Here is a 57,818-nt window from a genome sequence, read left to right as displayed (position 1 = left end):
CTCGGGGGACCATATGGGATGCCGGGAGGCAAATGTCTTGGCTACGTGCTATCTGGCCCCAAGGAAAACATTTTAACATGAAAATAGCCTGATTTCCCCCAAGTTTTAATGATGAAAAGCATTGTTCTGTGATTGGAGGCTTTGGCCCACACATGGTATTCAAGGGCTACATGCTTCTGTGCTTGGGGACCATAATTGCCACGAAGAAGTTATTCAACTTTTATAGGTCCTTTCTCTGCTAAGTTTAATGGTTAAGTAAATTTGTTGTCTTGCAACGTATACCTGGTTTGTGGCCCCTACCCTGAATAATTTTTGGTGGTAATAGTACTGCTGAGAAAACAGTGGTCTGTATATCTTTCAATGATGGTATTGAAAACCAGTCCTAAAAACGGTGGGGAGGAAGGAGACTGGTGTTAGGAAATGTTCTTGGGTATTCACCCAAGATGGGTGTTGGAACGTTGGCTGAAGACTGTAAGTCGGGGTTTTTCTTTTTCGGGGCCACACCTACCTGTGGTGTTCGGGTCACTCCTGGCTTGGCTGTGGGAGACTATATATATGGGATTCCGGGAATAGAACCAGGGTCCCTTATGGGTTGGGCGCATGCAAGACAAATGGCCTATCCACTACTGTCGCTCTGGCCCCTAAGGTTATTGGTTTCGTTTGGTTTGGGGTCCCTACCCGGTGACACTTGGGTTACACCTGGCTATGTGCTCAGAAATAGCTCCTGGCGTGGGGGACCATATGGGACGCCGAGGAATTGAACCGTGGTCCGTCCTAGGTTAGCGTGGGCAAGGCAGATGCCTTACCCCTTTCGCCACCGCTCCAGCCCCATAAGTTTTTAAGTGCTCAAATATGCTTAAAAATTAACGGTTGAGGGCCAGAGATAATACAGTGGGTTCAGTCCCTAGCACACCATATAGTTCCCTGAGCCCTGGGCAATACAAGCAGTGGCACTTTCAACAAGTTTGGTGGACCACAGCACAAATTACAGCCATGTCCATTGGGCTCAGGACTTCTGATGCTAAGGCAGACAAGGGGAATCGAACCTGGGTTGGCTGCATGTAAGACAATTGTTACTTTATGGTCCTGGGCCCCAAAGCACTGGAAAAATTTTAAGTCGTGAATAGTTTAGGATTACACGTTTTTTAATTCTATATTTACCATGTTTGGTGCCTCAAAGTGTTATTGCTGGAAAATGCTGTTAACTATATTAAATGACCTTAGCAAAATATTTTGAAATTTGATCACAAGCTTGTGAGAGTAGGCTGCCAGGCTAGTAGAAGTGTGTGCTGGTCTGGCCAGCAGGGTTTTTCCTACTTTTCCCATTCCAATTCTAGGTGTTTTCTGGGAAGGAGGCTGCTTGGAACAGGTCCTTGCTGCATCTAGCCATTAACCCACATTGTTGTCGAAGGAGGACAGACACATAGTTAAGTGAGATATTTTGAGTCTAGTAGAAAAGTCCAGACATCATGCTCCTACTGTAGGAAGTTCCTGACCTTGTGCTATCTCTCTGCCCTAACCATTTTTCAAGTTGATCTCATTTTTTTTTTTTGTTTTTGGGCCACACCCATTGGCTCTCAGGGGTTACTCCTGGTTCTGCACTCAGAAATCGCTCCTGGCAGTATTGAGGGGTCATATGGAATACCGGGGATTGAACCTGGGTCCATCCCAGGTCGGCAGTGTGCAAGGAAAATGCTCTACTGCTGTGCTATCACTCCAGCACCTAGTTGATCTCATTTCTTTTTTTATTTTTATTTATTTATTTATTTGGTTTTTGGGTCACACCCAGCAGTGCTCAGGGGTTACTCCTGGCTGTCTGCTTAGAAATAGCTCCTGGCAGGCACGGGGGACCATATGGGACACCGGGATTCGAACCAACCACCTTTGGTCCTGGATCGGCTGCTTGCAAGGCAAACACCGCTGTGCTATCTCTCCGGGCCCTGATCTCATTTCTAAAAGTGAATTGACATGGTTTGACTTTGGCACTGCATGATTCCCTGAGCACTGCTGGGAGATTCTGAACATAGCCCATTAAATCCTCCTCTCCTTCCCTGCCAAAGCTAAAAGTGAACTGGGAAGCTTGAGAGACAAAAGCTGGAGTGCATCCTGGCTTGTGTGAGGCCTGGCAGTCAATCCCTCGCATGCACATACCCCCAGTATCCTTTGGGGCCCTGGGTAGTCTCCATCCAGTTCCACTGGCCCAAGCATCGCTGATTCATCAGGCCCACACACCTAGTGAGGATTGCAGGGACTGGCCTGCACAACACTGCTTGAGAGATGCTATCTGTACTCGGACCTCCTTGCTTCCATCTCTGCACAACTGATTTCTTTTGAGGTGCAGGGAGTAGAACCTACAGCTTCACATGTAAAAGGCAAGTGTCCCACCACTAATCTGCACTGTACCTTGCCTGGGCTCGGTGACTAGTTCTTTTTCTTTTTTTCCTTTCACATTTTTGGCGGGTGGAGGGGAGGTTGGGTATACCTGGCAGTGTTCAGATCATGTGGTGCCAAGAATCAAACCAGAACTAACTTCATGCAAGACAAGCATACATGGCCAGCTTGTTCTTTGTTTTTGTTTTGAGGCCACCCTTAGCAATGCTAGGGCTAACTTCTGGCTCTGCAGATCACTCCTGGCAGGCTTAGGGGACCATATGGGATGCAAAGGATTCAACCCAGGTTCGTTGCGCACAAGGTAAGCACCCAACCCTCTGCACTATCACTATCAGTGGCCCCAGCATGGCCAGTAAAAAATTGTTTAAATTTTTTCTATACACAACAGTGCTCAGGTCAGGGCTTTCACCTGACTTTGCTCTCAGGAATCACTCCTGGCAGAGTTTGGGGGACCATATTGGGTGCTGGGGACTGAATCCAGTTCAGCTGCTTACCCTGCTCCATTCTCTCTCCAGCCCCACAAGTCTCATTCTTTGATGCCACTTTTGCTTTATAACCATTCTGAGAAAATCCTCCCTTCTACTTCTTGCATCCTGTACCACACTACATCAGAGCTCTGCCAACACTTACACTACTATCTCCTCACTAGTGGGCTTGCCTTTTCCCACTTTTACCTATAGGCTTTCCTCAACACATACTCAGGGAGGGAGAGACACTTTTATAAATCAGTCAGTTCTTTATATCCTGCTTAACTAATACCTCCAATAGCTCCCCATCCCCCCAGGTGAAACCAGAAATGCTTCTGAATGCTTAAGAATAGACCTTAAAGGTCTGCATGTTCATTCTCTACCTGCTGTTCCATTTTATTCCCATTTTCAGCTATATTGCCCTTATTTTTTCTGACACAGGACTTTGGGTTTCCTGTGTTCCATTTCTAATTCCTGTATCTGCACTCTTTATTGCTAACAGAAAAGGCCTCCCACACTCTCAAAGCCTCAACTATTTCTTTTATGGGCCACACCAGATGATGCTCAGGAGTCACTCTTGGCTCTGCGCTCAGAAATTGCTATCGCTGCACCACCGTTCCGGGCCCATCAAATATTTCTAAGATAGTTAATTGATTTTTCATAGTTATGGCACTAGAGATGGAACCCAGATCCTTGTACTCTGCCACTGCCCCAACTATCCTATCTTAAGCAGCAATGCTTCCTCCTTATTGTCTTCCTAGACACTGCCCTTTCCGGCCTACACAGTAGGGTAGGATGTTTGCTAACTTCCTCCAAGTTTCTAGGTGTACAGGGATTTCCCTTTTGTCCTTTGCCTTATACAATGCCTAGCACATATTGGGCATACAGCAACAGAGGTGGTCAATGGATCAAGTATTTTCTTGGTTGAGATGTGCTTGCTGTGGTATTAAAGATATTAAGTATCTTTTTGATCTATTTCTATTTCTGTCACCAAAAGTTTAGTCAAAATTGCTTTTCATATTTGAAATGAAAGCATTCTAAAAGTGCAAAACATCTAAAAGTATCCAAAAATTGTGAAATAAAATTAAATTCCAAAGATATAAGTCATAATATTTCTTTATTAGTACCAGCTTTTCAACTAAATTTTCTTTGACAGAAATAAAGAATTTAATATAAAAAATGCCTTCTTTTTTACAGACAGTATTTATAAAAAAGTACATAGTGGTTAGGTTTACAATTTGCTTTTAGCCAGATGTCATATCATAAAAATCTATGAATGTAACAAAAGAGATAAGAACAGTATAAATAAGTTCTTGTTGTATTTACACTTATACAGAAACTAGACCAAATGGTGTCCTAAGAAAGTAAGTTTGCAGTTAAAATGAAACTACTGATTCCGTCTATCGATAACTTCTTTTAATGCTTTTTATTAAAGTTTTATATACTAGTTTTGACTATATTTTGCATAGAATTACTTATAAAGTATATTTCTGCATTTCACATCACAGTAGGAGCTTTTAGTATAACAGTACAAAAAAAAAACCCACCCAAAAAACAAAACTAGCTTAGAAAAGGTGAGCTTTTCCCAAATCTAGTTTTTCTTAACATCTGGCTTTTTACTTTTGGGAACAAGGAACACATTTCCATCTCTTGTCTGCTGCAAGGAGTACTCACTAGGGGAGTAAGGCTTTCCATCTTCATCACGTAGCATGCTGAAGACTTCGAGATATAATGTGCTGAGTTGTTTTTTTAATAGGTGAAGGCTCTTGTCATTTTCTCCTTTTTCTTTGAGCAGCTTTTCTTTCTCATCTTTTAAATGATCCAGATCTTGCTCTAGTTCTACTATGTTTTCCAGTTTTCTTTTTCTGCAATTCTGAGCAGCCACTTTATTCTTACCCCTCCTCCGTATGTCTCTAATCAATGCAAGCTGAGCCTCATTGAACTGCTCCTTGGACATCATTTCATTGAAGTCGTCCACAGGGAGGTTAATGATTTTTTCTACAGGAAATGGGATCTGGAGAGCTTTTGCCCTTAGCTCATCTCGTGTGAGATGAGCCTCCAGACGGCTTGAATGTTTGTCCTTGGTGAAGGGGACTTTTCGGTGCCCCGGACCTATTGGCAGGTCTCTCTTTGGGAGACTTTCACACTGAGCATCATGCATAGGGGCACTGTTCCCCAGGGATGGTGACTGGGGTGGGGCTGGATCCCCAGAAGACGGCACTGGTTGTGTTTTAGGACCTTTCTGCTGGATGCTTCCAGGCGCACTGTCTGGCTCTTCCATTTCTGAATCACTGAAGGCAAGAGAAGTATCTCCATAGATGGAAGAACCCACCGAGTGTTCTGGAGAGGCCAGGCTTGGACTTGTGTTTAGCGAAATGCCAGAGTCAGAGTCATTGAATTCTGCTGTGCTTTCAGGGGGGTTCTGGTTAAAAGCCTTACAGAGTGACAGATCAGACACATCAATGGGCTCATTCAGAAGTTCGGAGAGGGACTGGCTGAGTGTGGCAGAGAATGGCACACTGTTGCTGGCGCTGGGCTCTGCTATAAAGGCAGAATAAAATTCATCACCGAAATCTGTGCTTCCAGAGGCCTCGGAATCGAGTGAGTTCACAGTCAGTTGACTGGTCTCCTCTGTGGAGAGGATGCCACTAAAGGAATCCTCAAAAGCACCAAGGAAATGTGGACTACAGTTATCTGCTGTCTTTTCCAGTGAGGAGACTGGAGAGTAGAAGGGATAATTGTTCATTTCTGTCAATTTGGTTTCTGGACTTGGAACCGTGTCGGTCTTGGCCAGCTTGTCATTTTGAATATTAAGACACTGTAGGAAAAAAGTAGATATGACATGAATTTAAGGTTCAGTGTTTTTTTATAGCACTAATTCCCTGTAGCTCCTGATACAAACTATCCTTACCCCATTCTCTTCTATTTCTGTTCTGCAATTCAGAGCTAATTCTCATTTCCAACAGGCTAAGCTTCTGTATTATTTTCAGAGTTCCTAGATCAGACTTCAGGTTAAGAATTTGATCTAACCTCAGGACATCAAGCCCATTTAACTAACAAAAGTACACTTAGGTGAATATGGGTCGCTCTCATGATTAATTTAAAAGCATCCTCCAATCCATCCCATAAGTAGGTGGCTTATACATTATAAATAACTGGGATGACTAATTTAAAGACCTGAATATGAAATAGCATCTCTGGTATTATATTAACTCTGAGTTACCTGTAATTCTGGAATGGATAACAGCTCCTCCCAGACTTGTTCAATGTCCTGCTCCATGATATTTAAATCAGAAATGTTGAGCGGGAGGACACCAGTTTCAGGTGCTGAAGCTGAGTTAGGTGGGATGAAGACCGGGCTTTCTATATGGCTGGGAATATCAGGAACAAGTGACTGAAATGTCGTCGAAGAAACCTAAAATTGACAATGTGAGTTATTATCCAATGTGAGTTGACAGCAGAAGAGTGTGATAAGGAAGTACCCCAAACCTAAAATGGGAATTGGCTGAGGTTCTGTATTTTTCTACTTAGAACTACTCACAAGTGGCAGGAACAATTGTACAGTAAGTAGGTAGGGAGTTTGCCTTGCTCACAGGTGACCCGAATTTGATCCCCAGTACCTCATATGGTCCCCTAAGCCCACCAGATCCCTAAGAACTGCTGGATATGGTCCCAAATAAACAAAACCACTCATAATCCTTATTTCTACATACCTATATTCTCGAGTATAAGCCAAGTTTTTCAGCACAAAACTCTGCATATACTCGGTTCATATACATTACTTGATTTGGTGCGTGTGCTCCAAATCAAATGCACATAGTCTTTAGTAGTCTTCTGCCATCTGCTGGAGGGGGCGGTGCTTCAGCTCAGTCCACAAGTCTCGGTTGAGCTGAAGAGGTAGGCGGCTGAACTGAACTGTATGACACTGAACTACTGAACCCACAATACTTAATGGCGCATTTAATTAAGTGAAAAACCCATTTAAGGCAGTAAAGTCATGTAAAATGTTTATAAATTCTGAATTCTTATAATCAGGGGTTTTGGAGTATAAGGATTCAGGATTTTTAACCATTTATTTACAATGCTTTACTGTCTGAAATAGTTTATTCACTTTATTAAAGTTGCCATTGAATACTATGGGTTAATGTGGTATGTTAATGGTATACAGTATATTGAACAATCTTGTACCTGTAATCATGTACTTACTTATTTATTTACTGATTCCTCAATTATTGTAATTGTTTTGGGTATATATTTTTATTTTTGAAATTTACCAGTGGCTGCTGCATTTTCCACCTCAGCTTATACTCAAGTCACTAAGTTTTCCTAGTTTTTTAGGGTAAAATTAGGGGGTAGTTGGCTTATACTCAAGTATATGCGGTAATTAACTAATTTGGTTTCCTACCCAGTTGACTAGATTTATTCACTAACTGGTTTATTTTATTCTGTGCATTTAAAAATAAACTTCAAAATGAGTAAGTAAAAAATTACAATCTTTATGATATAATTTGCATATTTCTCTATAATACCTAGTTACTATAAGTCTTGGTAGTTTTGTTTTGGGGTCACACCAGGAGGTGCTTAGGGCTTACTTCTGGTTCTGTGCACAAGGAGTTTTGGGGGGTGCTTGGAGAACCATACGAAATGGCAATATGAAAGGTATACACTTTAACCTCTGTGCTATCTATGAACACTTGCAATTTTTTTTGGTTTGGTTTTGGTTTTATTTTGGCCACACTCAATAGTGCTCAGGGCTTACTACTGGCTCTGTACTTCTGATTGATTTAGGGAACCACATGAGATACCAGGGATCAAACCATGCAAGGCAAGGCAAGGCAATCATCTTACTTGCCGTACTATTGCTCTGGCCTGTTTATTAAATTATCTAGAGTTGGGAAGATAGTTCTAAGGGCTGAGTACATGCTTTGTAAGTAGAATCTCTGGATTTCATCTTTAGCTTGGCATGGTCATGAGCACCACTTGAGCAACCCCAAAATACTGAGTTGGGAGCAGCCCCTGAACTCTGCTCGTACCAAAAGCCCAAAATAAATAAATACATAATGCTGTATTTTGCCTTTTGTTTATATGTTTTGTTTCAGGGCTATACTCAGTAATTCTCAGGAGTTATTCCTGGCTCTAACTTCAGGAATCACTCCTAGAAGTTTTCAGAGGACCACATGGGATGCCAGGGATTGAACCTGGATTGGCCACATGCAAGATGGTGTCTTACCCACTGTAATATCTCTTTAGCCCCTATAAGTTATTTATAAAGCTAAGATTTCCTTGACAAAAATATCCCAAGTATTTTCCTTTCATTTTTTTAAATATGGATCCACACTGCCTTCTATATGGTAGACATGGTCTCTGATATTAACTAAATGTTATATATACCTCATTGTCATCTACAAACGGGAATGTCTCTGCCAAAAGCTGCATGCAGTCATCGAAACACAGCTCATCTGGTTTGGGAACATGGGCAGCCTGGATGAAAGAAAAGAGGTAAAGGAAAGAAAAATTATTCAGTGGCTCTAAACGTTTCATGCATATATTTCATGCCTATCAGACATCAACTTAGTACAGTAGTTAAGAGCATAACAGAACCAGATTCCCTGGGTTCTTGTCCTGATTCCATGAATGACTGTGCAAATTAAATAACCCCCCTCCCTTTTTTGTTTTGTTGTTGTTGTTGTTGTTTTGGGGGGTCACACCCGGCAGCACTCAGGGGTTACTCCTGGCTCTATGCTCAGAAATCGCTCCTGGCAGGCTCGGGGGACCATATGGGATGCTGGGATTCGAACCACCATCCTTTTGTGTCTAAGGCAAACACCTTACCTCTGTGCTATCTCTCTGGCCCCTAGCCCCCTTTATTGAGAGACTATACCAGGCCATGCTCAAGAGCTGTTCCTTTGAGGAAATGAGTGATCCAGTCATATGTGGTGCTAGGATTTGAACCAGGGACAGCCACATGCAAAACCTCTTTGGTCCCTATTTAACTTCTTTGATTCCTTTTCTTTGGGGGAGGCAGAGCCATAGTACAGTGTGCAGTGCATTTGCCTTCCTCATGGCTCACCCAGGTTTGATCCCTGGTACCACATATGGTCCACTGAGCCTGCCACAAGTAAAACCTGAGTGCAGAGCCAAGAAGTAAGCCCTGAGCACTACTGCATGTGGCCCCCAAACCAAAAATCCACCAAATTAACAAGCCCTTCCAAACCCAATTATTTTTCTTTGGGTAAACATGGGGAGAGTGCTACCTAATTCATATTGTTGATTAAACTAGTTCATACGTAGGTAGTTCTCTTAGAACAGTGCCTGCCACAGGAACTCTCACCTGTTGTCCTGCCTCTGTTATTGCTACAGCTGGATTTTTCTACAGCCTACTTTGGTGTAGTCCTGTCTTGCTCCTCCTCCCCCCCTTCCTCCTCCTCCTTCTAACAGTGCTTCATGGTATGCCAGGCATTAAATTTATCAGGAGGGTGAGGCTGGAGGGTTGACTGGATAAGGTCATAAAGACATAGTGAAAGGCAAAACATAGGACCCCTGAACACAGGTATTTTGACTCCTTACACCTTTACCACTTTCCTTCCCCGAGGTGCATAAACTGTACCTGGGAGTAGTTGGTAGACCCACTGGTTTCTGATGAGATGTGCTGGGCTGGCTCAATTGGGAGGAATTCCCCAGTCTCCTCATCTAACTGCAACTGGGAAAAAAAGGCTTTCTCTTGCTCCTTTTGCAGTTGTTCTTGTCTTTCCTTTTCAAGCTTTTTCTGTTTTTCCAGCTCATGCTCCTTCCGTCGAAGACTGAAGTCAAATACTTCTCGACTTACTCCAAGATCTATATCTTGTCTCCAAAGTATGTCAATCAAATCCATGTCCTATTAAAACCAGGAGCAGACCATGATTAGGGTGGTTTTAAACATAGCAGATACCATATAATTTATATCATGTCAATGTGGGGGTGGACGTTGGGCAGATTACAAACAAAACATGGATGAGAACACAGCTCCAATGTTCTGCAAAGGCATAATCTCATTAAATGAGTCTATTCATTAAAACAGCAGACCTATTAATGCAGCCATCTATTCTTTTTTTTTAATTATCTTTATTTAACACCGTGATTACAAATATGATTGTAGTTGTATGATTACAGTCATGTAAAGAACACCCCCCCTTCACCAGTGCAAGAGTCCCACCACCAATTTCCCAGATCTCCCTCCTCCTCACCCCACCCACACCTGTACTCAAGACAGGCTTTCTATTTCCCTCATTCATTCACATTGTTATGATAGTTTTCAGTGTAGTTATTTCTCTAACTGCACTTATCACTCTATGTGGTGAGCTTCATGTCATGAGCTGCACCTATATGGAAAGATGGGGGAAAATAAGGGGACTGAGGCAGTAAAAGATTAGAAATGAGCTTTGGAGGGCAGTATCAAGGTCACAATACAAGATGGATATTATGCATATATAAACTATATGCATACAATACTATCAATAGGAGACCAAGGAGAAAAAATTTCCAGTGACTGTCCCAATATAAACCAGTGCTAGAACAGCCCGCCCTCCCCCCAAAGCACATTCCTTTAGTGTAGGGAGAGGTAGGGGAAAGCCTGATGACCCTTATAGAGTCTACCTGGACCAGCGCCCAGGGAAGGCCTGAAGTCCAGGGGAGAAATAGGGGGACGGCTGGGGGCCTGCCAAGCCTCCCAACACTCCCCAGACTAGGGAGAAGGCCTCCAGCATGGGGATTCCCCAAACCCAAACCCCATACCTGGCAAGAGCTGGCCTCCAGAATCAAAGGGGAAACCAGAAGCCAGATATCTGCCCACCCTCCTCCCCATGCACCTCCCCCCTGGAGTATGAAGGGAGGGGGGAAGCCTGAGGACCCCTAAGAGTCCACTGAACCCACTTCTGGTCATCTGAGCCGGCACCCAGGGAAGGCCTGGAGTCGGGAGAAAGAGGGGGATGGCTAGGGGCCTGCCAAGCCTCCCAGCACTCCCCAGGCTAGGAAGAAGGCCTCCGGCATGGGGCCTCCCCAAACCCCATACCTGGCAAGAGCTGGTCTCCAGAATCAAAGAGAAAACCGGAAGCCAGATAACTGCCCACCCTCCTCCCCATGCACCTCCCCCCTGGAGTATGGAAGGCAGTCATCTATTCTAATCACTTATTAATTGGATTAAAGAAAGTAATGGTAGAGTTCACTAAAGATCAAAATAAATACTGCTTCTTGAATGAAAAGAAATCCTATACTTGTTAATGAAATACAGAAATCAGGGTCAGAGAGAGAGTACAGCAGGTAAGGTGCTAGCCTTCCTGACTTAGGTTCAACCCCTAGAATCACCAGGAGTGATCCCTGAACAATAACAGAAATAAGCCCAGAGCACTGCCAGGTGTGACTCTAAAACCAGAAAAAGAAATAACCATTACACCCCCATCCAAGAAAGCACGTCAAGACATTTTATTATGAGAAATGGAATTAGGAAGTATAATTTGGATTTTTTCCTAAACTCAGGGAGTATCAGGTTTTTATATATAGGGCGCTGGGATTGGGATTGAGTGAGGGGAGTTAAATGGCCAATCTGTCCATTGTAAAATAGCACTACTGTTTGTTTTGGCCACATCTGGCATGCTCAGGGGCCATTCCTGGCTCTCTCCTACCTCAATGGTCAGGAACCTCACAGCTGGCTATGATCCGGAACTATAATTATGCAGTGCTGGGATTCGAACATGCAAGGCAAGTGACTTAGCCTTTCTTCTGTCTCTCCAGCTCTATTTTAGAGAGAGAGAGAGAGAGAGAGAGAGAGAGAGAGAGAGAGAGAGAGAGAGAGAGAGAGAGAGAGAGAGAGAGAGAAAGGAGAGAGGAGAGAGAGAGAGAGAGAGAAAGGAGAGAGGAGAGAGAGAGAGAGAGAGAGAGAGAGAGAATGGTTTGCACCCCTGGTGTACTTGGGGGACCATGCAGTACATGGGATAGAACTTGGGACTTCTGCATGCAAAGTATGTGCTCTGGCCCTATTTTTTATTTTATTTCAGGTTGGCCTTTTTCTCCTTCCTCTCCACTATCTCTCCTCCCCCCCTTTATTTTTCCATCCCCACACCTAGTAATGCCCAGGGGCATTACTCCTACTCCTGGCTATGTGTTCTAGAATTAGTTTGGCAGTGCTTGGGGGACCACATGGGATGCCGAGGATTGAACCCAGTTGGCCACATTCAAGGCAAGCACTCTACGCACTATACTAGCTTAGCTCTCCTGCCTCCTCCTGACTGTCTTTTACCTCAGAGGCAGCACAGCTCACCAGATACCAGAGGCCACCTCTAGCCTTGATTGCAAACCCTGTTATACCCTTAAATGCTCTGAAATCCTACTTGGAGCCATCATAATTATTGCCTTAGTCTGTTCGAAGAATTTGTAAATTTGAGTAGTTAAAAAAGCACCTGTGGATCTTTAGAACTGGCTGTTCTAAACTTTAATTCATAAATGAATACTGAACATACACATGCACTATTTGATCTCTGCTACTATGAAGGGAACCTGGAACAAGACAAGTGCTCTGCCCCAGGGAAACCATCTCCCTATAGAATCAAAGAATCACAGTGGGGAAGGACAAGAGCCAACATTCCATATATATATATATATATATTTTTTTTTTTTTTTTGAGGGAGACAGGAGCAAGAACTGGTGTGTACTCTGTTCCACAGTGTCTAATGAAGCTTCATGGAGAGATTTCTGAGGGCCCTATAGGATCCATCAAGAACCTTCCCGGCCTACATGCAGATAATGCCTCTGCACCCAGCATCTAGGATTTTTGGATTGTCCTTTGGTGATTCCTTGAGTGTGTTTCAAATTATGTCACAAGCATGACTTTGGCAAAAGAAAACAATTTAATAAGAAGCAGAAATACTCAGCAATTCACACTAAAGCCATCTGGCTGAAAAGAAATGTTAATATTTAAAATGTGAATATATTATCATTTGCCATCTGGGCAATGTTACAGGCTTTATGGGAAATCTGAAGTTTGGCTATTAATTCATACCCCTTCAAAACAAACATCATACCTAGATAAACAAAGAAGGCCTTAAACACAGAATCCAGATTCAATATGTCTTTTTATTTGTTTGGAGGCAACATCCAGAAATATTCAGGGATTACTTCTGGCTTTGTACTCAGAAATCACTCCTGGTGGTCTCAGGAAACCATATGGGAATGCTGGGATTTAACCTGGGTCTACTGCACTGCAAGGCACAAGCCCTACCTTTTAAAAGCCCATGTCAGGGCATCAAATAAATCATTATTTAGCATGTTCAAATGATCAAAAAAAACCCAGAAAATGTAAAAATTATCACAATCTTGGTCTCAATAAACGGTCCTAATTGGTAAACTGATGCTTTGGGAAAGTATTTGAAACAAAAAATAAAAATGTTTTTTTCAATGTATATTTAAAAATTGCATATCCCCTCCTCCCCTTTTCTTCCTTTCCTCCTCCATCCTGTTCTGAGAATGACAGGAAGGTGGTAGGAGGTTTTCTTCTAAAAATAAATTTCACTAATTGTTAAGAAAGTAAACAAACAACAAAACTGCACAGATCACTAACTTTGTTAAAATAAAGGGGGGGCAGAGAGATAGCATGGAGGTAAGGCATTTGTCTTGCATGCAGAAGGCCAGTGATTCGAATCCTGGCATCCCATATGGTCTCCCAAGCCTGCCAGGAGCAATTTCTGATCACAGAGCCAGGAGTAACCCCTGAGCACTGCTGGGTGTGACCCAAACAACAACAACAACAACAACAAACTGGGGTTAAGTTGCTTGCCTCCTATGCAGCTGACCTGATTTCACCTTAGCATCCTCCTGGTTCCCCAAGCCTGTCAAAATTATACCTGAGTACAGAGCCAGAAGTAAAGGCCGAACACTACTGGGTGTGGTCCCAAACCAAAACAACCAAACAAAAAAAATATCTGCACTTTTCAATTTTGAACTTTACAGATAAGACAATATCAAGAATTTGAAATACTATGCATTTCTATGAATAAAATAATAAAGTGGGAGTCACAGAGACAGTAGAGGGGCTAAGACTTTCCTTCTCCTTTCCACTGACCCAGATGTTATCCTGGATACCAAATATGTTCCTCTGAAAACCACCAAGAATAGCTGCTGAGAAATGTCAGGTATGGCCCAAACCCCCCTTCTTCTCACCCAACATAAAATAAAAGTGTAGTTTTTATTCTAAAGTTTATTTATCTAATACCTCCCCACTAGCATTATATTCAAAGGTTAAGTTACACCTGTACTGTTTTTCCTTCATATATTGAATTCTGTTCTTCATTAAAATCTGAAATCGATTTACCCACCTCCTCCCAAACCAGAAGCCGCTCAAATATTTCTGAGCAAAATAAGATGATGGAACATATCCTACTGTTGGCCAGAACTACAGGAGGCTACAAAAGCAACTGAGGGCATACTTGAGTTCTGCAGAATTTAAAAAAACAACAAAAAAGTTCTCCTTGATACCTGGGGCTTTACTTTGCTATCACAATCCTTGCTAAATAAAGTAAAAAAGGCACCAAGTAGGTGTACTGTGTAACTACACTGGGTTATAGTTAAGAAATATTTATCTAGAAGCAGAGAAAGAGCTCAGTAGGCTGAGTGTATGCTTGCTTTCCCAGGATTCAAACCCTGACATTGCATGGTCACCAGAGCACAGCTAAGAGTAACTTTGAACCATGGAGAAACCTCCAAGCATCTATCTCACCTCCTCAAACCAAAGCAAACCCAAAACTCCAGAAACATCAATCTACTTATTGATTGATCAGTCTACTTACTGATTTACTTATCTGTGCCTTCACCACCACTACCTTATTACAGTAGTACCAATGCAATGCCAGTGGTTTCTAGGGCCTGGTGACAGATTAGTCTTTATAGTGGGCAGCATTCTAATACCTTGGGTTCTAATGGGCTGATTTGCTAACTCCTGAACATACAGAAGTAATAATTGTGAAACAGGTGATCAAACAAACAAAACCAGAATCTGGGGCCCAAGAGATGGTAAGCACACTGGGCTGGAATGTTGCTGTTTTGTATGCAGCTAACTCACGTTCAATGCCTGGTATCCCTTTTGCTCATCCCTGGGCCTACCAGGAGTGATCCCTGAGTGCTGTCAGGAGCGTAGTTAGGAGTAAGCCTTGAGCAAAGGCAGGTGTGCCACCACCAAAAAGTAACTGACCAAGTGATCAGTTACATATGCCAAACAGAAACGTTTAGAAATAGTAACATTTAACACAAATCCATTTCCTTCTAGAAAAATAATACTAATTATTTTCCCAATCTACCATAACTAGCGACTAATAATAGCATGAACAAATATTCTCAGGGCCGAGTGATAGCGCATTGGTAGGGTGTTTGCCTTGCATGCAGCAGACCCAGGATGGACCTCCGTTCAATCCCCCAGCATCCCATATGGTCCCCAAGTCAGGAGCGATTTCTGAGCCCAAAGCCAAGAGTAACTCCTGTGTGCCACCAGGTGTGGCCCAAAAAACAAACAAATTTTCAAACACACATAAAAAGATAAATTGACAATTTAACCCAGATTAAAAACCGGTTATACTTGTGGGCTGCAGAACTACCTTTCTGTTCTTTAGCCCCCTACCAAGTGGTGCTGGAGCTGGAACAAGGGGCCTCACATATCCAAGGCAAATATTCCTCTGCTTCAACCCAAACCTCTATCACCTAGAAATTAGCCATTTTCTCACAGTCTGGCATGTTATGTACAGACATTTCCCTGTGCTGCTTTCTGTTCACAAACAAGATTTTCAGCAATGACTCAATCTAAGAAATAGGATCCAGCTGGTTTACTGGAACCCTCACCCAATATGCCTGTCTGTAAATTGAAAAGCATTAGGCAAAACTAGCATAAAACTGGAAAGTGACTAGAACAGGAACTTGGGACTATTTCTTTTCTCAAGAGGCACACATGGATCTGGCCACAAAGACATCAGGAAGGACAGCCAATTTCCAAAAGAGTAAGTGACCCCACCTGCCTCAGATAGCATACCAGAACTGTCTCTCTCCCACCCCCAAATGTTACTTACTGTCTCAGTAGGATGTGGCTGGTAGAATTTAAAAGAGCCAGGCCAGAATCATCTGAGACAGAATGAATTCATTGGACAAGCTTCTATACTTTTCTTCATTTTCTCTGATCTCTCTCTCCCCCCCCCCCAACTCTTCTTCCCCCTCCCTTCATCCTACACACCCTCTCCCATTAGGAACAATGGAGACCCAACAGACCTGCCCTGGACTGAGTGGCAGTGGCTCTAACGGCCACCTGCCTGCTTGCCCACCTTGCCCTCCTCACTCTCATCCTCTGAGGTCTTTACAGTTACTTCTCAACACCTCATGAGGTCACTTGCTCTGTCTGGGACCTCCTGGATCCACCAAAATACTATTTTGGTGGGGGGCAAGGGTGTTGGCCACACCAGGTGGTGCTCAGGGTTTACTCCTAGTTCTGTACTCAGGGATCACTTCTGTCAAGATCAGGAGACCATATGGGGGGTACCATATGAAAGTCAGAGACTGAACCCAGGTTGGCCAAATACAAGGCAAGCACCCTACCTGCTGTACTATATGCTCTGACCCTATTTACTGACGTCTTAAAGCTTATTTCCAGATGCAACTGTCATCAACTAACTTGAAAAAGAAAAAAAATAGAGCAATAGTTCAGTGGGTTTTGCATATTTAGCATGTGAGGACCCCGAGCACCATAATCCCTGAGCACAGTGTTTGAAATAGGACCCCCTACCCAAAACTGCTGGGTGTGGCCCTCAACAGCAAAATAAATGGGGGAGAAATCACCTGGGTTTGCTCTATATACTGCTGTTGCTAGCCAAAGACCACACATGAGGTGGGGATGACTTTCAGAAACATGTGATCACACACTGTAATACAGAGGCCGGAAATACTCAGCAGAAGGCCATCACAGCACTCAGCTTGTCCCCTCTGTTGCTTTTGCCAAGATGAGGAGCACAGGCACAGAGGACTGTGAGGACACACATTTAACTACACAATAGTCCTTCGGTTGAGTACACAAGAGTCCTTCGGTTGAGAAGCTCATGCAATTCGGTGTGATGCCTGCCAGGGAATTCTGGGCTGAGGGCCTTGGTAGAGTAAGGCATGGTGGGAACAACACAGATGTCAGAGCAGTCAATAACTCATTCACAATCTCACATTTGCACTCACTAGCCACTGAGCCTCCCCCAACCTTACCTTATCCTGCCCCTCCAACTGTAGGTTCTAGGGGTCACAGCAATTTGGTTCTTGCCTTGCACATGGCCGACCTGGGTACAATCTCCAGCACCCTATTAGGTCGGTTCCCTGAGCACTCCAGGAATAATTCCCGAGTGCAGGAGTAACCCCTGAGCATTACCAGATATGGCCCCCCAAACAAAAATAAAGTACTATTCTGAGTAGCCATCTTAGTGGTATCAGGGTCATCATACTAAAAGCAGTAGTCAAGATCAACAAATCATCTGCCACAAAAGGTGGTTCATAAACCTCCTGAATACAAATGCAGGAGTCAGATACTGACAGTGTGCAGGGGCCAGGCAGAGTGACAAGTGGTGGCAGCTGCACTGAGATAAAGAAATCCACACACACCACCTTGACTGTGGACACATCAGACCCACTAATAGGTACGCCTGTGTTCCTAAGGCAGAGAGCCCAAAGTACATGTCCACCCCCAAGGCAATAGAGGAGGAGAGGTCAGACTGAGGAATGAACACCCACAAGGTTTCTTCTGAGCTCAATCTCCATGTAGATTTTCTTCCTCCCAGGCAGATTTTTTGCTCATGCCATTCTTCTGTCAGCAATGCTATGACCGAGCCACAGGCCTCCCTGACCCCTTACACTGCTCAGAGATGGAACTGGGTCTGTGGGTTAGAATGGCTTGTCCTAAGATTCAAGGCCAACAAGTTCAATGTTCTATTTCTTTCTTGTCAAATAATTTAACGAAGGGAAACAGATATATTCTTACTTTCCTTTTACTTTTTTGTTCTCTTTCTCTCACTCTCACTTGCTCTCTTACTCAGTTTGGAACCCAGAACCCCACATCAGACAAGCTCCTGACACATCTCTGGCTGGCTCTTCACTCAGATTTTTTCACTCCTGCTTTTGCTCGCTAGCTTGCCTACTGCTTCTATGGCAGCAGCTGGTTGCCAGGCAGGGATGGTGACAGACTGGATCGCCGTAGGCAGTAGTTTCTCCTGCTTTAGGGAGGAGCACATGTAGGTTTTGGGGACTGAGAACCCTGCCCCAACCTCAGGGGCCTACAAGCAGCAGGTAGGACTCCAGCTAGGCATGGGCCTGAGTCTGGCAGGCCTGTGTCACACTGTGGTGGCCCTCCCTGGCATCCACCTCACACAGGCTGGAGAGTGGGAGTTTATCCCAGGGAGGCCTTAAACTTTGAACTTGTCTTTTTGACACCCAAGCTTGCCTGCGGCTTTCCCTGGACAAATCAGTTAGACATAAACAGAGCATCTCAATTAGCCCTCCCTCAAGGTCAGTTTCCACCCATACTTTGTACGATTTATATGGTCTGCTTGGAAAATATTTATGTTATGTCACAAGTTCCAGGTAGGCATCATGAGAAATCAATGGCTACTAAATGCAGACCATATCAGGTATACCACTAAGTTATGCTGTGGTCTGACTTACCCATAAACTTCCTTAGTGGTTATTTTTAATAATTTTAAATAGATAAGACACATGCATTTCACAAAACATGAAAGCTTTAAGACTAATTTCTCAGTTACCTTCCCCCTGACAACCACTAGAATCAAACCCAGTGTTTTTTTGGAAGATAATTAGACTAACTAGGCTTATGGATATACACACAGTAGCATATAATCATGGTGTTCCACTACTTCTTCCTCACTAATATATTTTACAGATGGCCCTACCTCTGGGAATAGAAACATCCCATTATTTTTAATGGGTCAGCAGTATTTCATTGTAAACATGTAATCTATTATTTATTAATAGTTATTTAATTCCTATGGGGACTGATACTACTATGTTAACAGGTGAAGGATTGCCACTCCTGGATTGTATTTCTTGATTTCCCCTTCCCTTTGCTGCTGTCGCAATAAGCCTCCAGAGACAATGACCCATGTAAGTGGCTGACACCAGGGATTGGACACATGGCTACAATGCTTGCAAAGTTCCTTTGTCACTGAGCAATTCCTTGGCCCCAGTTCTGGGTATTAATCCAGAACAGGAAAATCTCTCCCCTTTTATTTTCGATTTTAGACCTCACCTGGCAGTCCTTAGGATTTACTCCTGGCTCTTCTCTCAGGGATCATTCCTAGTGGGCTTGGAGGACCATATAGGGTGCTGGGGATTGGTCCCAGGTCAGCTTTGTGACTGGCAAATGCCATATTCACTCTACTACTGCTCTGGCCTTTGTAAATGTAAAGAGGTTTGTTTGTTTGTTTGTTTTGTTTTGTTTTTGTCATTTGTTTTCTCCCAATCATGGCTCTAACCGATCCAGTCAAATTAATCTGATTTGGCACTTCTGGAAGGGTCAGAACACTTGCTGAAGCAAGGGAATGGGCCACACAAACTCTCAATAGGTGAAACCATAAGCATGGCAGGTGAGACTAGCAACCTCAGAACATCTAACCGACAAGATCCTTCCAAAAGAAGAGACCTCTTTCTAGGGATGCATCTGCCAAAAATAATTTTTGACCACTAAACTACATTTAGACATATACAATGACACAGAAATAACTAAGAGCTGACTGATACAGGAGTCCACCATCTAAACCCCAGGTTTGAAAATGAGATGCTGGGGTCGAGAGATGTTACATGGTAAATGGACCAAGATCTTACCTGACTGAGCCCAGAAGGGGTGATCAACCTAATTTCAAACCAGCTTTGCTACTGCAGGTTTTGTTTGTTTTGTCTTTTTTTTTCCATGTAAAAGCTCATGGAATATTAGGCATTAATCTGAAAATAGAATCTGACAAAACTATAGTGAAGTATCTAATCCTGCAGCCAAATGAAATTTTGTTATTATTAGGAGGAATCCACTCATGTCCCATCTTTCCTTACTCTCCCCCCAAGTTCTGTTGTATAAGTTTTTTTTTTTGTTTTTTTTTTTTAAAGATTGCCCATGAGCAATTCATAAGACTGAAGCCAGGGGAATAGCTCAGTGAGCTGGAGTGTGCCTGGGCATGAAGAAGTTGCAGGGTGAGGATGATCCTGGCACTCCATGAACCCCCAGTACCACCAGGCCTAAGCAGCAAGTCAAGTGGCGTGTCCAGAGGGCTCTGTGCACTGTCTCCAAATACACCAGCACCTAAGTAAATACTGTGTGGCTGGTCCTCTCCACTAAGAGCCAAAGAGGGCTCAAAATAAATGCATACACTTGAGAAGCCCAAATTACAGGATCATGATAGCAAGTGCACATCCAAGTATATACACAGAGATAAATGAGTACCTATACCCAATGGTGCCATTTGCAGGCTTGCTAAGTCCAATGGTGGTCTAGAAAGTATCCCTCTTGACCCTTGCTCAGGGAATGCAAGACCTTGGCAGCAGCCTTTGGGGTACTGCAGACAGCTGGGGTTATACCTAGCAACAGGCTGCTCCAAAGAGACCAGTGAGACCCAAGAATTGGTTCAGAAAGGCTGAAGTGTCAACGTCACTACTGTGCATCTTCAACACAGCTGATGTGACCTAGCGGGTATCTTGATCCAGAGGCAAGGCCATGTGATGCAGGCAAGGTCATCTGAAGAATTGGAAAAAGAAGATGCCTCTCAAGCAAAAGAATTCACCCCAAATTTGAAATCATGTTTCAACTTCTTTCAGATGTAGCCATCTGAAATAATATAATGTTGCCAGGCAGGAATTCAGGCATCTTAGACAAGAAATAAGAGGGTATCGAAGTGTTCCATTTCATTCTCTTAAAATCAGTTTGAGAATCTTTTCCTTAATGTAAACCTTTTCAAGGATTCCACTAACTATGTAAGGTCAGGGGTTAGCCAGTCAGCTTTCCTATTAAGATTTGAGAATCCGGAGAGATAGCACAGCGGCGTTTGCCTTGCAAGCAGCCGATCCAGGACCTAAGGTGGTTGGTTCGAATCCCGGTGTCCCATATGGTCCCCTATGCCTGCCAGGAGCTATTTCTGAGCAGACAGCCAGGAGTAACCCCTGAGCACTCAGCCAGGAGTAACCCCTGAGCACCACCGGGTGTGGCCCAAAAACCAAAAAAAAAAAAAAAAAAAAAAAGATTTGAGAATCAAAGTACTTGGTATCAATATCCAAATAGAGAAGGTATTGTTCTCTCATGCTCAGATTGCTGTACCAATCTCTCAACTTTGGGACAAAGATGCATGGAAAGAAATATTCTAGTCCCTGAAGGTTAAGCACTTTAGCCTAAAGATCCCATCTAATAAATAGTGACAATGAAACCCAGCCAAAACAGCAAGTATTAGACTCTGACTTTAGAAAGCATTTTTAGGAAGGCCACACAATATGGATGATCCAATGTGCTGCTTAGGTCTCTGTGTGCCAGTCCTCTGCAGTTCTAGGAGCCCAGAAGCCCTATGGTGAACTATTTGCTGCCTCCACACATCTAAGCCCACTAAGGCTGGTGCCATGCGCAGAACCTACAGCAGGACAGGTTCATGACAAGAGGCACCAAAGGGTACAGTCCAGTTTGGTCCTGTTTTCCAAAAGTTTCACAGCGCTGAAGGTTCCTTTCCTTTTCCCTTACTATGTGTGTGTGGGGAGTGGGGGTTGGGAAGTGGGGGGCATAGTAAGATAAACAGAATGAGTAAATGCGTTATTTCAAGCCAGAACAAGTTAACTCAGACCCACACATTCAAACAGTTCTGAAAAAGAATACATAACAACTACAAATCCCAGCCATCAGAGGTGAAATACAGAGCATCATTTATATCTTCCCTGACTTGGTTCTTAGAGCACCGTAATAATGACACTATCCACATTTTAAATACTGAAACAGAGGTGCTGCATGTTATGAAACCTACTGGTCACTCCCCTTCCCTCCTAAACTAGGCAAACCATTGTGGGGGACCCATCAGTCTGCCCCGCACTGGGCAGGGTTGCAGAGAAGTCTGTGGTGTGAGATGCCCATTCCTGCTATGGCATGGGTCAGTAGGCCTGGCCTGTGTCTCCTGTGGGTGAACACTGCTAATAGCTAGCACTGGAAGGCAGGGAAGGGGGACAGTAGTCAGAGAGCAATGAAGGAAACTTAGAGCATGGACAAAAGGGAAAAACTTGTGATTCTGGCAAGCTCTGCTTAGAACACAATGTGCCAGGATGCCAAACAGCCCTATAGCTGGGAGTTTCCCTCCCCCTTCCCCAAGGAATGAGCATACTGGTCAGGGAATTTCTGCTGGGCACAACAGCTGGGCAGAAACTTCTGCGCCCATATGGCTTTGTGATGGGGCTAAAAGAAGGGAAAAGTCCAATTTTCTTTAACAAAGTCAGTTTTATGGACTTGGCAAAAACAGAGGCACCACAGAGAAAGGAATTGGCTAAAGGAGTAGAGTGGTCTTTTTGGCGATGAGTGCATGAGCCATCTATCAGGTTGGCTATGTTAAAAGTTAGACTTCCTGAAAATTTTAAATTAGGGCGAACTGGAAAATAATAGATCAATAAAAAGTAAAAGTACAATTTAAATTATTCATAATATAAAAGCTTTACAAGTTTCTTTTGTGGCTTGTAAAGGTCCAGTTGAGCGTGACAGAGCCTCAAGGGCTGGTCCTCCCTTAGCAAGCTTGGTTCCTCCCTCAGCAACTCTCTGCCTCCAACCTGCCCATCGTTCTTCTCACTAGGCTTATAATAACTTCCTGTCCACACCCAGCTCACCTGTCTGGTCCTTTACAAAATCTTCCGTGATTTCCAGATGCCACCAGGGAGGTGTACTGACAGCCTTCGGTAGGCAGTCCCTCTCCAACTTCAGCCTCCACCGCCCCAACTGAAGCTCAAGTCAAATGTAGTCTTGCCAGTATCAAAGGGTCTCTTTAAGGTGCAGTTTCCACAGAAAGTTCTTTTTGAGGCCACCAGCTACAAGTGACCTCTTCCCCTCTGCACTGTCAAGGATGACTGGGTGGGCTGGTAGCTAAATGCCAAGGGTTGGGTGTGGACTACCACACTCACTCTTCCATGTATTGAGCACATGCTACTAAATAAGCCCCGGACACCAGCGTTTTGAAATGAACAAAACACAGTTCTTGCCCTAGAAGTCATTCCTTAAGCCGGAGATAGATAGAAGGCATATCAGTTTCATACTAATCATGATATGAAATTTGTAATCCTGCAATCCTGGTGTACAAAGAACAGATTAATTGGGAGGGGCAATTTGCAAGGCAAATGTCTTTCTTATTTGCTACATTATCTTAAATGATAATAGTAAATCTATGCCCTAAAAATTCTTTAAATATAAAAATCCCTAATAAATATTTGTGGAATGAATAACTATGCAACTAGGCTCAGAATTTGGTATTTTCATTGTATACCTAAGGTATCTGGGGTTAAAGAGTTCTAATTACTCAAGGAACAAAGGTATTGTTTTATATCATTTATGACCTAAGCACTAGTCATAAGATTTTCAACTCTAAAATCTTTTCATTTCACTTTATTCACAGTAACAATATTTCAAATTAGTCTGTGAGGTGTTATATTAAAATAAATAGTTAAGAATAACAGGTGGGCTGGACAGTACAGGGGCTAAGGCATTTGCCTTACATGCAGCTGACCTGGATTCAATCCATAACACTAACGTGATTCCTAGAAGTGGCCTCTCAGTACAGAGGCCCCAGTAAGCAGACCTGGAACATACCTCCCCCCAAAATGACAAATTCATACTCCTAACATATAATAAAATATAAAATTTTCAGGGGAGAGTGAACTTTTCTCTAATTGAGGTTCCATGATTTAGAATAGTATTAATATGTTACTGGCATTCAATACTATTACTTCACACCCCTATGAATGTCCATATCCTTCCATTACTGTCCCTACGTCTCTTCCCAAGTCTCTTCTTCCCTCCCTCACCCCAGCAGACTCGGTACCATAGGAAGAATTTCAAGGTACACTTTCATTGGCCATTTGAATTTTAAAAATGTATTTCTTTGAAGGAACATCATAGTGTTTTAAAATATACATTAACTTTGCAAACAATGTACTCTACAACTAATCAAAATAAATAATATATACACACTGGAGGTCATTCCTGGTGATGCTTAAGAAATTGTGGTGCTAGAAATCAAATCCAGAGTCCTCACACAGAAAGCATATATTCCAGCCCTAAAACCATCTTCCTAGTTCCTAAATATTAATTTTCTTAGAGGATACTACTTATTTCTCTTAGGCTGATTGATAGTCAGAAAAGAGATAAGGAAGTGACAAACCCACTTTGCCCTTTATTTCTGCACATTTTCTGAAAGCATCTATTTTACTACCCTACTATGTCAACTTCTTCAGCCATTGCCATCTCTTCCTACTCTTTTATGTTAATTTTTTGAGGGGGTCACCCCTGGTGGCACTCAGGGGTTACTTCTGGCTCTGAGCACGGAAATCACTCCTGGCAGGCTCAGGGGACTATATGGGGATGGAATCCACATGGAATCCACATGCAAGGCAAATGCCTTACCCGCTGTGCTATCATTCTGGCCCCTCCTCTAACTCTTCTGACGTATTTATCTGGGAGATAAAGGAATATGTCTTACTCTCATGTCAGCACCCAGTCTTAAAATATGTCTTGTGAAGACACAGGGCAGTAAAGACCTAGAGAAACATAGCCTGAAACTTTAAAATTCACCTTGAAAATAATAATAATAAAATAAAATTCATCTTGAATATTTTTTAAAATGTTCATCTTTTTAGCCCCTAGATTCTTTTTTGTTTTGTTTTGTTGGAGGGGAGGCACAACCAGCAGTGCTCAGGAATTACTCCTAGCAGTGCTCATCTGACCATATGTTATACCAAAGATTGAACACAAGTTGACTGCATGCAAGGCAAGTGCCCTATCTGCTTTCTCTATCTAGCTGCAGTCCTAGACCCAGATCCTTGTAGTAATGGGTCAGAGACATAGCAGCAGCTACAATCCTCCACTCTTATAGCACTACTGTTCACATTAGGAGAACATTCATTCTCACAAAGTAAAGAAGAGAGACCTGGTCCCTTGGGTTTCTAGAGCTTTCATCAAGTTCTCAAATTGCTCTCTCATAAGCCTCTTTCAGTTTAGAACAGATGTGAGGAGACTGCCATTTGGAGAGACTGTCGTCCTCCCCACAAAGAACAAGTAAGCAATATCCTGGGATTGCCCAAGATTGAGTAATATCCTGGCTTCCAATCGTCTGTAGAAGTGAAAACAGCACAGTGGTTGACCCTGTCATGGGCACCACGACCCAGGAGTGTTTGGAACTGGACGGCCCTTGTACAGGCAGGGAAGGCTGTTTTCTGGCCACCACAGTAAGGTTCAACACCAATTACCTCCTCTCCAGAGAGAAGCCCTGCCCCACCCCACCTTGAAAACACCCTGAGGTGGAAACTCTGAAGGGTTCTTTGTAAAGAGAAACCCCCATCTTTACACTGGAACAAAACACCCAGGGGCATCAGACAAGGAAAAGAAGAAAGAGGGAAGTGGAAGAGAGGGGAGGGAGGGCAAGAATTACTTGACACTCAAAATCCCTGTCCTGCCATCCTTAGTGACATGTTCCAGAAATATTCCTTTATCTCCCAGGATATATTTCATCTGTAAAAATGAACAGGGTGGGGGGCTGGTGAGATAGTACAGTGGTAGGGCACTGGCCTTACGTGCAGCAACTCAGGTTCAATCCCCAGTGTCCCATATGGTTTACCCGAGACCTACCACGAGTGATTCCTGAATGCAGAGCCAAAAGTAACCAAACCCTGAGCCCCACTGAGTGTGGCCCAAAAAATAAACCAAAAGAATGGAGATGAGGGCTGCAGTCACCACTGATTCAAGTAACAAGTCTAGAAGACAACATGTACAGGACCAACTGCGGTCCTAGCAAGTAAATGTTCAGGAAACATTAGTGCTTTCCCCCCTTTTCTTCCCCACAAAAATCAGATGTCTGTATTTGGGACCTGAAGTACCGAAAGGCTGTTTCTCTTTTCATCCCTGGAGCTGATTAAGTGAGCACAAATAAAGGACAAATTGTTCACCCAGCCTCCGAACACAGTTACTGAAGCTTAAGGGTACAACTGGCCAGCTCTCAATGAACTCTGGAAACCTAGCATCGAGGACAAAAGCAGTTTTCTTCAGAGCCCCAGACCTCTAAGAGTCAAGCAGACATAAAAGGAAGGAAAATGAGTTTCTACCTAGAAATGAGTTGTTTTCTACCTATATCAATCTGGGTAGAGTTTACCTTTTTTGTTGAGAAAAGATGATTCCCCCAACTTCTCTAAAGATGCTTTTTCTCCTCTGCCCCTTCAGTCCTAAGGGAGAAAGAGCTTCTCCATTACACAAAGGATGATTGTAAACCTCTCCCAGGTTCAGAGCCCAGAGGTCCTAATCTCTTCAGCAATGCAGAACATCCAAATGCAATCAATTCTGTGTTGGCATCCTAAGGGTACCTAAAAGGATAAGGGGTAACAAAACGACCAACCATGGGAATACTAAGGAAACAAGGAACATCTCCATCTACAGCCTAGGTTCCATTATTCTTAAGACTGCATGAATATCCAGTTCCCCAAAGATCACATATGTGCACTTGGATAACTAGTGGGGATAATAGTCAAATGTTCCTGGAAGCCAGAGCAGCCACCGAGCGTTTCTCACTCCACCATAAACAGGGACGTGGTTCCCATGGGATAGTGGAGGATGTAGAACTGGCCTGGGGCTCACCCTTCAGATATGAATGTCAACAATTCTGATGGCACTGTGCTGAGAGTTCCTGAAAATGATGTGCTTCAGAGACAAGAGCAAGGGCTTTGATGGCAAAGAAGATCCCAGTCCCAATAATGATGATGGAAGGTCTCAGAGCCTCTGGTGGCAGTGAAGTTGTAGTAACATGTCTATCAAAATGATAAATGTTAACATTATTGTAGCCATGTGACCTTAACTACAGTAATCAAATTTTAAAAGGCAGCAGTTTCCGGTCCTGGCACTAGTGAGGGGATTGCATTAGTCATCTACCCATGACTTCCAAATCCCTGCCCATCCTGCTCCTGCTCTGGCCAACCGGCTTACAACTACGTTAGGGATTTGGGGAGGGGGCATTGCCTCTAGCCCTTCAGCACCACGATGGAAGGAACTTCCCTAGGCAGCTAATCTCTGGGTTCCCCAGCTGACTTCTTAGCAGTTCCATTATCAATGGAATTAATTTCCTTTATAGATTCCTTCTGCTTGAAATCTCTAAGTGTAGTTTCTAGTTTCTTAAAATGATCTCTGGGCTCTTTCTTCAGAGAGTTCTTAAGAATGAGGATACTATGGGCCCGGAGAGATAGCACAGTGGCGTTTGCCTTGCAAGCAGCCTATCCAGGACCAAAGGTGGTTGGTTGGAATCCCGATGTCCCATATGGTCCCCCGTGCCTGCCAGGAGCTATTTCTGAGCAGACAGCCAGGAGTAACCCCTGAGCACTGCCGGGTGTGGCCCAAAAACCAAAAAAAAAAAAAAAGAATGAGGATACCTACATTAAAGGGGCAAAGAACTAAAGATAGTATGTGGAAACAAGAAACAGGAAACAGCACTAGCAAATGCTTCTCTTTACTCACACTGAGAACTCAAGAGCACATCTAAATGTGGACAGATCTAGGAAATGCCCAATAAGAAATCTGGGTCAATCTGAGACTCCCCTCAATAAACTGTCCCAAAAGGCAGGTGGCAAACCTCCAGAGATCATTAGAAGGAAAAGATGAATCTTCTCTTTTTCCTCCCTTTATGAAGTGGGGATTGAGGCCACATCCAGCAATGCTCAGGGGTTACTCCTGGTTCTGCACTCAGGGACCAAACTCAGGTCGGCCATGAGAAAGGCAAATGGTGTAGCCCCAGTCCCCAAATTATCACTTTGGTCCCTCTTTTCCCTTTTGTTCTAGAACCTTCCCCAAAGTGAAATATAACCTAGGATTACGCTCAGTTGTGAAATGTAATTTCCCCTCTTAGTGTCTACTCTTTACTTTCAAGTCACAGCCCTAAGGATTCCCCCAAACATGTAGCCTGGTAAGGAAGTTTTTAGAAGGGGTGAACTTATCTCTGGCGAACAAATTTGAAGTCACAAGCTGGTTCCTGTTTTCAATCCTGGTTTCAAGTGTGCAGATTGAGAAAAGCAGGAGCAGGTAGGAGCACAGTTCGGTACTGCTCCTGACTGACAGGATGGTCTCCGGCAAGTAATAATGTTTCAATGAGAATGATCAAAAACAAGCCACTTTAAAATTTGGCACGTTTTCTAAGTAAAAATAATACTTTTAACTTCAGTACTAGTGGCAGGGTGCGGACTAAACTAACTTCATGGTTCTTCATTCCTCTCTAGAAACAGCAGCTCTGGCACTGCAAACCACACCATGGAAAAGTGTAGATTCTTTCCACAGTCCTACCACATGAATTGGTGAAAGAGAACAAAACACCACCACCACTACCTTTTCTGTCCTTAAGGCACAGGTGCATACCAGAGTGACACTGGAATGTGGTGCTGAAGCAGAGCACCTAAGGATGGGCAAGTCGGGGTTGATGCAAAATTCCACACCCTTTATCAGCAGCCTCCCTGGTATCCTCAGTAAATTCTGCCCCTCCCTCTCACACAGACACTGGGAGTGGGGTGGGGGACTTGAGGGGGGAATGGATGCCATCCCACACAGGCCACATTCCTCAAAGGGGAAGGGAAGGGCGGTCAATGGAAAAAAAGTTGCATTTAAACATCATTTAAACATCCAGAGAGCCTGGATGTGAACACATAACCTTCTGTTCTGTATGTTAATATATACATCATTTAAGTCAAATGTCTAAAGAATTAGTGAAAGAACAGCACACCATCTCCTAAGTCTTAAAGTCATAGGAGGAAAGGTTTAAAAGCATTTCAAATTATTGAAGATTGCATAAGAGCATGCAGCTTCCTCAGCCCCGCCCTGCCCAGTCTCTCTCTCTCTCTCTCTCTCTCTCTCTCTCTCTCTCTCTCTCTCTCTCTCTCTCTCTCTCCCCTCTCTCTCTCTTCTCTCCTCTCCTCTCTCTCCTCTCTTTCTTCTCTCTCCTCTCCTCTCTCCTCTCTTCTCTCCTCTCTCTCTCCCCTCCTTCTTTCCCTCCCTCTCCTTCTCTCCCATTCTCTCTCTCTCTTTCCATCTTCTCTCCTTCTCCCCTCTCTGCCCAAACTCCACTCAGCATTTAGCCTCAGTTTCTACATAGGTCAACCAGAACGCCATTAAGGATATCAGGCATATGTAGAGGACTTTGACTTTATTGGACAGAACTTTTACAATTTGAGTTGCTAAAAATTGCCTTAGATATTACAGTTGTTTTGGTTTAACTTTTAGTGCCCCCCCCTTTCTTTGGCTTGTAAATGAGGATGTGGTTGAAGAATGCCAAGCACAAAATTCCCAGAGTAGCAGGCGTGACCTAAAGGGCAGGTATCCTTACTTCCTCGTTTCTGTGTCCCCAATTATGACCCACTGCAGGCATCCCAGACTCCATTTCTGATGAAACAATAATAGACTACAGACCCATTGATGCAGGGAAAGGGTGGGGGTGGGGAATCTTTCCAACAAAATGCTCACTCCCCAAGCTCTCCTTGAAGAGTTACCACTAATAAAATTTCTAATATTTACCAGGCACCTTAAAAGACAGTTCTCAGATTTTATGGCTGTGAAGGTCACTGATCAGATATAAAAATACTTCTGTATCTTGCTTCATGAAGTAAAATACCCAGCCAAATTTTTGTAATGACTTTGCACTGGCACCAAGTTCCAAACTAGGCTCTTTAGGGCATTGGCTCTCAGACTCAAACACCAGTGCACATGGAACCCCTCCCTCAGAAGTGTGAAAGACTGAGAAGTGCTGGGATCCAATCCAAGACTTTGATCCAGTACACAACTAAGCACACTATAAGTGTACTGATATGGGGTATACACATAAAAATATGAGAAGTGGAAACAAGCCAAAATTTATCAAGTTGATAAATAAAATGTATTTCTACCACAGAGATAAAACTTGTTAATAAAATGCCATGAATTTGGATACATACTACAATGTGGTCAAACCTCATGAATAATCTATCAAGTGAAACAAACCAGTCACACAAAACCACAGATCATTCAGTTTAAATCAAATATCCAGAGTAGACAACTTCATAGAAATAGAAGTTAAGGAGAGGTTACCTAGAATAAAATTAGCTAAGGAGACAGAGTGAGCGAGAAAGAGAGAGAAAGCTACGGGTACGGGGTATCTTTTGAGGGCAATACAAATGTCTAAAACTGTTTTCTGGTGATGGTATAAAACCCGGACTATCATAGAGCTGCCATTGAACAATTTACTCAAAAAGAGGAGATTGTGGGTCAGAGCAATAGTACAGTGGGCAGGGTATTGGCCTTGACTCAACAGACCCAGGTTCAATCCCCACCATCCCATATGGGCCCCAAACCCAACAGAACTCCTGTAGCACAGTGCTAGGAGCAATCCCTGGACATGGCTGAGTGTGGCCCAAAAACAAACAAACATACCAAAAAAAAAAAGAGAGAGATTATATGAATTATATTTATGTGAAAATGTTCTCACAAAGCTTTTTTTTTTTTTTTTTTTTTGGTTTTTGGGCCACACCTGGGGGTGCTCAAGGGTTACTCCTGGCTGTCTGCTCAGAAATAGGTCCTGGCAGGCACGGGGGACCATATGGGACACCAGGATTCAAACCAACCACCTTTGGTCCTGGATCAGCTGCTTGCAAGGCAAACACCGCTGTGCTATCTCTCCGGGCCCACAAAGCTATTTTAAAAGAAAGAAATAGAAATTCTTTGTCTACCTCTTGAGAATTTACAATTAATTTGGGTGGGGGTGATATGTAGATATCAGATGAAGTGGTTTCCAAAGCCAAATTTTCTTTCCTTACTTTATTTTTTTTCTCCAATTTGAAAAAGCAATGGAATTCAGATCTGCCACGTTTCCTCTACCATAGGTCCTAAAGTCTTGAGTTGCAGACTTACAAAGAATGACTGCATAGCACTGCGCCAAAAATCTTTTCTAAATAATCTTTCAGAATATATTCTGCCTTGAATCTGGTTTAACCCAGTCTCACTTTCTCCACATCATATGTATATATCTCCACCACAGATAAGTTTATTTTTAACCACTCCTTCAAAAATAAGTCAATAGAACATGAGAATGTACTCACAAGGCAAACAAAGGCGAACAAATACTCTAGCAGCTACAAGATTTAATTAAGAAAAAGAAAAAAAAACAATCCATGAAAAAAGAAAAAAAATCTGTGAGGTAATATCTTTGGGCTCTGAACCCTGGGAACTTTTAAAACTATAATCACATTAGAAACAGCCCCACCTCTCCAAGTTACAATCCCCACCCCACCCCGGCCACTATATTTTCTTTAAAGAGATAGTCCTACCCCTTAAATAATTACACTGAAACATGAGGTTTACTCTATTTAAGAAGCATATTCCTGTTGGAAACAGAAAGGTGCTGTGGTTTAATCTTTCTCATTACTGCCTATCCTCCCAGCTTTTCTCACTTTTTGAAGTGTAAAATTTCCCATCTGCTCAAAGCTGAAGGAGTCCTGGTCCAGCCTGGAAGTGGCGAATGAGAGCCTGAGATTACTTGCCTATACACACCCTCTTGTCCCTCTCAAAAGCTGGGTCACGTTTGGTTCTTTTCTCTCACCTGGAAACTAGAGGGAACAGTATTTCCCACAGGGCTACTGTGAAAGTATGCATGTGAAGCAATTATTGCACTGCTTGGCACATAGGGAAGAGCTCTATAAACTGATGTTATCACAGGTACCACCAGATCAAGAGAAAAAAAAAATGAAAAGGATGTTGGGGCTAGAGAGATAGCACGGAGCACAGAGTTAAGCCACTTGTCTTGCACGTGGCCCACCCTGGATCAATTCCCAGCATTGCATGAAGTCCCCCAAGTACTGCCAGCAGTAATTCCTGAGCACAGAACCAGAAGTGATCCCTGAGCAGAGAGCAAGAAATCAGCCCTGAGGATCACTGGGTCTGACCCCAAAACAAAAGTGAAGAGGAAGCATTATTGATACAAACCCCCCTTTACATGTGTTCAGCCAGTGCAGGGGAACTCAGGGATAGGGGGTTGCGGGGAGATTCTTCTAGACCTCAATGAAGTACTTCATCTATTCTATAAGTATGAGTCACCTTAGAAAAAAATCCCAAATAAAAATAATCTGCTTTTCAACTCTTTCCAGTAATCCCAAAGAAAGACAGGAATTCTTTTTCCCAGCATTGTTTACAAAAACCAAAATTAAGAAAGAAATCCCCCAAATGGTCCAAGTTATTTTTAATGCAGGAAGACTAGTATCCTAGTCTTCCTATTTGTTCTTCCACATGCTACTTTCCACAATCTCAACTTTTCTACATATCTAAAAAGCCATACCCTTCTTTGCTTAACATCCATCCAAAAGATAGATTTTTCGTTTAAAAACCATTTTATGAGTCTAAACCAAGATCAACTTCATCACTGAGATGCAGAGGTCCTTTATCTTTCCAGAACACCTTTGCAAAGGGCAGATAGTTCCAGCCACCTAATAGTCAGATTCTGCGTCTCTTCTCCCTGCGTGGCCCAGTTCATCAGCAATCCTCTGCAGACAATGTGGAAAACTGGAACCCAGTACCTACCACCTCACACCCAGAATTTCTGTCATGCAAGACCAGATTTCACCTTTGCCTGTCAGTTCAAATCTTTCTAAACTATAATAATTTCCTATGAACCATAGCTGTAGACATGAAATCAAGTCAACATTTTAGTTCATTTCTTTGTTCATAATTTTCAAATGGATATCTGATTATAAAAAGCAAGCAATTAAGTCCTATCAAACATAACTGAAAATTAACAGAGAATGCAATAAGCACCTAAGCCGTATATTCATGTATGTATGTATGTATGTATGTATGTATGTATGTATATATATATATATATATATATATATATATTTACGAGCTTTACCGGTGAAATGTTAAATAAGGAAAGAAAAACATTTAAATACTAGAGGGCTCTAGGAAACAACTCCTGAATTCAGGAAAACTAAAATCTGTTATTCACATGTCACACGCTTTGGTCATAGAGATCACTACACAGATTATTGAGCAACAGTTAAATTAAAAAGTACAATTTACTTCTTCATCCTAGTGAGAAAGAATGGGGAAGACACACCCTAATTATCACGGGGTCAAGTTCACATGAAACGCTTTAAAAGGGCAGGAAACATAATAAATATATTGTCAATAATTAAAAAGAAACTTCATTCGGGCTTTCCAGGTTATGATCATCTAAAACTTGATGTTAGAGAGCATGTCCATATTTACTATTCCTATTATACAATTCCAAAAAAAACACCTTAATTACTCTACCTATAAACATAGATGTGTATATATATATGTATATATATATATATATATATATATGCTTCTTTAAAAGAGCCTACAAAGTAGGCGCAGAAACTTTTCACTTTCTAACCATTTACAGAACTCGTTCACAATGTCCTTGCAACACAAGTAAGGATCCCACCTCCTGCCCTGGCAAAAGCAGCAAAAACACTAAAAATATATAATAATAATAATAATAATAAAAAATAAAATTGGAGCAGATTCCCAGAGAAAAATAAGAAATAAAGGGAAGCCCAAAAAATAAAGAAAAGGAAAAAAAGGAACAGTTTAAAGGAGAAATGCTTATCTACACTCGCAACTCTTACCCCGCACCGCACTGAACAGAATATCCTGCCTTAGACATTTTGGAAGTGCCACCTTCTGAAACCCTGAATCCCAAAGACAAAAGCCGCCTTGGGGGGAAAAAAATAACAATTGCGCAACCGCTCCGCAGCTCCAACTTGTCCCTTGGCCCCGGCGCGGCCGCAGCTTTGCACGCTACGGAGCAGGAAAGGGCCCAGCCGAGGGCCGCGCGACGGCCAACCGGCCCGGGGCCCTCGCCCGACCCGGCCACGGCCACGGCCACGGCCGCCACCACGCACGCGACGCGCGACCGTCCGCCCGGGCGGGGTGGGGCCTGCAAGGGGGCGTGCGGTGGGCGCCAAGAGGATTCGGTCTCTGCCTGGTAAGCACAAGCACTAAGCAAGGGTCGGCCTGGGCTGTCGCGGCTCAACTCGAGCCACGGCCAGCCGCGCGTCCAGGGCCTCGGCGGCGCTTCCTCCCCTCCCCAGCACATCCGCGCCCCGACTGAGGGGAGGGGCGGCCGGTGCTTCCTCGCCCCGAGGCCAGAGAGCTGAGGACCCGGCGTGCCCGGGCGCCACAGGCGCAGAGGGGCTTAAAGAAGCGGCCAGGGAGGTCAAACGGCTAGTGAGGCTCCCTCGGGCCGCGCGCGAGGTGGGTGGACAGGGGGGCGGCACCGGATCTCCCCGTCCTGAGGAGACCTCAGCTTCCCCCGAGAACGGCCCCGTGACTAGGCACATTTTTTGGCCCGCTGAGGCGAGGGAGCCTCGCGCGCAACCCCGGAAGGGCCCGGCCCGCGCCGGCTCAGACCGCCGGTGGCCGCCCCGAGCCTGCCCAGTCCGCCTCAGCTCGCGAGGCCGGTCACGGGCTCTCGCCCGCAGCTCGCCTCCGAGCCAGTCAGGCCCGGGACTCTAAGAGTCCCGGATGCTGCCCTGAGAGGGGCGGGGGCGCGGCCTCACGAGGTCGCGGGACCACCGCGGCGCATCAGCGTGTCCCCTCGCGGCCCTTAAGTCGCCGCTCCCACTCCCCTCCCTGCCCCTCCCCGCCGCGCATGCGCAGACGCCGCCGCCGCTCCGTGCGAGGTGGTCCCGGCGACCCCTCAGCTGCTGTTGGGGGCGGGACGCGGCGCGGCGCGACGCGCGGCTGGCGAAGCGGGAACCGCACCTGCTGGGACGGCAGCCCGGGCGGCGGCAGCTCCAGGTCCATCATGCCGACTAGGGGTGCGGGGGCCCGAGCGCTCGATCTCCCCGACGACGGCGACCCCAGGCCCGGCTGCTGACTGCAAGCGGCGGCGCTCTCCTCCGAGTCTCCCCGGACACTGGGCAGCGTCTGTGTGTCTCAGCGCCCGGGCCCGAGTCGCCGGCCCCGCTCCGCCTCCCGCCCCCGAAGGCGGGGCGACCGACCGACCGACCGAGCGTGCGGGCCCGACCTGCCTGCCCCCCGCAGGACGTCCTGCGGCCGGCTCCCGAAAATCCCCCACCCACCGGGGAGCTCGCGGAGGCGCGGGGTGGGCCAGGCCAGGTCGGGGTGCCCCGGCTGGGGGTGCAACTGGGAGGCCTGATCCCGGGGTGCCCCCTGGAGCTCGCCTAGAAGAGCGTCGCCCCCTTTCTCTCGCCCTCTCGCAGGACTGAAGGGCTGTTTGCCGAAGGCCCCTCCGGTGCGGATGGCACCGTTTCGGGGTGAAACACCCCAGCACGCCTTGGCCGCCGGCCGGCCGGTATCGGAGCCGCGCCTCCCCGATCCCGAGCCTTAGGAACCTTGCCCCGTTTTTCTTTTATCTCGCCCCGACGTCGCTGGCGCCAAGTCCCGTGGGTGGGGGCTCGCGGCTTGGCCCCGGGCCGCGCGGTGGCACCGCCAGGTACCTGCCCTCCAGCCCTGCCTGGGTCTTTTCCGGCTCCCGAAGGGTGGAAGCCGGAGAGGCCGGTTGCCAGGGCCTTGGGGGACCGCGCCCCTCCTTCCCCCGGGAGCTCGTGCTCGCAAGTCACCCTGAACGACCTCGCGCGCGCCCTGCCCACCCCGCTGCTGTGGCCCTTCAGGCAGAGTCCGCTGGGTCACAGAGGGGTCTCGGTGGCCCCTGGCCGAGCCGCTCTCCTTTGGCGGTGGGATGCTGCTACAACTAGCCGTCGTCTGCATAATCGTTTTACAAGTTTCTTTCCCCTGGCGCTGCCAATTTACACAATTAAAAAAACAAAGGACCAAAAAAAAAAAACAAAACAAAGGACCGCGTCATAAAATGGTTTGTACAGTATGTGAAAATATATTGGGGGGGGGGAGGCATTTAAGGGTTGCTCAGCTCAGAAGCTGCTCCTGGCAGGCTAGGGGGACCCTATATGGGATGCTGGGGATTAAACCCAGGTCTGCCTCTTGCAAGGCAAGTGTCCTACCCTCTGCGATATATCACTCTGGCCCCTGTATGTATGTGTGTGTGTGTGTGTGTATATATATATATTGGTGGGGGAGGGCACACCGGCGACGCTCAGGCTATCTGCTCAGAAATAGCTCCTGGCAGGCCGGGATTCGAATCAACCACCTTAGGTCCTGGATCGGCTGCTTGCAAGGCAAACACCGCTGTGCTATCTCTCCGGCCCCAGTAAATATTTTTAACCATAAAATTTAGTTTAAAAAATCATTTTTCCTGAAAAAAAAATGGAATTCAGGAGTACGGAGTTGTAGGCTCTTTCCTGAGTTTTGTTTTCATTTCGGTACTTGATGTTTTTAAATCTATAAGGAACACGCAAAGCACGTTAAATCATTGCCACATGATTCTTTCAAGAACTAGCAAAAAGGAATATTTTGAAATTTTAAAAGATTTAAGAGATGAGTACAGACCCAGGTAGTAAGGTTTGGCCCCAAAACATATATAAATATCTATGTAAATAAGAATAGGTAATGTCCCCCCTTTTCTTATGTATTGGCAATCTTTCTAAAGCTTTAAGGAGGCCTGGATTTTAGTTCTAACCCCCCACTCCTCCCCACCCCCAAACCACCCAGCAATGCTCACGGCTTATTCCTGCCTCTCAGGGATCACTCCTGGCAGACTTGAGGGAGCATATCAGGTGTTGGTGCTAAGGATCTAGCCCGAGTCATTGGTGTGAAAGGCAAGTGCCCTGTCCACTGTACTATTGCTCTGGCCCCATTTTCACACTTCTTGGAACTAAGCAAAACAGGTGAAGTACATATAACTTGCAGTGAATTTACAGTTTTATTAAAAAAAAAAAAAACACCTTGATGTCCGCACCCCAAATCAAACAAAATCTTAACTATAGCAGATCCACACCCAAAAACTTGCAAAGAACTTACTTTCTCTTGATTATATAAATTGGCACTCCCAGGATTTATCTGTAAATGTATATGTCCAAATATTCGTTGAGGTTAGTGAAGCCTAAATTAATTGCTTATAATTTAAGCAAGACTGAATTAAGCCTTTCCACTGTTATGTGAAAAGCCTGCAAAATGATCTGTACACTGAAAACAAGCTTAGGAGAAATCATTTACAATGGCCCTGACACAAGACATGTAGAGACATAATGAAATGCATTTCTGTATTTAAAAAAAAGAACACAGGATCCGGAATGGTGGCACAGCGGTAGGGTGCTTGCCTTGCACACGGCTGATCTAGGACAGATAGCCATTCAATTCCCCGGCATCCTATATGCCCCCCCCCCCCAAGCCAGGAGCATTTTTTGAGCACATAGCCAGGAGTTTCCCTGAGTGTCACCGGGTATGCCCCACCCCCCCAAAAAAAAGGACACAGCAATCATTTTTTCATTAAGTTACATAGTAAAACTACTAGTTCTGAGGACTCCAAGGTAGCTCCAAGTGTTGGGACTCATACTTTGCATAGGTGAGACCCAGGATCTGTCAGGGTGTAGGGTCACCCAGTTCCAAGAGAAGTAGCCTCCAAAACAGTAGGGGTTGGCCCCCAAAACAAAAATAAATAAAACGGCTAATTCTGAGAAGGTGGCCAGTAGGCAGGAAATGCCAAAGTCATATTTGATTGGTTGCTTCCCTAAAACACTTAATATGTCCTGTGTTTTTCTTTCATCCTTTTAATTTTTGTTTTGGGGTCACACAGGCTGTGCTCAGGACTTACTCCTGGCTATGTGCTCAGGGGTCAATCCTGGAAGGCTTACCATATGTAATATAGAGAATGGGGTCAGTTGCATGCAAGTTAAGTGCTCTACTCGCTCTTTCTGGCCTAGTACTTCCTTGTTAAGCAACAAATTTCCCCAGAGTTTGGATGGAATAAAATAACCTTTGACAAAATTGCAATTGCTGAAGTATATTTCAGGCACTTTTATAGAACATATTTTCTCTGTAACTAGAACAATGTAAGAACCTGAACAAGTTTAAGACACACTAGAGGGGCAGGAGCGGTGGTGCAGCAGTAGGGTGTTTGCCTTGCACATAGCCAACCCAGGATGGACCTGGGTTTGATCCCTGGCATTCCATATGCTCCTCCAAGCCAAGAGTGATTTCTGAGCGCATAGCCAGAAGTAATCCCTTTGCATCACTGGGTGAGGCCCAAAAAACAAAAACAAACAATAAAAGAAACATATTAGAAAACCACCATCTGTCCTGGGTCAGCTGCATGCAAGGCAAATGCCCAACCGCTATGCTGTCTCTCCGGCCCCAATTCTTTGCTGTCTTGAATATTAATAGTCCGGGCCTGGAGAGATAGCACAGCGGCGTTTGCCTTGCAAGCAGCCGATCCAGGACCAAAGGTGGTTGGTTCGAATCACGGTGTCCCATATGGTCCCCCGTGCCTGCCAGGAGCTATTTCTGAGCAGACAGCCAGGAGTATCCCCTGAGCACCGCCGGGTGTGGCCCAAAAACCAAAAAAAAAAAAAAAGAAAATTAATAGTCCATATGTGGCTGGACTATGTGATTAATATCAAACAAGGATGGAGAACCTTGTTTCTGCCAAAGACCATTTGGAATAACATAAATCCCAGGCCACCTAATACAGGCCACTTAAACCTTAAAGGCAGACAGCTTCAGGCAGCTGAGGAGAAGCATCTGTGTCTATCAGGGCCAGACCACGATTTTACAGACCCTATAGAACCCTTGGGTCAGACATCCACCTTCTTTCTCAAGAGTCCCATTTAAATTAAGTAGTATCAGAGTTCAGGGAGCTAGCTCAAAGGGAGCACATGCTGGAGCCCCAAGTTTGGTCACTGGTCACAGTGTCACTGATCATTGGTCACAGTCGTCCCCTGAAACCATCATTAAGAATGACACCTCGGGGCTGGAGAAATAGCATGGATGTAATGCATTTGCCTTGCATGCAGAAGGTCAGTGGTTCAAATCCTGGCATCCCATATGGTCCCCTGAGCCTGCCAGGAGCGATTTCTGAGCATAGAGCCAGGAGTAACCCCTGAGCGTTGCCGGGTGTGACCCCCAAAAAATAAAAATAAAATAAAAAATAAAAAGAATGACACCTAAGGCCCCTGAGTGCTGCCAGGTGTAACCCTGGAAAAAAAAAAAAAGACTTAAGAAAGTATTGTCAAAAAAAAAAAAAAAGTATTGTCAGGGCCAGAGAGATAGCACAGTGGTGTTTGCCTTGCAAGCAGCTGATCCAGGACCTAAGGTGGTTGGTTCGAATCCCGGCATCCCATATGGTCCCCGGTGCCTGCCAGGAGCTGTTTCTGAGCAGACAGCCAGGAGTAACCCCTGAGCACCGCCAGGTGTGGCCTCAAAACAAAAACAAAACAAACAAAAAAAAGAAAGTATTGTCACATAGAATAATCTCACTCATTTATGGGATATAAGAAAAATAAAAGAAGGGCCGGGGAGATAGCATGGAGGCAGGGCATTTGCCTTTCATGCAGAAAGACGGTGGTTCGAATCCCGGCATCCCATATGGTCTCCTGAGCCTGCCAGGAGCGATTTTTGAGCACAGAGCCAGGAGTAACAACCCTGAGCGCTGCCGGGTGTGATCAAAAAAAAAAAAAAACAAAAAAACAAAAGAAAAAAAGAAAAAGAAAAGATAATGTGATATTAATATCCAGAGACAATAACTATTGAATATACAAAGTAGCTTATTCTGATTGCTTCTTGTTAACTATCTCTGGGAAAATGTACATATAGGGATGGTACTCTGCAGTTCTGGGATCTTTTAAGAGGCATATTGACCTACCCAAGACATGGATGCTGTTTTTCCCATAATATAACACCTGCTGCTACAAAGTCACCTTATGACACCATGCATTAGGATCAGGCATACTATTAGACAGATGATGGTGAGATATTCTCCTTATTAAAATACAGCCAAGAGGGGCTCAAGCAATACACAGTGGGTAGGGCATTTTCCTTGTATACAACTGACCCAAATTCTATCTCCAACATCCCACATGGTTCCCTGAGCCTGCTGGAGTGTTTCTGAGCAGCGTCAGGAGTAACCTCTGAGAACTACTAGGTTTGGCCCAACCGTCCCTCCCAATAAAACTATCCAAAAAGCCCAGACATTCATCAACCAAGTGGATGAAGATAAATATATACACATAGATTCTAACCCTGACATGACCTCATTTATTCCAGTTATGTAAAGTGCTTGCTGAATATATGCTGAGGGAATTTGAACTTCAGGAGGAGCATGCCCTGTGGATAGAGGAACTCCAACAGAGCAGTGTTGAAAAAATTGGTGTGTTCATTTCCAAACATGCCTATAATCTTGGTTCCTTGTTGTATACATCTTACTATCCAAACTATTGATGTTAAGAGTTGTGTATCTCCAAAGTCAATTTGAACTTACAGTTTCCTGCTCATAAAAGAAACATGCTTTGTAGGAAGTTCATGCAATGTATAAAGGAAAAGGAGACAAACCCAAAAGTTTAAAGAAGTGCTTTTGAGGTACTGGATAGATAAAACAGGAGGGAAGGTGCTTGCTTTGCTTGTGGCTGCTCTGGTTCACTCCTAAGCACTGAATATAATACCCTGAGCACTTCTGGCAGCAATACCTGAACACTGAGCCAGGAATGGAATCCCCCTGAAAAGAAGAGACCAAATAGGCATACTCCAAACGGTTAATGATTATTCTGACTAATGACTTGTAATTTCATTGCTCTCCTTTTCCTGTTCATAGTACCTAAATAAACATATATTTCTTTCATAATAAAGAGGGAAATGAGAAAATGGAGTGTAGGGAAGAGAGAGTGCTTTTTTTTTTTATTCCAAGCCACTGGCTTCATATCAATTTAAAATTAAATTTCAGACACATGCTTTGCAATGTTTTCCACTTCATATTTACTGAAATTAAGGCTGAAAAAGTTGAAATTTCTCTCTCTCTCTCTCTCTCTCTCTCTCTCTCTCTCTCTCTCTCTCTCTCTCTCTCTCTCTCTCTCCCCCCCCCCCTCTTTCTTTCTCTCTTATAAGTTTATTTGTTTTTGGGCCACACCCAGTGATGCTCAAGAGTTACTCCTGGCTCTGTACCCAGAAATTGCTTTTGGCAGGCTCGGGGGACCCTATGGGCTGCTGGGGATCAAACTTGGGTCAGCCTAGCGTGGGCCATGCGCAAGGCAAAAACCCTACCACTGTGCTATCTCTCCAGCCCCAGAAGTTGACTTTTCTAAGGGTAGTTATGGTAAGGATCTAGAAACCAAAAGGAGGCCCAGGCAAAGATGGAACTTTCTGAGCAGAGACTATGAGTTCAACTTTAGAAGGGTTCATAATGTCGCTCATCCATAACATAGCTGTTTGGGAAAAACAAACACTATAGAAAGGGTTATGCCTAAAACTGTCTGTTACCAAGCAGTAATAGTAGATATTTAATATCAGATACTTTGATCTTTGTACTTTTCTGCAGTATTCAGACCTTTATAGGAAACATAGAGCCAAGCAGAAATTCAATAAGATCTTTTTCTTTTGAACAATGAAAAGCATAATGTGATGAATGAAAGAGCAGAGCATCCTCATGGACCATCCTAGCAAAATCTTTCACACCCTTGGAAGCTGGGAATAAAAAAAAATTGAAGTAATACTTGCCAAGACATCTGTCTTTTGGCATATTCTGCTTCATGGACTAATTTTGGTTTGTGACTAAGATTAAAATTAAAAGGAACCTTAGAGATCTTCTTGCCTAAACAACAAATAAATGCCACTTTTCAACACTGATTGGCAAGTGGCTGCCCACAGTTTCCCCATCTGTCAAAGCATTTCAGTGATACATTAACAGTATTGGCCATGGGCACAGAAAGATAGGTGTGGTGGCACATATCAGGTATTTTCTTTCCTTGAGCTAATCTAGCTCACTTACATTTGAGGAAACTGAGGGGCAGAGTGTTTACCAGGGATCACAGCAAGAGCTATTGGCAGCATCAGTAGATGAATGTTTCCCAATTTTTGCTATTACATTCTTCCCATACAATAAATTGACTTGAACTGAACTTTACTGTTTTGTTTTGTTCTTGGGTGCACACCCAGTGGTGCTTAGGGCTTTTACTGACTCTGTGCTTAGGTATTACTCCTGGCAATGCCCCACCATACAAAGTGTTGAGGATACAAGCTGAGCTGAGTTTATTGCTTGCTAGGTAAGTACCTTAGCCCCTGTACATCTCTCCCATGACTTGACTTGAACTTTTTTGTTTGTTTGTTTTTGTTTTTGGGTCACTCCTGGAAGCACTCAGGGGTCACTCCTAACTCTACTCTCAGAAATCACTCCTGGCAGGCTCGTGGGACCATATGGGATTCTGGGATTCAAACCACCATCCTTTTGCATGCAAGGCAAATGCCCTACCTCCATGCTATCTCTTCGGCCCGTTGACTTGAACTTTTGAGGGAAAATCTAGTACTGAGAAAGACCTAAAGACTCTAAATTTTGTTCAAATGTTAGCACTATATTTTGGGATATTAGTAACCTAGTTACTTTATTATAGACAATAGCTATGTATATTTTAATGCAGATATATGTATATTTTAATGCAGATGTAATTAACATATGAATATTAATTTCAGGTGTGATATTTTTATATATGGAAAAAAGAAATCCCAAGTCTAGTAACCATTATATATAGTTACAATATAGTTACTATACATAGTTACAATTTAACTTTACTTAATTTAATATGTATACATAGTTACAACTTAAAACATTTTTTTATCGGACTGACAAATAGCACAGTGAGTGTAGTGCTTGTATTGTACAAGACTGACCTAGGTTCGATCTCTGGTATCCCATATAATCTCCTGAGCATGGCCAGGAATAATTTCTCATTGCTGAGCCCTACGTCTCACTGGATGTGGTCTCCCAAACAAATAAAAACAAGATATTTATTTCCTTATGGTCATAATGTCTAATATTTACTCAACACACTGATTCCCTGAGGTCTCCAAGAATGATTTCTGAGCACAGTGCCAAGAATAAGCCTTGAGCACCTTCAGATATGGCCCAAAAACAAAGGAAAAAAGATTTAGTAACACAATATTATTAATACAGTATCGTTTTTTTATAGCCCAATGTTGTACTTTTATTTATATTTCAAAACTATTTTCTACAAGTCATAGATATGTGAGTATGCCCAATATTATAAATAAATAGGCTACAAAACAATTATCTTCTTCATAGTACAAGGAAATTATGCTCTGAAGGTGACTCTGAAGCCCACACACAGTCCACTCCACGTCAGGGCTCTGTAAAATCCCTTGACTGTGCTGTATTTACTCATAGTACCACTCCCCACAGATTACATTTTTCCACATTCTCTTTAATTAATTCCCCATGGACAAAATGAGAAAGTATTTTGCACGAGAAAGAAAACTTGCAAACAAATAGAATAACAGGGTTTCTACATTTAGGAACGTCTATGTGAAGGGATGAAAGAATATGAGGCTTGCAGCTTCAACCTGTCTATCAAATGACAGGCTCTCTATTTTTCTGTTTTAAAACATGGTCTGAGAGAAAGAGATAAAATGCACTGTCAAGACTGGATGCTATTGTATCCTTACATTTCTTCTTTCAATAAATTAAATTCCTCTAGTTGCAAGTCTCTAAAAATCTAACATGCAGAAAACAAATGTGAATTTAAAGTTATTTCTTCTGATAAAATGCAGATGCAGGTATGTGTTTATCATATATACTTTTTCCTGATGACTATTTTCATCTTGGGCTTCACAGTCTAGCCTAAGTTGGTAATAGGTTGGGTTTGGGTTTTTGTTTGTTTGTTTGTTTGTTTGTTTTGAGGCCATACATGGCAATGTTCAGGAATAACTCCTGGCTCTGCACCAATGAACCACCGGGGATCGTATGAGATGCAGGAAATAAACCCGGGTAGGGCACATACAAGACAAATGACCTATCTAGAATCTATCACTCCAGCTTCCTCACTTGCCTTTTTTTTTTCTCTTGAAGTTGTATTTTCACCATAACTATACATTTGACTAGGTCAATAGACTTAGCAAAAACATGGTTATTTTTCATCTGCTTTAGAAATGAGGAAATGGAGGCCTAGACTGACAGTTATTTTTAACCAAAATATATCAGGCAATTAATTGTTATGAAAAGCAACACTAAAAGCAATTACCTTTATTGAGACATAATTTATATTTAATAAATGATATTTGACAAAGTGTAGGATGAGTTTTCTAGTAAAGTTCAGGAAGTTTGGGACATTACTGGGGATAGAACCAAGGTTGGCTAAATGATATATTTAAAGTATACAACTTAGTCATTTTTATTTATGTATGTGTGCCTTAACATATATACTCGTGAAATACACCAACACAATCAAGATAATGGTCATAATCACTCCTGTTTGTATCTTATTTAACCCTGCTCTTAGTCTTCCATTCTATCCACAGGCATAGAGCTATTTCTGAGCTATTTCTGTAGTTATACATTTATTTGCATATGTAAATAAATACTTAAAAAGTACTTAAATGGGGGCCAGATGGGTGGTGCAGCAGTAGGCCGTTTGCCTTGCAAAAGAAACTCCTTAACCCCTAAACTATCTTTCCACCCTCAATCTTCTATATCGTCACCCTAAGTAGTTTTACCATATTTTTAAAACTGAGGTACAATAGACACACAAAATTATATTATTTTTATATATAATACATATTATATTAAATATGTATATTTCACATATGTGTATAACAACATAATAATTTTGACTTTCAGATATATTGCAAAATTATCACCCTAACAGTTGTTAGACCATTTTACATTCCCTACCACCTATAATAGTTCTAGACCCTTGCTTTTTTTTTATAACTTGGTATTGGGTTGTTGGTTTTTTCCTACCCCAGAATAAATTTTTGTTTTATTTTTTTATTTTGTTTTTTATTATATATTTTATATATATATATTATTATGTTTTTTTTTTATTCCCACCACCTGATACTTCTAGCTCTGCATTTAGAGATTAGAAATTACTCCTGGTGGGCTCAGAGGACCATATGGGATGCTGAAGATAAAACCTGAGTTGGTCTTATATAAGGTAAGCACACTACCCACTCTACAATCAGTTTGTACAATCAAAATAATTTTATTTAAAGTATTTTTTACAAAGTTATTCATAATAGAATTCTTCAGGCATATAACAAATTCATTTCATATTATTTGTTCCAACAAAACTTTTATAAGAGTATCAAATGAGTTATCAGAAAATAAATTAATAAAAGTTTATTTGTGATGATTGATTCTGTTTTTAACCTTTTGTAATCTTGTAGAGGATAATCATATGCGCTCTTATTGATTGCCATACTCTGTTTCATGCTGGGAGTTTCGTGTTGTTTTTAGTACCATACCTTGATATGCTCAGGGATCATTCCTGGCAGGACTTGGGGATTATATGTGAAGCCAAGGATTGAACCTAAGTTGGTTTACCTGTTATACTAACTCTGTGCTAGCACCTAATCAACTGTACTCCAGCCCTCCTCCTTCCTTTAAAGGATCTCTTTTAATGTTTCTTGCAAAACTAGTTTTAAGGCTATGAATTCCCCAAGTTGTTTCCTGTCCACGAAACTGTATCATTCTTTCAAATTAATGATAGTCTAGCTGGATAGAGTATTTTTGGAGAGGTGTTCATTTTGTTGCGTGTTTGTACTATATCCTTCCATACTTTTCTGACTTGTAGTATTTCATTTGTAGATGTGCTGTTTATTTTATGGGTTCTTCTTTGTATTTAAGTTCCATTTGTTTGGTCTTGCTGTTTTCAATATTCTATCTCTATCTTTAGATTTTGTCATTTTGAGTATAATGTGTCTTGGCATTTTCCTAGTTGGGAAATTTTCACTAGGAGCTTTTGGGCCTTTTGGATCTTGATGCCTATATTTCTCAACTGTGTAAAATTTCTTATTGATACCTTCAACTTCTGTTCATCACATTTGTCTATCTATTCTTCAGGAACTCTAATGATTGTTTGTTTCCAGGCCACATACATCTATGTTCAAGGCTTACTCCCAACTCTGCACTCAGGAATCACTCTTGGGGACCATATAGGATGCTGGGGATTGAAACTGGGCTGGTCACATTCAAGGCAAGCACCTTACCAGTTGCATTATCTGGTAATGCAGTTCACTATGATGTTTCTTATATCATCTATAGATATTTCTCTTGATCTCATCCCAGAGATCTCTCATATACTGTTCATTGCTTTTTCAAACTATTTTCTACCTTCTACTGTTTCCTATCAGAGTTTTTCCACATCTTGAAGTTCCTTGATCTTTTGCTCAGCTGCTGTTATTCAGCTATTTATAGTGTCTATTGAGTTTTTGTTTGTTTTGATTTTTGGCCACACTGAGTGCTGCTCAGGGCTTACTCCTGACTCTGTTTAACAATCAAAACTGAAAGGTTCAGAGGACCATATCAGAGCCAGAGGTTGAACCCAGGTTGGCCATGTGCAAGGCAAATACCCTCTGATGTACTATCACTCAGGACCTTCTATTGAGTCTTTTATATCACCCACCTACTTTGGATTTTATTATTTTTACTTCTGATTGTAGTAGGTTTTTTTTCCATTTCAACTAATACTTACTCGTGCATTGCTGATTACCTGCATCATCATTTCTTTGAGCTCTTTGAATATCCTCATCATGGTATTACAGGAGGCATTGTCTGAGAATTCACTGAGTTGGTTGGTGTTGTTTATGTCTTCAGTGATATTATTTCTACTCATTGATTTTGGCAGGCTTCTACAGGTTTCCCAACTGGTTTTCTAGTGTTCTTGCTGAAATGGGGGTGAGTCTTTGTAGTTAGAATTCCAGGAAATATGGAAGCATTGAGTTAGAGGTTACTCTTTCTTCTCTGCCCATTCACATCTGTATGTAATTTGTTGAATAGAAACTGTCATATGGCCACATAAGTATACATGTGTTTCAGTTGTTTTGATGTGAACCCTTAATTTAGGACCTAGTTAGAAGGAAGGGGTTTTGCCTCCCCTATAGAATAGGCACAGTGATGTCACCTGGAGGCAAATCTCACCTAGAGTGGTGGAGTAGCAAGCATAAAGCCAGGCATAGCATTTTAAATATATAATTTCTGGTTGAGGAGATGGCTACAAAGGCTGAAGTGCCTGCTTTCTATCTGGGCTTGAGTCCTGGGCTTGATCTCTAGCACCACAAGGTCTCCAAGCACTTCCAGAGAACAGCCTCTAAGCATAATCTGAGAGTAGCCCCTAGAACCACCAAGTATGACTCAAAACCAAATAAGAAATAAGAGCAAAACCTCTGTCTCTGTATGTGTGTGTGTTCAAATTTTTATTTAGTTAGCTAGTTTTGGGGCTACACATGGTGATGTTTAGGACTTTCTACTTATATATGGGACCAGGAATTGAATCCAGGTCAGTAACATGCAAGGCAAATGCCTTACTTGTTGTATTATCATCCCAGTCCCTTAAAAGTGTCTTTAATTTGAATATCCCTAATGAATAAAAATGTCGACTTCTCTTTACATGGCACAGCATTGTAAGGTAATGTTTTCTTCAGTATTGACTGAGAGCAGAGATATTGCCCTATGCTTCACTATTTGGAAGCTCAGCTGTGATTCAAGTTATAATCCAAGAAAAATTATGGTAAATCATTAGCTATTAATTTAAATGACATAACTATTCTGGAAAATATAAAACATGCACCTTGATGCAGATTTGAATTCTTATAAAAAAGAAAAAAGGAAATGACCTAATACTATGTTTGTATTTATAATGGCAGTTTTGAATTTCTTCCTTGTAGAGCTATTGAGTTTCTTCCTTGTACAAGCTGTCCACGATAAACTTGCTCCACTCTGAACTGCAGAAAAAAGCAACCTCTATTACTATTTCTCTTTTTGATATTTTCCTTTGAAATGACATCAACAATTTGAATTAAATTGATTAAAACAAAAAAATCTATCCACTAGATACTAATTATTAAATAAATATTATTTCTTATATAAAATTATTAAACATAATTTCATTATTTTTAAATATGCTAAGTATTAATAGATATTTTGAGATAATACTGATTTATAACTTAGAGGCAATTCTTTTTTCAAGATAGGCTTCTCTATAAAAAAGCATTAAATATAGTTCTTGTCAAGGTTTGCCTATTCTAACCACTGAAGGAAGTAATTATTGTGCAGTCAGCAACAGGAAGTATGTTCATTCAAATTTCAGTTGTCTATTTCAGGTTAAAGGTCATAAAACACTAACACTTAATCTCCCTAACTTCATTTCAATTTAATGAAAGATTATTGTGTGTTGTGTAAAGTGACTCATGTGAATGGATACAAGTGGGCACCTACCCTACTATATAAAAGTTCTTTTTTATGTGTGCCACTAAAAGTTTCACTGTAACCAGTGGGCCAGGAATGAAAAAGTTCAGTCTAATTCAGTAACTTAGCCAAAGTTTCTTGCGGAATTCCTGTGAAATCTTAGATTTAACTCATTCCAAAACCTTTGCCCTTTTCACTGGGTGAAGTTAAGTCCCAAGATACCTGCCAAAGCATTGTGAATAATTAAACACTCTGGGTACAATTTTCTGTGAGAAATTCTGCTGGGTATTATGATGGAGAAAAGACAGCATAGAAGGACCTGCAATAGTAGAGCAGGATAATTGTCTTGCACAAGACTGACCCAGGTTTGCTCCACTAAGATCTCCTGAGCACTGCCTGAATGATCCCTAAGCACTGAGCCAGGAGTAAGCCCTGAGCACAACTGGGCATGACCCAAAAACAAATTAACCCAACAAATAAACAAAAACATTAGAGACAAACAGATCTGGGTTTATATCTGATTGCTTATGGACTGTGATACTGGTAAAATGGAATAATCTTCCTGCTATCAATTTCTCATATGTAAAGGGGAACTTCCTATGAATCTAACTGACATAATATGAAGTTACTACACATGATGAGGAAAAGCAGTTAAATTCTCTGATATGATCACCCAAACCCCCAAATTTACTCTATGACAAATAATAAAATAAAATAGACCACTGCTGATGCATACATATAATTCTTTTTACTTAATGAATAAATACATAACATAATTAAATCATTTAAATAGAAATATAATTAAAATAGGGGCTGGAGTGGAGGCACAAGTGGTAGGGCATTTGCTTTGCACCCACTAACCTAACATAGACTGTGGTTCGATCCCCTGGCGCCTCATTTGGTCTCCCAAGCCAGGAGCGATTTCTGACCACATGGCCAGGAGTAACCCCTGAATGTCACTGGCTGTGGCCCAAAAATAAAAAAGAAAAGAAATATAATTAAAAATAATTCATGAGGGGCCAGAGCAGTAGGGCATTTGCCTTGCACATTGCTGACCCAGGATGGACCATATGGTCCATCAATCCAGGAGCTATTTCCAAGTGCATAGCCAGGAGTAACCCCTGAGCATCACTGGGTGTGGCCCAAAAGCAAAAACAAAAAAACAATAATTCTTGGTATTTGGCATAAAAGGAAGTTCTTAGAAGAGCTTGAAATTTTTAAAAAGGTAAAAGATAGACTTGGATTTAAACTCTTCAGTGATTATAATTTGTTATTCATCTTATACTTAATTTTTTACAGTACTAGATATATGTAGTCACTCAATAAATATTTGTTAAAGGAATGAGTTATAACCTGAGTAGATGTGATTTATTTTTTCTTTTATTTTTTTTATCTTTTTATCTTTTTGTATTATAGTAGTAGATGTGATTTCTAAGTTCTCTTCCAATATCAACATTCTGCTTTTATTAGAAAATGGCAAGAATAAGCTCTCCATACAGTAATGTTATAATTTGGTTGTATTGTATTAAGATACATGTATTAAAAACATCAATGGTTATTTGAAAACCATTGCATGTGTACATGTAACATTGTATACTGCTTTTGTTAATAGATATATTAATTCATTTTCTTCATATTAAGGCTTTTTTTGGCATCAAATAAACTGGATTTTTTCTTTGCTTTTGTTTTTGGCCATACTTGATCATGCTCAGGGTTTATTCTTTGCTCTGCACTCAGGGATCACTTCTGACAGACTTGGGGGACCATATGGGAAAATCGGGTTCAAAGCATCATGTAAGGCAAACTTTACACTCACTGTATTGTCTCATTGCTTTCCAAAATAGAATCTTAAGTAAGTCTTTCTAGTGTGAGATTTACTGTTTTATTAGTAGCATAGTAGGCTCCATTTTGAATATATTTTAAGCATAATGGATATGAAAAATAACTAATTTTTAGGTTTATTTTAATTTTTTATGTTTGTAACTTTGGAAATCATACTGACTTAATTTTATATTATGCCTGACAAGAATTTGCAAATTGCATAAACATTTTTCTTTGTTAAATGTGAATTTCTTAGAGTCAAATCTATATAATATTTAATACATTAAAATTTGTATTCTGTACCATTCATTTTTATAGTGCGACCTATTTAAGAATTTTTCCCAATTTTTTGAGTGCATGGGTGCCATAACCAGTGGTGCTCCAAGGTTATTCCTCTCTTTTCACTCAAGGATAATTCCTGGTGGGCTCAGGGAACCATACGTGGTGCCAAGGATCTAAACCAGATCCGCCATGTGCAAAGCAAAATTCCTATCTCTGTACTATAGCTCTGGCCCCTTTGATTATTATCTTATGAATACTGGAACTCTGTCAGGATTCAGTGTGCTCTGTGAGCTTAGCAGTTCACTGTGACCATGTGGAAGGTTGTTGATATTGGTCTCAGTTTGTCATTGGTCAACGTATATTGAGCACTGCCAGAACATGATTTTAGGAACTCAGAAATTGTAATTTCCTTGCCTACTACCTATTTGGGTAGATGTGTTTTGGCTCATACCACCAGGTGCTTGAGGGCTACTCCTCAGCTCTGAGCTTGGTGCTGGAGGGATCATTAGATATTGAACTGTTGGGTGGATATTGAAGTGTTGGATATTGAACTGGTCAACCACGTGCTGGACAAGTGCCTAACCCCTGATGTGTCTATTTTATTTATTTATGTATTTACTTATAAAGTTTCCTACCTTCTTTATAAATTCCTTAAAGTATAATCTCCTATTAGCATAGGACTTCTCTGAGTGTCAGGTTAGGAAGGAAGGGAATATTCACTGATAAGTCTCACTGTTCTCTAGTCTCCCACTCTCTGGCTGATCATTCATATAGAAAATCCACACGATAGCATGATAATGGATTTTTTTTCCCCTGTACTAGTGGGAATTGTATGAAAGATTTGCAGACAAAACTGAAGCTTGAGGTTGGAGCAATAGCGAAGCGGTGAGGCGTTTGCCTTGCATGCAACTAACCCAGGAGGGACCTCGGTTCCAATCCTGGCGTCCCATATGGTCCCCAAGCCAGGAGCGATTTCTAAGTGCATAACCAGGAGTGACCCCTGAGCGTTACCGGATGTGCTCCCCCAAATAAAAAACTTCAGAAACTTATAAAATTAGAGTTTATTGTTGTACAGTGCTAGTCAATGGGTCCAGGTCTCTCCCCAATGTTGAGGCCCTACCCAACAATGCTCTGGACTTACTCCTGTGTTTGTGCTCAGGGATCACTACTGGCAATGCTCAAGGAAACATATGGGGTGCTAGCGACTGACCCTGAGTCAGCCACATGCAAGGCAAGCACCCTACCCTCTGTTTCATTGTTTTGACCTCCAAAGCAAATTTTCTTGAGTCTAATCCTTCTCCTTTGTCTATAAAAAATAAAAAGTATATTGTCTCCCCACCCCACCCCCCAGCATTTTCAAATAAACAAGGGCTGGTTCTGGCTTTTTCTAGGCTTTTGTTATCAAGTGTTGCATTTCCTGGGCAGGATTGGGCTTCCTGAATATTTTTCCCTCTATCTGTTACTTTGTTTTAAAGACCTGCCACTCCTTTCTCAGATCTAAAAATAATGCTCTGAGTTGGTAGATGTCAAAGTGGCCCACTGTCTTTGCCAGAGCAGACACTGTGTCCACTGGGAAGGAGCCAGCAGGCACGCCCTTTTTTCTAGCACCATGGTCGATTCCCAGGGGTACCCATTCAGATCTACCTCAGATGCCCCCAGCAGCAGCTGGCCTGGTGGCGGGTCAGTGGTGGAGGGAGGGGGGCAGCGGCTGCACCTGACAGCCATGTGATGCCATTTCCAAGGGCTGACTCCCTTCTGCCAGACTCTGGGAAACAGCTCCAAAAAAAAAAAAAAAAAGCCGCAGTAGTCCTAGCTTTCTGCAGCATAAAAGGTAGATGGGGCTCTCATGGCATGTGTGGATGGACCATGGTGCTCCCACCTAAAGAACTGGAATTGACTCTGCATTGGAAATCAATGACGAATCTTTTATTTTATTTTTTTTTTTTTAGTATTTCATGAACATTGTAAGGGGCATCCTTACATTGACTGAGTGCCCTGCACTTTCCTTTGCTCACTCAGGCAACCCTCATTTCTTCATCCCAGATCTCTGCAAGAGTCCTCTGGGACACTTCCTCGCCCTTTCTACCCTTTCTGTGGTAGAAAGCTTGCCACAAAGAAGGGAGGAGGAGTGCAGTTAGGACAGAGAAGGGGACCATTAGGATAATGACAGTTGGAAATGATCCTGCGAACCGGATGCTGAAAGGAGGTAATGTGATATGCATGTTACCCTTGCAGTAATAGTAGTATAAACCACAGTGGCTAAAAGGGAGGGAGAGAGGGAGTGAGAGTGAGAGAGAGAGGGAGAGAGAGGGAGAAGGGGAGAGAGAGGTGTTTGCCATTGAGGCAGGTTGGGAGAAGGGGGTGCTAGAAGAAAGCAGGATATTGGTAGTGGGAAGTGTGCACTGGTGAAGGGATGGGTGTTGGAACTTTGTACAACTGAAAATCCACCACCAACTATTTTGTAACTGAAAATTTCATGGTGATTCAATTAAAAAAATAAAAATGATATACTGCCTTTTGAAGCTTTATTCTTTTTTTTTTTTTTTTTTTTTTTTGGATCACACCCGGTGGTGCTCAGGGGTTACTCCTGGCTGTCTGCTCAGAAATAGCTCCTGGCAGGCACGGGGGACCATATGGGACACCGGGATTCGAACCAACCACCTTTGGTTCTGGATTGGCTGCTTGCAAGGCAAACGCCGCTGTGCTATCTCTCCGGGCCCTGAAGCTTTATTCTTGGATTTAATTTGCAAGGCAGTGATTGGTTTGTAGGGTGAGTAAATATATTGCTTGGGTACAAGGAAGAGCCTTGTGAGCAGTAGTTGCAAACACAGTGAATCTGGGATAATTCAGAATTCAAAGCTGTGTAGACACTTGGCCAGGAGTGGCCCATGTTGCTTACAGGGAAAGAGAACATGTGGGAAAGTGAGCACTACAAGAATACTGCTGTGTTCATACACCTGATCTGCTTCTTGCATCTTCTTCTGTGTTTCCTCATCTGCATTTCTGCATCACTGAACACAGACTCTTGGGTTCAGCTGGGCCAAAGAGCTGCCAAGGAGCCATGGTTGGGAGAGAGGGCCAAAATTAGTCTGAAAGAGACCTGAAGCCAAGAAATATTAAACAATCAGGTGCTTGAAATTTTAAAAAAATTAATCAAGGGGCTGGAAGATAGGATAGTAGTTGGGCATGAGCACATGCAACAAACCGAAGTTCAATTCCCAGCACCATATGGTCCCCCCATTATCACTGGATGTGGCCCTACTGGGGTTGCCCTAGTATCCCCAGAACTGCAGGGCTGAGCAACGTTGCATCCTCCTACCCTTGACCTGAACCCACATCATAACAGCCCAGAATAACTGGTGGGATCCCTGGACCCACTAATCACCTCTCGGGAAGCACCCTCTTCTCACATAAATTAGTCGAAACTGGGCTAGGGAAGTAGTTTAAAGGCTGGAGTGCAAACTTTGTACGCAGCAGACCCTGATTTGACTCCTGGCTCCATGTGACCTCCAGGAGCACTGCAGGGTATGATTCCCCAAACCCACAAAAATTCCAGAGTTAGCCAAGATCGTCTGCAGCTAAACAGGATTCCAGGCCTCTACGTGAGATACTTGTGAATCGGGAAGTGGTAGGAGCACGGGGCACCCAGCTGACTGGTCTCCTAGTCCAGCACTTCTCCATTTCATCTTCTGCAACCCACGGAGCTCAGACAGGCAGCAGACTTCTCAAAGCTGGCAGACCAAGCTACTCTTTGGAAGCCTGACCATCCACTTACCACTCTGTCAGCTCTCCCAGAGGCCTGCTTTCTTACTTGTGCTCTGCATAGTGTCCCAGCCCCTGCTACAGAGTGAGCAGTGGAGAACCTCCTAATAGGTTCCTGGGACCATATGAGATAGCCCATAGACCCCATATGATGAGTATTAAACGATAGGTGCTTTTCTTTTTGCGGGGGCGGAAGGCACCCGGCGGCGCTCAGGGTTATTCCTGGCTCTGCACTCAGAAATTGCTCCTAGCAGGCTCAGGGGACCATATAGGATGTCGGGAATAGAATTTTGGTTGCCCCGGGTGCCAGGCGAACACCCCACCGCTGAGCTATTGCTTCGGTCCCAGGTGCTTAAACTTTTAAAATATTAATCAAGGGACTGGAAGATAGTAGTTGGATATGAGCACTCATTAGTAGTATGGTATGCTGAGAATCCAATGCAAGTTGGCCACATGCAAGATACATAAATGCCCTACCTGCTATCACTCCAGACTTTTCTTTCTTTCTTTCTTTCTTTCTTTCTTTCTTTCTTTCTTTCTTTCTTTCTTTCTTTCTTTCTTTCTTTCTTTCTTTCTTTCTTTCTTTCTTTCTTTCTTTCTTTCTTTCTTTCTTTCTTTCTTTCTTTCTTTCTTTCTTTCTTTCTTTCTTTCTTTCTTTCTTTCTTTCTTTCTTGGTTTTTGGGCCACACCCGTTTGACACTCAGGGGTTACTCCTGGCTATGCGCTCAGAAATCGCCCCTGGCTTGGGTTACCATATGGGACGCCGGGGGATCGAACCACAGTCCGTCCTACGCTAGCGCTTGCAAGGCAGACACCTTACCTCTAGCGCCACCTTCCCGGCCTCTCTCTCTCTCTCTCTTTCTTTCTTTCTTTCTTTCTTTCTTTCTTTCTTTCTTTCTTTCTTTCTTTCTTTCTTTCTTTCTTTCTTTCTTTCTTTCTTTCTTTCTTCCTTCCTTCCTTCCTTTCTCTCTCCTTCTTTTATTTTTCTTTCTTCCTTCTTTTATTTCTTTTCTTTCTTTTTTCTCTTCTTCTTTCCTTTTTTTCTGTTTGTTTTTTGGTCACACCCAGTGACGCTCAAGGGTCACTCCTGGCTATGTGCTCAGAAATTGCTCCTGGCTTGGGGGATCAGATGGGACTGCGGGGAATTGAACTGCTGCTCATCCTATGCTAGTGCCAGCAAGGCAGACGCCTTACCGCTCTGCAATACTGCTCTGGCCCCTTCTTAATTCTTTCTTTCTTCCTTCCTTCCTCCCTCCCTTCCTTCCTTCCTTCTCTTCCTTCCTTCCTTCCTTTCTTTTTTTCTTTCTTTCTTTCTTTCTTTTTTTTTTTTTTGTGGTTTTTGGGTCACACCCGGCAGTGCTCAGGGGTTTTTCCTGGCTCCGTGCTCAGAAATTGCTCCTGGCATGCACGGGGGACCATATGGGACGCCGGGATTCGAACCGATGACCTTCTGCATGAAAGGTAAATGCTTTACCTCCATGCTATCTCTCCGGCCCCTTTTCTTTCTTTTCCTCCCTCCCTTCCTTTTTTTCTTTTATCTTTTTCTTTCTTTTCTTTCTCTCCCTCCCTCCCTCCCCCCTTCCTTCCCTCCCTCCCCTCTTCTTCCCTCCCTCCCTCCCTCCCTCCCTCCCTCCCTCCCTCCCTTCCTTCCTTCCTTCCTTCCTTCCTTCCTTCCTTCCTTCCTTCCTTCCTTCCTTCCTTCCTTCCTTCCTTTCTACCTTCCATTTTTGGGTTACAGCTGACCGTACTCAGGGCTTACTTCTGGAAGACTTGAGGGAGTCTTGGAGTGCTGGGCTCAAATCCAGATCAGCCACTTACTTGCAAGACCTTTCCTGATGTGTTTATCTCTTTAGCCTTCATAAATTGGGCCTCTGTTTGTTTTGGCTTACTTTTTTCCACTGGGGTTTTGTGAACTACACAAAGCAATCTTCAGGTCCTGCTATAAGATTTTGCTCCTCCCCCACTTGTCCTTTGGACTCCCAGTAGAGTGACCCAACTTGCCCAGGCAAAACACTTTCTGGCTTGAGGTCTGCAAGCCTTTCCCTGTTAGAGAACTTTGCCCAGGCTAATTGGTCACTCTAAAATAAAAATTCTAAAAATTGGGAACCAGAACATAAGTTTCCTCTGATAGAAAATGCTGGGTTTGATCAAAGCCACCTCTAACAATGCTATCACATCTATTAGTTTCATGATTCACTCTCATGTTCCTGACCTCACCCATCAGCACCCCCAACAAAATTCACTGAATCCAAGTCCTGAATGCATGTAATCTGAGCATAACCTCACATAGATCTGTTAATGAGAGAGGCTGACAGCAACTTTGGAAGTCACACAATGGCTCTGGGAGGAAAACAATGGAAGAGATTATCACAGGCCATTTTGCTGGAGAGATGGGCTCTCTGGTTTAATGCCAGCTTCAGGGGAAGGTACCTTCAGGCAGGTGGGGTTCTAAGGCAGTCAGTCCAAGAGTACTGGATCCAGGGACTGCATAGGAGGCAGGTATGGCAACCCAAGCAGGACCATTTCTGAGCCATGAAATAGAGACAAGAATGGAAATAAGATATTGGAGAAAGAGAGGCTGGAGACTGTGTGTCCCACTAGTTCCTTGATGTCCTTTGCTCAGAGGCAGTCTGTGCTTGGAACCATACACCTACAGCTGGAGTACTATAGTTCAAATCTGGGATCTCTACAGGCTGGCAGGGATATTGGGCTATGTGCTAGTAGATTGAATTGTAGGAACTTGCTCATATGAGGTCTTTTTAGACTGAGAGATGGGTGTTCAGTTTGCTTACACACCTGGCACTTTGCTCTTTGCTTTCCTCAGTCAGCCTGGGGTTTCAGACTCTTTTTGGGCTGGAAGACACTTACTAAGTGATCACCTTCTCTGTAGAGCTTCCTTCTCACCCCAGGATTGGGGAGGAAGAATAAAGCTTGCCCATCAGACTTTTCAGGTCTTCAGAGGTCTGAAAAAAAATTTTTTTTCCTCAGTTCAGAAAAATTCTTTCCAAGAGGCAGCAAAAGGTTTTTAGGATAAAGCTTTGCTCTGACCAAACTTGCCCCAATCTTTAGTTCTTTGTCTCTGTGTGTAGCAAGCACACACTGAAGCCACTTTATTCAATTTAAGACTAGACACATACATATATACATTGAGGCATATATAAAAAACAAATGAGGTGGCTTTAGCATTATGCTAATACAAAAACATTGCTTTGAATTTGTTCTCTTGGGAACCAATAAGAAGCAATGAAAAATTGAATAAATGTAATACTGTGGCATTATCATAATTAAATAAAACATATTGACTTAAGCAAATTCACTGGAGCTTTTTATGGCTTCAGGTATCTATGAAGCAGCTTACAAACAGGTAATGAGGAAGTGTAGCTTTCAGTCTCCTAACATGTTTCTTCTCTCAAACAGGCCCATCATTTTTTTTAATTGTTTTTTGGGCCACACCCAACAGTATTCAGGACTTATTTCTGGCTGTGCACTCATGAATTACCCCTGGCAAACTCAAGGAACCCTATGGTATGCCAGGGAT

General features: G+C 42.9%; 1 protein-coding gene across 3 annotated transcripts; it reads right to left on the bottom strand.

The window, feature by feature from the left end:
* Window positions 1-3,960: 3,960 nt before the first annotated feature.
* NFE2L2 (NFE2 like bZIP transcription factor 2) lies at window positions 3,961-35,038 on the bottom strand. 3 transcript variants are annotated; one of them, XM_049773420.1, is made up of 5 exons: window positions 34,897-35,038; window positions 9,466-9,732; window positions 8,250-8,339; window positions 6,082-6,273; window positions 3,961-5,676 (listed from the first exon to the last, which is right to left on the bottom strand). In XM_049773420.1, the coding sequence occupies exons 1-5, from the start codon at window positions 34,939-34,941 to the stop codon at window positions 4,450-4,452; spliced, it is 1,821 nt and encodes a 606-aa protein (XP_049629377.1). In that variant the 5' UTR covers window positions 34,942-35,038; the 3' UTR covers window positions 3,961-4,449. The 3 variants fall into 3 exon arrangements, with proteins under 3 accessions (XP_049629377.1, XP_049629379.1, XP_049629378.1); XM_049773422.1 differs by lacking the exon at window positions 34,897-35,038 and adding an exon at window positions 33,759-33,774; XM_049773421.1 differs by lacking the exon at window positions 34,897-35,038 and adding an exon at window positions 17,628-17,826.
* Window positions 35,039-57,818: the final 22,780 nt, after the last annotated feature.

This window comes from Suncus etruscus, chromosome 5, assembly GCF_024139225.1.
Source record: "Suncus etruscus isolate mSunEtr1 chromosome 5, mSunEtr1.pri.cur, whole genome shotgun sequence".
Taxonomy (NCBI): Eukaryota; Metazoa; Chordata; class Mammalia; order Eulipotyphla; family Soricidae; genus Suncus; species Suncus etruscus.
This window is presented reverse-complemented; position numbering and strand designations above follow the sequence as displayed.

Excerpts from the sequence above, each read along its gene's own strand:
- NFE2L2 (XM_049773420.1), bottom strand. The coding sequence starts at position 34,941 with ATGATGGACCTGGAGCTGCCGCCGCCCGGGCTGCCGTCCCAGCAG. Across the intron at positions 9,733-34,896 it reads CCGGGCTGCCGTCCCAGCAG|GACATGGATTTGATTGACAT; the intron begins GTGCGGTTCCCG and ends TGGTTTTAATAG. Across the intron at positions 5,677-6,081 it reads TATCCATTCCAGAATTACAG|TGTCTTAATATTCAAAATGA; the intron begins GTAACTCAGAGT and ends TTTTTCCTACAG.